This window comes from Pseudorca crassidens, chromosome 13, assembly GCF_039906515.1.
Source record: "Pseudorca crassidens isolate mPseCra1 chromosome 13, mPseCra1.hap1, whole genome shotgun sequence".
Classification (NCBI taxonomy): domain Eukaryota; kingdom Metazoa; phylum Chordata; class Mammalia; order Artiodactyla; family Delphinidae; genus Pseudorca; species Pseudorca crassidens.
In genome coordinates this window covers 83,610,920-83,683,008 of record NC_090308.1, presented here as the reverse complement: position 1 = coordinate 83,683,008, position 72,089 = coordinate 83,610,920, and the positions used below count along the sequence as shown (strand labels likewise).

General features: G+C 37.2%; 1 non-coding gene and 1 pseudogene across 1 annotated transcript; one reads left to right on the top strand and one right to left on the bottom strand.

Moving 5' to 3' along the window:
- Positions 1-20,205: 20,205 nt before the first annotated feature.
- LOC137205142 (U6 spliceosomal RNA) lies at positions 20,206-20,311 on the top strand. Its single transcript, XR_010934006.1, has one exon. It is a non-coding gene; the product is annotated as a U6 spliceosomal RNA (small nuclear RNA).
- Positions 20,312-26,001: 5,690 nt separating this feature from the next.
- LOC137205075 (NADH dehydrogenase [ubiquinone] 1 subunit C2 pseudogene) lies at positions 26,002-26,565 on the bottom strand (annotated as a pseudogene).
- Positions 26,566-72,089: the final 45,524 nt, after the last annotated feature.

Sequence of the window (72,089 nt, the reverse complement as noted above, 5' to 3'; positions counted from 1 at the left end):
TACTGAAAGCAGCAAGGAAAAAATGACAAATAATATACAAGGGAACTCCCATAAGGTTAACAGCTGATTTCTCAGCAGAAACTCTACAAGCCAGAAGGGAGTGACATGATATACTTAAAGTGATGAAAGGGAAGAACCTACAGACAAGATTACTCTATCCAGCAAGGATGTGATTCAGATTAGAAAGAGAAATCAAAAGCTTTACAAACAAGCAAAAGCTAAGAGAATACAACACCACCAAACGAGCTCTATAATGCATGCTAAAGGAACTTCTCTAAGTGGGAAACACAAGAGAAGAAAAGGACCTACAAAAACAAACCAAAACAGCTAAGAAAATGGTAATAGGAACATGTATATCAATAATTACCTTAAATGTGAATGGATTAAATGCTACAACCAAAAGACACAGGCTTGCTGAATGGATACAAAAACAAGACCTATATATATATGTTGTCTACAAGAGACACACTTCAGACCTAGGGACACATACAGAATGAAAGTGAGAGAATGGAAAAAGATATTCCATGCAAATGAAAATCAAAAGAAAGCTGGAGTAGCAATACTCATATCAGATAAAATAGACTTTAAAATAAAGAATGTTGCAAGAGACAAGGAAGGACACTACATCATGATCAAGGGATCAATCCAAGAAGAAGATATAACAATTATAAATATATATGCACACAACATAGGAACACCTCAATACATTAGGCAACTGCTAACAGCTCTAAAAGAGGAAATCGACAATAACACAATAATAGTGGGGGACTTTAAAACCTCACTTACAGCAATGGACAGATCATCCAAACAGAAAATTAATAAGCAAACACAAGCTTTAAATGACACAATAGAAGAGATAGATTCAATTGATATATCTAGGACATTCCACTCAAAAACAGCAGATTACACTTTCTTCTCTAGTGCGCATGGAACATTCTCCAGGATAGATCACATCTTGGGTCACAAATGAAGCCTCAGTACATTTAAGGAAATTGAAATCATATGAAACGTCTTTTCTAACCACAACTCTATGAGATTAGAAATCAATTACAGGGAAAGAAAACGTAAAAAACACCAACACATGGAGGCTAAACAATACGTTACTAAATAACCAAGAGATCACTGAAGAAATCAAAGAGGAAATCAAAAAATACCTAGAGACAAATGACAATGAAAACACGATGATCCAAAACCTATGGGATGCAGCAAAAGTAGTTCTAGTAGGGAAGTTTATAGCTATACAAGCCTACCTCAAGAAACAACAAACATCTCAAATAAACCATCTAACCTTACACCTAAAGGAACCAGAGAAAGAAGAACAAACAAAACCCAAAGTTAGCAGAAGCAAAGAAATCATAAAGATCAGAGCAGAAATAAATGAAATAGAAACAAAGAAAACAATAGCAAAGACAATAAAACAAAAGCTGGTTCTTTGAGAAGATAAAAAAATTGATAAACCATTAGCCAGACCCATCAAGGAAAAGAGGGAGAGGACTCAAATCAATAAAATTAGAAATGAAAAAGAAGTTGCAACAGACACTACAGAAATGCAAAGCATACTAGGAGACTACCACAAGCAACTCTACACCAATAAAATGGACAACCTGGAAGAAATGGACAAATTCTTAGAAGGGTATAACATTCCAAGACTGAGCCAGGAAGAACTAGAAAATATGAACAGACCAATCACAGAGAAGTGAAATTGAAAGTGTGATTAAAATTCTTCCAACAAACAAAAGTCCAGGACCAGATGGCTTCACAGGTGAATTCTATCAAACATTTAGAGAAGAGTAACACCCATCCTTCTCAAACTCTGCCAAAAAATTGCAGAGGAAGGAGCACTCCCAAACTCATTCTATGAGGCCACCATCACCCTGATACCAAAACCAGACAAAGATATAACACAAAAAATAAAATTATAGATGAATATCATTGATGAATATAGATGCAAATATTCAGCAAAATATTAGCAAACAGAATCCAACAACACATGAAAGGATCACACATCATGATCAAGGGGGATTTATCCCAGGGATGCAAGGATTCTCCAATATATGCAAATCAATCAATGTGATACACCATATAAACTAATTGAAGAATAAAAACCATATGATCATCTCAATAAATACAGAAAAAGCTGTTGACAAAATTCAACATCCATTTTTGATAAAAAGTCTATAGAAAGTGGGCATAGATGGAACCTACTTCAACATAATAAAGGCCATATATGACAAACCCACAGCAAACATAATTCTCAATGGTGAAAATGTGACAGCATTTACTCTAAGATCAGGAACAAAGCAAGGATGTCCACTCTCACCAGTATTATTCAACATAGTTTTGGAAGTCCTAACAATGGCAATCAGGAACAAAAAAGAAATAAAATGAATATAAATTGGAAAAGAAGAAATAAGACTGTCACTGTTTGCAGATGACATGATACTATACATAGAGAATCCTAAAGATGCCACCAGAAAAGGACTAGAGCTAATGAATGAATTTGGTAAAGTAGCAGGATACAAAACTGATGCACAGAAATCCTTTTCATTCCTATACACTAATGATGAAAAATCTGAAAGAGAAATTAAGGAAACACTCCCAGTTACCACTGCAACAAAAAGAATAAAATACCTAAGAATAAACCTACCTAGGGAGAAAAAAGTTCTGTATGCAGAAAGGTGTAAGACACTGATGAAAGAAATTAAAGATGATACCAACAGATGGAGAGATATACCATGTTCTTGGATTGGAAGAATCAACATTGTGAAAATGATTCTACTACCCAAAGCAATCTACAGATTCAATGCAATCCCTATCAAATTAAAACTGGCATTTTTCACAGAACTAGAACAAAAAGTTTCACAATTTGTATGGAAACACAAAAGACCCCGAATAGCCAAAGCAATGTTGAGAAAGAAAAATGCAGCTGAAGGAATCAGGGTCCCTGATTTCAGACTATACTACAAAGATACAGTAATCAAGACAGTATCCTACTGGCACAAAAACAAATATAGATCAATGGAACAGGATAGAAAGCCCAGAAATAAACCAACGCTCATATGGTCAACTAATCTATGACAAAGGAGGCAAGGATACACAATGGTGAAAAGACAGCCTCTTTAATAAGTGGTGCTGGGAAAACTGGAAAGCTACATGTAAAAGAATGAAATTAGAACACTCCCTAACACCATACACAAAGATAAGCTCAAAATGGATTAAAGACCTAAATGTAAGGCCAGACACTCTCAAACTCTTAGAGGAAAACATAGACAGAACACTCTATGACATAAATCACAGTAAGATCCTTTTTGACCCACCTCCTAGGGAAATGGTAACAAAAATAAACAAATGGGACCTAATGAAACTTAAAAGCTTTTGCACAGCAAAGGAAACCATAAACAGGATGAAAAGACAACTCTCAGAATGGGAGAAAATATTTGCAAATGAATCATCAGACAAAGGATTATTCTCTAAAATATATAAACATCTTATGCAGCTCAATATTAAAAAAACAAACAACCCAATCCAAAAATGGGCAGAAGACCTAAACAGACATTTCTTCAAAGAACACACACAGATGGCCAAGAAGCACATGAAAAGCTGCTCAACATCACTAATTATTAGAGAAATGCAAATCAAAACTACAATGAGGTATCACCTTATACCAGCTAGAATGGGCATCATCATAAAATTTACAAACAAGAAATGCTGGAGAGGGTGTTGAGAAAAGGGAATCCCCTTGCACTGTTGGTGGGAATGTAAATTGATACAGACACTATGAGAACAGTATGGAGGTTCCTTAAAGACTAAAACTAGAATTGCCATATGACTCAGCAATCCCACTACTGGGCATATACCCAGAGAAATCCATACTTCAAAAAGACACATGCATCCCAATGTTCATTGCAGCACTGTTTACAATAGCCAGGCAATGGAATCAACCTAAAATGCCCATTGACAGATGAATGGATAAAGAAGATGTGGCACATATATACAATTGAATATTACTCAGCCATAAAAAGGAACTAAATTGAGTTATTTGTAGAGACGTGGATGCATCTGGAGACTACCATACAGGGTGAAGTAAGTCAGAAAGAAAAAAACAAGTATCATATAGTAACGCATATATGTGGAACCTAGAAAGTGGTACAGATGAAGAGGTTTGCAGAGCAGAAATAGAGACACAGATGTACAGAACAAACATATAGACACCAATAGGGAAAGCAGTGGGGGCTGGGGATTGTGGTGTGATGAATTGGGAGATTGGGATTGACATGTATACACTGATGTGTATAAAATGGATGACTAATAAGAAAATAAATATATAAACATTTTTTTTAAATGTATGAGAAAAACACCCAAATAAATGTCAATTAGATATAGATAAATTGATCTCAGTTTAAATAATACTCCCAAATTTAAATGCATGATTAACTAATGATATTATATATTAATATACATACATATTACATGTATACATATATATGTATGCATATATATATACATATATACTGTAAATATATGTATGTGCATCATATATATGATATGTGTGTTTAGAAAGAGAGATTTTCTACTCACTAATCTTCCAAATTTTAAAATTCTTTAGAAAATGTGTAATTCTGAAAAATAACAAATTTTGAAAATAGAAGATGGCTAGAGTTTTTAAAACAATTACTACACATTGTGGTGTAACACATACACACATATATATATATCAATATATACACATGCACAGACATGACGTCATAGTTCTTCCTTTAAATTTTTTTATAATTTAAAATTATCAGTAACTAAGTTTACATATAAAATGATGTATGAAAGGAAATTGATTTTATCTTCTAAAAGCACAAAGGTATATAAGTAATTCTAGTTTCCTTAATTCCATTTGACTTGAGTGCCAATTACCTATGGGACGTTTGACTGTATTAGAGAATTTTGATCTCCATAAAGGCAGAAATTATTTACCAGACTTAAGACTTAAGCAGAAATCTCATGGAGGTTCACGAGCAAGAAAATGTTATGAAGCAAGACACATGTTAGGAAGATTTATGTGACAATCGGTACAAGACTCATAATGATCATGTAATGAGCTATTGATGTAGCCTAGGCAAACACAATGAGGGCTTGATTTACTTTATAGCTTTACCAATAGAAAGGAGACATTGGTTAAGAGAAATAGTCATGAGCAGAATTACAACAGGACATCTGTGGTGTGGGGTATCACAGTGAATTATTTTTCAAGACTAATTAGCTGGGGGTGTTGGGCACATGTGGCAGTAATAAGAAAGTGACTTTCTTTGGGTGGGATATGTGGACAGAAGGAGAAAATGGAGTAGGGGGAGATAAAGTAATGGAGCTCAGATTTAAGTGTGTCTATCTGGTGAAGGTGGTTGACATCATAGAAGATGTTTTCAGAGAACAGAACCTAATGAAGAAAGAGAAGAAACTATCATGAAATCACAGGAAATGCTAGTGTGTGAAATATTAAAAATAAACAAAGTCAGTAAAGAAGATACTGTAATAAGCAGTTATGGGATCACATTCAGATGTTTCCCATAAGTGTGTCAAGTTGGGGAACTGACTTCAGCTAGATGAGCCTTGTTTTCTTGATCTGGAATAATAAGTAATTTCTAGCCAGAAAGATTGTCATTAGGATTAAGTGTAATAAAGATATAGAGATCCTAGCACAAAATTTATTGTAGTTATTACTTTCATAAGGAGAAACAAATTAAGTCATAGTAGAAGCCAGAAAACAAGAATGCTTCAAGAAATCGCAGGGAAGCATTTAAATGCACAAATGTGGGACAATTGATGACCTGATGAAGAACATTTCATAAAAGGGGTGGAAGTGGAAGCCAGACAGCAAAGGAAGAGAAAGAAAGTGGTTTCTGAGACAGTGAAAGCCACAGGTATAAATTACTCTTTCAAATAGCTAGGCAGTGAAAGAAGAAAGAGATTGAATTGCACTGAAAGTATACAGTAGGTTATAGTTTTTGTTTGTTGTGTTTTCCACTCTGCAAGGCAAGAACAAGTTTACCTTTAAAATAGTCAGTTGAGAAAGGGTTTTAGAATGTAGTTAGGAAAAGTAGAAACTGGAGGAACTGGACTCTGGATAAGGCAAAATTGGATTGAGTACACAGGCAGAAAAATGCTAGCCTTGGCAAGAATGAGGTGTGTTTTGTGGAAAGCAGAATGTACATTGGCTTCAGACTTGACTTAGAATCCATCATATCCTTGATGAATGTGATCTTCAGCAGACCACTTGATTTTTCTGGGCCAAATACTCCCACCCATAATATGGTAGGATGATACTACTAACATCCATGGTTGTTTTGAGCTCTATGATTAGTGAAAGCTCTCAACAAATGTTAATTTCTTACTCTCCTTCCCTAATCCTCCAGAGAAGTAGAATATTAGAAGATAAAGAATTTGAGAAAAGTCCTTCATCTGTTAGTGAGAGTAAATCTGGGTGTATGAGGTGAGTGGAGAGGGCTGTGGACAACTTTCAAGAGGAATGTGATGGAGAAGGCAAACGTGATGAGAAAAAATAACTGGACAGATTTTGTGAGAGTGAAGTTGATATTGGAAAACTTGTGAATTCACTGAGACGATTGTGTACTTAACATAGCCCTGGATTCTGCCTTATTAATGTCATCTTTACTACTTTAAATAGATTTCTGGTTCCCTGAAGAGTTAATAATGTATAAAAGCCAGGAGTAGCCTGGACCCTGGAATAAGCCTACTCGAAGAGTACATAACCAACAGTATATTGCTTTCTGGGAGCTGTTACAGATAGGCCCTCCAATAAACGCTCAAGGATCCCAGTTTTATTTCAGATCATGAGTTTTAAATCATCATTTTCAAAAGTATATGTAGCATTCTCCCTGACCAGTGATTCACTTACACACTTAACAGCTGGTTGACAACACATTGAGTGTGAGAAAGGAATGTTATTTGGAAAGAAAAGATTTCTATTTTCCTTCTTCAGTGCTCAAAAAACCTTAGTTTGCCAAGGGAAAAGAAAATATTTAGGCACCTGTAATTGAATGCAAGATGAAGATTGCCCATGTTTAATGAGGAGATATAGCACAGCCCATGAAGGCAAAGTTTCTTCTCTGAGATGCTTATGCTCCAAATTGTGTCATTAATGTTAACCAAAGCAAACCTCCATGGGCAAGCATATGTTGTAACTCAGAGAAGAGAAGCACATAATAATTCACATAGTCTACAAACTTACCTTTAGATGTTAGAGGAATAATGGTGGCAAAGAATAGAGTTTGGCAGGAAAGGGAAAGCCTTACTTCCACTGGGAAAATGATTTTTCTCTTCAAAAGAAAAATGTGGCTGTATTTACAGTTGTGTAACATTGACACAGAATTAAATTTGTAGTATGCAGGTCTGGTCCCAGGGACTTATTTTCTTAAAGGTAAGCAAATTAACATTAGAAACATTATATTGCCTAATTAGAAATTAAGCAATATAAAATTTTTATTTTAATTTTGTATAATGTGTTTTATTTAAAGGCTTATGATTTAACACAAAAACAATGTTAACTACATGCTGCCAATAGGCTGGCACTGGACTAATAATATTGATGTCTAGCATTTCTTGTAGATTAGATTAATTTCTGTATTTTAAAGATAAAGGGATTGAGGGTTATTTAGACAAATTAACTTTCTCACAGTAAAAATCAATGGAAATAGAGCAGAATTCAAATTCATGCTCTCAGCATATACTGTATAGCAAATATATATTTAATATTTATAGAAAATCCTCTTAATATTTGTATCAAACACATTGAAACAAATGTATACCTATATTTTACAATATTGTATGGCATACTGTCATTTGTTAATCTCCAAATTTTATTTTCTCTACCAAGATCATATGTTTTAAAGTGATGGGGTTAGAGCAAACATGCTATCAAAAGGAACATCTTGCATTGAGGGCCTAGTAGGTATGGAAGCTATTTTAAAGAACAGAATTGAAAATATTTGTATGCACATTTTTAATGCATTGGATACATGTTCGTTCAATTTGAGAAAAGGTAAAATGTAAGTTTACATTGACTAAAAATAACTTTATCTTTAAGAAATTCAGTTTAGCTCCATGCTTGTCTCACTTCTAAACAAGAGTTGATTTCTTTTAACCATTGTGCTGGTTTAAATAGACTGGTAGATAGTTAAATTAGCTAGATTATAAATTACTCATATGAGCAAATCACAAGCATTTCTACTCAGCTTTTTACTGATTTTATTCTTTTCTTCATATTGTGTGTGTATACATATACAGAAATATACATGCAGATATACATACATGTTTTGTGCACATACGTGTGCACATGTATTGTTATATGTATATGTGTATGCTGTAGCCTGTAGAGAAAGCTCCAAGTGCTCCCACCTGGAGCTACAGACAGAGAAGCCTGGGATGATATATCTTTGAAAAATGAAATGCAGAATCTGTTCCCCATATTTTTAGGTCCACAATCCCATTCATGATGATGGATCAAAGAGGATTAGACTTGAGGACTGATTCACATTTACCAAAAGTAAAGGAATTTAATACACCATCAAGTACATTATTATATTATGGTGATGCTCATATCTAAAGAATTGGGATGTTTATGCCAATTCCCCAATGTTGTGATTTCTATCTCTTGAAAGACTACATGGGGAAATTAAATTACTAATAAATTCATTAAACCTTTATTAAATAGCTTGTCAATACTTAAATTTATATGTGGCTTGGAAAGTTTAAAATTTTAGCAAATTAATGGGATTAGGTCATGTTGGTTTGCAACCTCCGGAGTTTTCCAGATGGTATCTAAAACTGGCCTTCATACACAGAGACCAACAAAAGAGCAGACCACTGCAGATTGGTAGGTGGCAGGTTCAGTAAGCAAGGGAACTTACAAGATTTGTCTTAGGTGCCACAAGACAAGTAAATCTCTGCACTTGCCCATAGAATACTCAGTTTATTAAATAGGAGATCAAGCTGACAAAGTAGGAGGAGATGAAACTCAACTCCCCCCATGAACACATCAAAAATATATTTCATGTGGAACACGTCTCACTCAAAATGAACTGGAAACTGGCAGAAAGACCTTGGTACAACCAAGGCTGCAAGAAAGATCCACATGTAATCTGATAGGAAGAGAAGAGAAGTGATCAGGTTAGGATCTGTGCCCAGATGAGGGACACAGAAGAAGAGGGGCATTACATGGACAGAGACCCTCTCTGAGGAGTCAGCAGTTCAAGTCACATATTGGGGACCCCAGTCCTGGGGTCCAACCCAGGGAACATGAGCCACCTTCACTGGTTGGAAGGCAGCTGGGACTAACAGGAGGGCTATGGGAAGCCTGGTCTCCACTTTGGAGGAGCATATGTGTGTTGACTTGCTCCCAGTGTAGGGCAGAGAGCGTGATTGAAACTGTACAAGTGGTTGCCCAGTTTCCTATGGCTCTCCTGGCAATATGACCCTGCCTGAGCTGAGTGAACACTCCAGACCCACTTACTGCACATCACAGGTCCACACTGGAGAAAGGGCCACTAGGACGTAGGAAAGAACTCAACCTTGAGAAAAGAGGAGGTTCAGACTGAGAGGAGTATCTGAGTAATGCAGGTGCAGGCATTACTGGCACTTACACAGGCACCACATTAGAAGCAACCCTGACTTCTATCTGAAGCCAGACCACAATAGCCCAAGCCCTGTTGCATGCCCAGGGCACACACTGGCCCCTCTTGGTCCAGCACTGCTTGCCTCTGAAGCCAGGGTGCCAGAGTTGGGAGGGAGGAGAGCACACATATAAAGGAAGCAAAGCCAGCTCAGACCTGAAACTCAGGGTTCTTGCTCCAGGAACTTGGGGCCCAACCCCATCCCCAATAGGGAGGTGACAGACACTGAGCCAAGGAGAAGTCCCACTTTATACCTGGCTCTGAAGCTCCATCTTAGCCTCACATCCTACCTACGTGACAGTTGCCAGCACACCCAGGGGAAAGACCTGACTGGTACTCATGTCAAATCCAGCTCTCCCACCAAAGCCACAGGGCACGTGCAGACTGTATAGGGAAGCTCCCAGATATTGATGCCCGTTCAGGACCACAGTAGGTAATTGTTTCACCTAATTTCATAGAGACAGAGAAAGTTAGGCAAAATAGAAGACAGAGATGTAGCCTCATTTGAAAAAGCAAGAGAAACCCTGAAAAAAAATAATGAAGCAGAAACAAATTTGCCAGATTAAGAATTCAAAGCATTATTAATAAGAATGATCATTGAATTAGGGAAAAGGATAGATGAATGCAGTGAGAATTTTAACAAGAAAATATAAAATACAAAAAAAGAATGAGTCAAAATTGAAGAATACAATGAAAAACACAGTAGAAGGAAAGAACAGCAGACTAGGTGAAACAGAAGAAAGCATAAGTGATCTAGAAGATAGAGTAATATAAAACACCAAATCAGGGCTTCCCTGGTGGTGCAGTGGTTGAGAGTCCGCCTGCTGATGCAGGGGACATGGGTTCGTGCCCCGGTCCAGGAAGATCCCACATGCTGCAGAGCGGCTGGGCCCATGAGCCATGGCTGCTGATCCTGTGCGTCCAGAGCCTGTGCTCCACAATGGGAGGCCACAACTGTGAGAGGCCCGTGTACCGCAAAAACAAAAACAAAAACACCAAATCAAAACAACATAAAGAAAAACAAAATTAAAAAAAACAAAAACCTGAGGACAGTTTAAAGGATGTTTGGGATAACATCAAGGGTACCAACATTCATGTAATAGGGGACTCAGAAGGAGAAGAGAGAGAGAATGGGGATGAAAATATATTTAATGAAATCATGGCTGAAAACTTCCCAAACCTGAAGAGGAAAATATATAGCCAGGTATAGGAAACAAGAGAATCCCAAACAAGATGAACCAAAACAGGCCCACACCAAGAGAACCATAATTCAAATGTAAAAAGTAAAAGATGAAGAGAAAATTACAAAGGCAGCAAAAGGAAAAACAAAGTTATTTAAAAGGAAACTCCCAAAGGCTATCAACTGATTTTTCTGCAGACATTGCAGGCCAGAAGGGCATGGCGTGATATATTAAAAGTGCTGAAAGAGAAAAAAACTGCAACCTAGAATACTCTACCCAAGATTATCATTTAAAATCGAAGGAGAGGTTAAAAAAATTCTGAGAGAAACAAAAACTAGAAGACATCATCAATACTAAATGAACCCTGATGGAGATGTTAAAGGGACTTCTCTAAGTGGAATAGAAAGAAGTAAGGATTTGGGGGAAAGGAAAAATCGCATTAGTAAAGGCAAATATATAGTAAAGGCTGAGGATCAACCACTTACATAAGCTAGTACAAAGATCAAAAGAGAAAAATTGCAAAAACAACTATAAATAAATAAGCAGTAAAACAATAAACATGAAGAAGTAAAATTACATCAAAAACACAAAATATGGAGGATGGGAGTAAAAAACGTAGAGCTTTTAGAATGTGATTGAACTTAAACGACTACCAGTTTAAATCAAAACAAGTAGATGTCATTATAGGTTAGCATATATCAACCACCTGGTAACCACAAATTGAAACATACAATAGATACACAAAAGCTAGAAAGAAAGGAACACAAACATACCACTGGAGAAAACCATCAAGCCATAAGGGAATAAACCAAAAGAAGAAATGAACAGAGTAGAACAACAAATACAAATGAAAAACAAGTAATAAAATGGCAATAAGTACATACTTATCAATAATTACTTTAAATGTCAATGGGCTAAATGCTCCAATCAAAAGACACAGAGGTGCTGATTGGATAAAAAAAAAAAAATGACCCAACTATATGTTTCTTACAGTAGACTCACTTCAGAGCTAAAGAAACACACAGACTGAAAATGAGGGGGTGGAAAATGATATTTCCTGCAAATGGAAATAACAATGAAGCAGAGATAGCAATACTCATATAAGAAAAAACAGACTTTAAAACAAAGTTTATAACAAAAAACAAAAAAGAGCATTATACAATGATAAAGAAATCGACTTAAGAAGAGGATAGTACACTCGTTAATATATATATATGCACCTAATACAGGAGCACCTAAATATATAAGGCAAACATTAATAGACATAAAGAGAAAAATTAAAATATTACAATAACAGTAGGAGACTTTAACACCCCACTTACATCAATGGGCAGATCAAAGGCAAGAGTGGTCTTAAATGGCACAATAGACTCATTGGACTTAGTAGAAATCCAAAGAACATTCCATCTAAAAATGACAGAATACACATTTTTTCAAGTGCACATAGAACATTTTCCAGGATAGATCATATGCTAAGCCACAAAACAAGTCTCAACTCATTTAAAAATATAGAAATTATATCAATCATTTTTCCAACCATCATTGTACAAAACCAGAAAACAATTACAGAAATAAAAATGGGTAAAGCACGAACACGTTGAGACTAAACATCATGCTACTAAAAAAACAATGGGTCAATGAAAATCAGAGACCAAATCAGAAAACACCTCAAGACAAATGAAAATGGAAACACATCTTTCCAAAATCTATGGGAGGTAGCAAAAGTATTTCTAACAGGAAAGTTTACAGCAATACAGGCCTACGTCAAGAAATAGTAAAAACTTCAAATATACAACCTACCCTGCCATCTAAAGGAAGTAGAAAAAAAAAAAACTAAAGTAAAAAGCCCAAAGTCAGCAAAGGAAGGAAAAAATAAAGATCAGAGAAGAAATAAAATAGAGATGAAAAAAAAACACAAACAATAGAAAAGATTAATGAAAACAAGAGCTGTTTTTTGAAAACAAAAAAGTGATAAATCGAGAAGACCTTCAAGATGGCAGAGGAGTAAGACATGGAGATCAACTTCCTCCCCACAAACACATCAAAAATACATCTACATGTGGAACAACTCCTACAGATCACCTACTGAACGCTGGTGGAGACCTCAGACCTCTCAAAAGGAAATGAACTCCCCATGTACCTGGGTAGGGCAAAAGAAAAAAGGAAAAACAGAGACAAAAGAGTAGGGATGGGACCTGCAACTTTGGGAAGGAGCTGTGAAGGAGGAAAAGTTTCCACACACTAGGAAGCTCCTTCACTGATGGAGACAGGAGGGTGGTTGGGGGGTGTGGGTTGAAGCTTCAGGACCATGGAGCAGAGCACAGCAACAGAGGTGCAGAGGGCAAAACAGATATTCCCCACAGAGGATCGGTGCCGACCAGCACTCACCAGCTCGAGAGGCTTGTCTGCTCACCCGCCAGGGCAGGTGGTGGCTGGAAGCTAGGCTTAGGCTTCAGAGGTCAGAGACAAGGGAGAGGACTGCAGTTGGCTGTGTGAACACAGCCTGAGGGGGCTAATACACTACAGCTAGCGGGTAAAATGTCTGGAATGGCCTAAGAGGCAAGAGACCATTGTTTTGAGGTGCTGAAGGAGAGGAGATTCAGACCACCACCTAAACGAAATTCAGAGACAGGTGTGAGCCCCAGCTACCAGTGCAGACACCAGAGACAGGCATGAAACGCTAATGTTGCTGCTGCTGCAGCCACCTAGAAGCCTGTGTGCAAGCACAAGTCACTATTCCACATTCCTCCAGAAGCCTGTGCAACTCATCACATCCAGGGTCCCATGATCCAAGGACAACTTCCCCAGGAGGACACACAGAGCGCCTAAAGCTGTTGCAATGTCACGCTAGCCTCTGCTGACACAGGTTCACGCCGCATTCTAATTGTAACAACCACACACCTCCCTCCCCCTGGCCTGAGTGAGCCAGAGCCCCTTAATAAGCTGCTGTTATAACCCTCTTCTGTCTGAGCAGGAACAGATGCCTGAGGGAGACCTATAGGCAGAGGTGGGGTAAAAACCAAAGCTGAACCCCAGGAGCTGTGCAAACAAAAAAGAGAAAGGGAATCTCTCCCAGCAGCCTCAGAAGCAGCGGATTAAATCCCCACAATCAACTTGATGTACCCGGCATCTGTGGAATACCTGAATAGACAACGAATCATCCCACAATTGAGGCTGTGGACTCTGGAGAAAATGTAGACTTGGGATTTGCTGTCTGTGACTGATTTGTTTCTGATTTTTATGTTTATCTGAATATACTTTTAAGGGCTTGTTATCATTAGTGGATTTGTTTGGTTGCTGTCTTCTTTTTTGTGTGTTTTTTTTTTAATTTTAAAATTTATTATTTTTTTTTCTTTCATTTTTCTCCATTTTCTTCTGAGCCATGTTGCCCCAACCTGGTGTAGGCCTGAGCCTCTGAGGTGGGAGAATCGAGTTCAGGACACTGGACCACCAGAGACCTCCTGGCCCCATGTAATATCATTCAATGAGAGCTCTCCCAGAGATCTCCATCTCAAGGCCAAGACTTAGCTCCACTGAACGGGCAGCAAGCTCCAGCGCTGGACACCACATGACAAACAACCAACAACACAGGAACACTGTCCCACCCATCAGCAGAGAAATGGACTAATATCATACTAAGTTCACAAACAAACAAAAACACACCACCAGACATGGCCCTACCCAACAGAAAGACAAGATCCAGCTCCACCCACCAGAACACAAGCACTAGTCCCCTCCACCAGGAAGTCTACAAAAGCCACTGAAACAACATCATCCACTGGAGGCAGACACCAAAAACAACGGGAACTATGAACCTGCAGTCTTTGAAAAGGAGACCCCAAATACAGTAAGTTAAGCAAAATGAGAAGACAGAGAATTATGCAGCAGATGAAGGAGCAAGGTAAAAACCCACCAGAACAAAAAAATGAAAAGGAAATAGGCAGTCTACATGAAAAATAATTCAGAGTAATGATAGTAAAGATGATCCAAAATCTTGGAAATAAAATAGAGAAAATACAAAAAATGTTTAACAAAGATCTAGAAGAATTAAAGAACAAACAAACAGAGATGAATAATAAAATAACTGAAATGAAAAATACAGTAGAAAAAATCAATAACAGAATAACTGAGGCAGAAGAACGGATAAGTGACCTGGAAGACAGAATGGGGGAATTCATTGCTGCAGAACAGAGTAAAGAAAAAAGAATGAAAAGAAATGAAGACAGCTTAAGAGACCTCTGGGTCAACATGAAATGCAACAACGTTAGCATTATAGGGGTCCCAGAAGGAAAAGAGAGATAGAAAGGGACTGAGAAAATATTTGAAGAGATTATAGTTGAAAACTTCCCTAATATGGGAAAGGAAATGATCAATCAAGTCCAGGAAGTGCGGAGAGTTCCATACAGGAAAAATCCTAAGAGAAACGCACCAGGACACATATTAATCAAACTATCAAAAATCAAATACAAAGAAAATATATTAAAAAGAACAAGGGAAAAGCAACAAATAACATACAAGGGAGTCCCCCTAAGGTTAACAGCTGATCATTCAGCAAAAACACAACAGCCATAAAGGAGAGGCAGGATGTATTTAAAGTGATTAAAAGGAAAAACCCACAACCAAGATTACTCTACCCACAAGGATCTCATTCAAATTCGACACCAAATCCAAAGCTTTACAGACAAGCAAAAGCTAAGAGAATTCAGCATCACAAAACCAGCTTTACAACAAATGCTAAAGGAATTTCTCTAGGCAGGAAACAAAAGAGAAGGAAAAGACCTACAATAACAAATCCAAAACAATTGAGAAATGGTAATAGGAAAATACATACCAATAACAACTTTAAAGGTAAATGGATTAAATGCTCCAACCAAAAGATGTAGACTGGCTGAACGGATACAAAAACAAGACCCTTATATATGCTGTCTACAAGAGACCCATTTCAGACCTAGAGAAACATACAGACTGAAAGTGAAGAGATGTAAAAAGATATTCCCTGCAAATGGAAATCAAAAGAAAGCTGGAGTAGCAATTCTCATATGACACAAACTAGAATTGAACAAAAAGACTATTACAAGAGACGAAGAGGACACTACATAATGATCAAGTGATCAATTGCAGAAGAAGATAAAACAATTGTAAATATTTATACACCGAATATAGGAGCATCACAATACATAAGGCAAATGCTAACAGCCATAAAAGGGGAAATTGACAGTAACACAATCATAGTAGGGGACTTTAACACCCCACTTTCAACAATGGACAGATCATCCAAAATGGAAATAAATAAGGACACACAAGCTTTAAATGACACATTTAACAAGAAGGACATAATAGATATTTATAGGACATTCCATCTAAAATGAACAGAATACACTTTATTCTCAAGTGCTCATGGAACATTCACCAGGAAACACCATATCTTGGGTAACAAATCAAGCCTTGGTAAATTTAACAAAATTGAAATCATATCAAGTATCTTTTCTGAACACAAAGTTATGAAACTAGATATCAATTACAGGAAAAAAATGTAAAGTATACAAGCATGTGGAGGCTAAATAATATGCTACTAAATAACCAAGAGATAACTGTAGTAATCAAACAAGAAATTTTTTAAAAACCTAGAAACAAATGACAAAGAAAATACGAGGACCCAAAACCTATGAGATGCAGGAAAAGTAGTTCTAAGAGGGGAGTTTATAGCAATACAATCCTACCTCAAGAAAAAAGAAAAATCTCAAATAAACAACCTAATCTTACACCTAAAGAAATTAGAGAAGAACAAAAAAACCCCCAAAGTTAGAAGAAGGAAAGAAATAATAAAGGTCAGATCAGAAATAAATGAAAAAGAAATGAAAAAAACAAAGATCAATAAAACTAAAAGCTGGTTCTTTAAGAAAAAAAACAAAATTGATAAACCATTAGCCAGACTCATCACAAAAGAAAGGAAGACTCAAATGAATAGAGTTAGAGATGAAAAAGAAGAAACAACTGACACTGCAGAAATACAAAGGATGATGATAGATTATTACAAGCAATTATATGCCAATAAACTAGACAACCTGGAAGAAATGGACAAAGTCTTAGAAAAGCACAACCTTCCGAGACTGATCCAGGAAGAAATAGAAAATATAAAGAGATCAATCACAAGCACTGAAATGGAGACTGTGATTAAAAATCTAATAAACAAAAACCCAGGACTAGATGGCTTCAGAGGCGAATTCTATCAAACATTTAGAGAAGAGTTATCCTTCTCAAACTCTTCCAAAATATAGCAGAGGGAGGAACATTCCCAAATGCATTCTACGAGGCCACAATCACCCTGATACCAAAATCAGACAAAGATGTCACAAAAACGAAAACTCTAGGCCAATATCACTGATGAACACAGATGCAAAAAATCCTCCACAAAATACTAGCAAACAGAATCCAACAGCACATTAAAAGGATCATACACCATGATCAAGTGGGGTTAATCCTAGGAATGCAAATATTCTTCAATATATGCAAATCAATCAGTGTGATAAGCCATATTAACTAATAGAAGGAGAAAAACAATATGATCATCTCAATAGACACAGAAAAAGCTTTTGACAAAATTAAACACCTATTTATGGTAAAAACCATCTGGAAAGTAGGCATAGAATGAACTTACATCAATATAATAAAGACCATAATGATATACCCACAGCCAACATCATTCTCAACGGTGAAAATGTGAAACATTTCCCCTAAGATCAGGAATAGGACAAGGTTGCCCACTCTCAGCACTATTATTCAACATAGTTTTGGAAGTTTTAGCCACAGCAATCAGAGAAGAAAAAGAAATAAAAGGAATCCAAATCTGAAAAGAAAAAGTAAAGCTGTCACTGTTTGCAGATGACATGATATTATACATAGGGAATTCTAAAGACTCTACCATAAAACTGCTAGAGCTACTCAATGAATTTGGTAAAGCAGCAGGTTACAAAATTAATGCACAAAAATCTCTTGCATTCCTTTACACTAATGACGAAAAATCTGAAACAGAAATTAAGGAAACATTCCAATTGACCATTGCAACAAAAAGAAAAAAAAAAAAACCTAGGAAGAAACCTAACTAAGGAGACAAAAGACCTGTATGCAGAAAACTATAGGACACTGATGAAAGAAATTAAAGATGATAGAAACAGATGGAGAGATATACCATGCTCTTGGATTGGAAGAATCAACATTGTGAAAATGACTATACTACCCAAAGCAATCTACAGATTCAATGCAATCCTTATCAAACTACCACTGGCATTTTTCACAGAACTAGAACAAAAAATTTCACAATTTGTATGGAAACACAAAAGACCCTGAATAGCAAAAGCAATCTTGAGAACGAAAAACGGAGCTGGATCAGGCTCCTTGACTTCAGACTATACTACAAAGCTACAGTAATCAAGACAGTATGGTACTGGCACAAAAACAGAAATATAGATCAATGGAACAGGATAGAAAGCCCAGAGATAAACCCATGCACATGTGGTCACCTTATCTTTGATAAAGGAGGCAGGGATGTACAGTGAAAAAAGGACAGCCTCTTCAGTAAGTGGTGCTTGGAAAACTGGACAGGTACATGTAAAAGTATGAGATTAGAACACTCCCTAAAACCATACACAAAAATAAGCTCAAAATGGATTAAAGATTTAAATGTAAAGCCAGAAACTATCAAACTCTTAGAGGAAAACATAGGCAAACACTCTGACATAAATTACAGCAAGATCCTTTTTGACCCACCTCCTAGAGAAATGGAAATAAAGACAAAAATAAACAAATGGGACCTAATGAAACTTCAAAACTTTTGCACAGCAAAGGAAACCATAAACAAGACCAAAAGATAACCCTCAGTATGGGAGAAAATATTTGCAAATGAAGCAACGGACAAATGATTAATCTCCAAAATTTAAAAGCAGCTCATGCAGCTGAATAAGAAAAAAACAAACAACCCAATCCAAAAATGGGCTTAAATAGACATTTCTTCAAAGAACGTATACAGATTGCCAACAAACACATGAAAGAATGCTCAACATCATTAATCATTAGAGAAATGCAAATCAAATCTACAATGAGATATCATCTCACACCAGTCAGAATGGCCATCATCAAAAAATCTACAAACAATAAATGCTGGAGAGGGTGTGGAGAAAAGGGAACACTCTTGCACTGCTGGTGGGAATGTCAATTGTTACAGCCACTATGGAGAACAGTATGGAGGTTCCTTAAAAAACTACAAATAGAACTACCATATGACCCAGCAATCCCACTACTGGGCATATACCCTGAGAAAACCATAATTCAAAAAGAGTCATGTACCTCAGTGTTCATTGCAGCTCTATTTACAATAGCCAGGTGATAGAAGCAATCTAAGTGTCCATGATCAGATGAATGGATAAAGAAGATGTGGCACATATATACAATGGAATATTACTCAGCCATAAAAAGAAACGAAATTGAGTTATTTTTAGGTGTTGGATGGACCTAGAGTCTGTCATACAGAGTGAAGTAAGTCAGAAAGAGAAAGACAAATACCGTATGCTAACACATATATATGGAATCTAAGAAAAAAAAAATGTCATGAAGAACCTAGTGATAAGACAGGAATAAACACACAGACCTACTAGAGAATGAACTTGAGGATATGGGAGGGGAAAGGGTAAGCTGTGACAAAGTGAGAGAGTGGCATGGACATATATACACTACCAAATGTAAAATAAGTAGCTAGTGGGAAGCAGCCACATAGCACAGGGAGATCAGCTTGGTGCTTTGTGACCACCTAGAGGGGTGGGATAGGGAGGTTGGGAGGGAGGGAGACACAAGAGGGAAGAGATATGGGTACATATGTATATGTATAACTGATTCACTTTGTTATAAAGCAGAAACTAACACACCATTGTAAAGCAATTATACTCCAATAAAGATGTAATAAAAAAAATAAAAAGGCAAGCTAGTGCTCACTTCGGCAGCACATACACTAAAATTGGAATGACGGCTTCCCTGGTGGTGCAGTGGTTAAGAATCTGCCTGCCAATGCAGGGGATACGGGTTTGAGCCCTTGTACGGGAAGATCCCACATGATGCAGAAGAGCTAAGCCATGTGCCACAATTACTGAGCCTGAGCTCTAGAGCCCATGAGCCACGGCTACTGAAGCCCGTAAGCCTAGAGCCCATTGCCTGCAACAAGAGAAGCCACCACAATGAGAACCCCGTGCACCACAGCAAAGAGTAGCCCCCTCTCGCCACAACTAGAGAAAACCAGCATGCAGCAACGAAAACTCAACACAGCCTAAATAAATAAATAAATAAACAAATAAATAAATTTATTAAAAGATAAATAAATAAAATAAAATTGCAACGATACAGAGAAGATTAGCATGGCCCCTACACAAGGATGATGCACAAATTCATGAAGTGTTCCATATTTTTCTGGGAATGTAAACTGGTACAAACATTATGGAGAACAGCATGGAAGTTCCTTAAAAAAACTAAAAATAGAACTACCATATGACCCAGCAATCCCACTCCTGGGCATATATCCAGAGCAAACCATAATTCGAAAAGCTGTATGCACCCCAATGTTCATTGCAGCACTATTTACAATAGCCAAGATATGGAAGCAACATAAACATCCATCGACAAATGAATGGATAAAGAAGATTTGGTACATATATACAATGGAATATTACTCAGCCATAAGAAAGAATGAAATAATGCCATTTGCAGCAACGTGGATGGACCTAGAGATTATCATACTAAGTGAAGTAAGTCAGAGAAAGACAAATATTATGTTATATCACTTATATGTGGAATCTAAAAAATGCCACATGAAATTATTTACAAAACAGAAACAGACTTTGAAAGCAAACTTATGGTTACCAAAGGGGAAACATGGAGGGAGAGATAAATTAGAAACTTGACATTAACATACATATGCTACTATATATAAGATTGGTAACCAACAAGGACCTACTCTATAGCACAGAGAACTCTACTCAATATTCTGTAATAACCTATATATGTAAAAACTCTGAAAAAGAATGATTACATGTATAACTGAATCACTTTGCAGTACACCTGAAACTAACACAAGATTGTAAATCAACTATACTCCAATAAAAATTAAAAAAAACACAAGAACAAAAAAATACAGATGGAGAGATATATTATGTTCTTGGATTGTAAGAATCCACATTGAGAAAATGACTATACTACACAAAGCAATCTACAGATTCAGTGCAATCCTTATCAAACTACCAAAGGCATTTTTCACAGAACTAGAACAAAAAAAAATCACAATTTGTATGGAAACACAAATGACCCCGAATAGCCAAATCAATCTTGAGAAAGAAAAAGGGAGCTGGAAGAATCAGACTCCCAGACTTCAGACTCTCTTACAAAACTAGAAAAGCAAGCCAGGACGGTACTAGCACAAAAACAGAACTATAGATCAATGGAACCAGATAGAAAGCCCAGAGATAAACCCACGCACATGTGGTAACCGTATTTTTGATAAAGGAGGCAAGAATATACAATGGAGAAAAGACAGCCTCTTCAATAAGTGTTGTTGGGAAACCTGAACAGCTACATGTAAAAGAATGAAATTAGAACACTCCCTAACACCATACACAAAAACTCAAAATGGATTAAAGACCTAAATATAAGGCCAGACACTATAAAACTTTTAGAGGAAAACATAGGCAGAACACTGACATAAATCACAACAAGATCCTTTTTGACCCACCTCCTAGAGGAATGGAAATAAAGAGAAAAATAAACAGATGTGACCTAATGAAACTTAAAAGCTTTTGCACAGCAAAGGAAACCATATACAAGATGAAAAGGCAACCCTAAGAATGTGAGAAAATGTTTGCAAATGAAGCAATGGAGAAACAAGTAATCTCCAAAATTTACAAGCAGCTCATGCAGCTCAATATCAAAAAAACAAACAACCCAATCCAAAAATGGACAGAAGATCTAAACAGACATTTCTCCAAAGAAGATATACAGATTGCCAACAGACACATGAAAGGATGTTCAACATCACTAATCATTAGAGAAATGCAAGTCAAAACTACAATGAGGTATCACCTCACACCAGTCAGAATGGCTATCATCACAAAGTCTACAAACAATAAATGCTGGAGAGGGTGTGGAGAAAAAGGAACACTCTTGCACTGTTGGTGGGAATGTAAATTGATACAGCCACTGTGGAGAACAGTATGGAGGTTCCTTAAAAAACTAAAAATAGAACTACCATATGACCTGACAATCCCACTACTGGGCATATACCCTGAGAAAACCATAATTCAAAAAGAGTCGTGTACCACAATGTTCATTGCAGCTCTATTTACAATAGCCAGGACATGGAAGCCACCTAGGTGTCCATAGACAGATGAATGGATAAAGAAGATGTGGCACATAGACACAATGGAATATTATTCAACCATAAAAAGAAAGGAAATTGAGTTATTTGTAGTGAGGTGGATGGACCTAGAGACTGTCATACAGAGTGAAGTAAGTCAGAAAGAGAAAAACAAATACCACATTCTAGCAGATATATATGGAATCTAAAAAAAAAGAAAGAAAGAAAATGGTTCTGAAGAACCTAGGGGCAGGTCAGAAATAAAGAAACAGACATAGAGAATGGAATTGAGGACCCGGGGAGTGGTAAGGGTAAGCTGGGACAAAGTGAGAGAGTGGCATGGACATATATACACTACCAAATGTAAAATAGCAAGTGGGAAGCAGCCGCATAGCACAGGGAGATCAGCTCAGTGCTTTGTGATCACCTAGAGGGAAGGGATAGTGAGGGTAGGAGGGAGGCTCAAGAGGGAGGCGATATGGGGATATATGTATACATATAGCTGGTTCTGTTTGTTATACAGCAGAAACTAACACAACATTGTAAAGCAATTATACTGTGATAAAGAGGTTAAAAAAATTGATAAACCTGATAAACTGATAAACAAAGTAATAAACCTTTCAGGAGCCTCATCAAGAAGAAAAGAGAGAGCACCCAAATAAACAAAATAAGAAATGAAAGAAGAGAAACAACAAATATCACAATGATGCAAAAAATCATATAAGAACACTGTGAAGAATTATTCGATAACGAACTGGAAAACCTAGAAGAAATGGACAAATTTCTAGGAACATACAACCTGCCAAGATTGAATCAGGAAGAAATAGACAATCTGAAGAGAATTATCACTAGCAGTGAAATTGAATTTGTAATTTAAAAAAAAAAAAAAAACCTCCCCTCAAACAAACGTCCAGGACTAGATGGGCTTTAAAGGAGAACTCTACCAAACCTGTAAAGAGGAGCTAATACCTATCCTTTTTGAACTAACCCCCCCAAAAATTGAAAGGGACAAAACACTCTGAAATGTATTCTATGAGGCTCCAATTGCCTTGATACCAAAACCAAAGGCACTAAAAAAAAAGAAAGTTACAGGCCAATACTTCTGATGAATACAGATACAAAAATCCTCAACAAAATATTAGCAAACTGAATTTAACAGCACCATTTGCACTAGGATTTATTTCAAAAATGAAAGGACAATTTAATATTTGCAAGTTAACCAATGTAATATAAAAGGAAGGATAAAAATCACATGATCTTGTTAATAAACAAAATGCAACATCCATTCATGGTAAAAACTCTCATCAAGGGGACATATCTCAAAATAATAAAGGCCATTTATAACAAACTCACAACTAACATCATACACAATGATGACAAACAAAAAGCCTTTCCTCTACAATCAGGAACAAGACAAGGATGCCTACTCTCACCACTTCTACTTAACATAGTATTGGAAATTCTGGCCATAGCAATCAGACGAAAAAGAATAAAAGGTATCCAAATTGGAAGAAAATAATTAAACTCTTACTTTCTGCAGATGACATGATACTATCAATATATGTAGAAAACCTTAAAGTCTTGACCAAAAACTGTTAGAACTAATAAGTGAAATCAGTATTTACAGCATACAAAATTAATATATATGAATCTGTTGCATTTCCATACATGAACAATGAACTATAGAAAGAAAAAGCAAGAAAAATTTCCCATTTAAAAATGCATCACAGGGCTTCCCTGGTGGCACAGTGGTTGAGAGTCCACCTGCTGATGCAGGGGACACAGGTTCGTGCCCCGGGCTGGGAAGATCCCGCATGCCGCGGAGCTGCTGGGCCCGTGAGCCGTGGCCACTGAGCCTGCGCATCTGGAGCCTGTGCTCCGCAACGGAAGAGGCCACAACAGTGAGAGGCCCGCATACCACACACACAAAAAAAAGCATCACAAAGAATAAAATGCCTAGGAATAAACTTAAACAAAGAGGTGAAGGACCAATACTCTGAAAAGTATAAAACATTGATGAAGGAGTTTGAAAATGATACAAAGAAATAAAAGTTATCCCATGTTAATAAATTGGAAAAATTCATATTGTTAAAATGTCCATACTACCCAAAGCAATCTAAAGATTCAGTGCAATCCCTACCAAAATACCCATGACAATTTTCTCAGAACTAGAACAAATAATCCCAACACTTTGTACGAAACCACAAAAAACCTGAATTGCCAAAGCAATCTGGTGAAAAAAGAACAAAATTGGAGGTGTAAACTTTCCAGGCTTCAGACTATACTACTAAGCTACAGTAATCAAAACAGCATGGTACTAGCACAAAAACAGATACATAGATCAATGGAACAGAATAGAGAGCTCAGAAATAAACCCACACACATATGGCCACCTTATCTTTGATAAAGGAGGCAAGAATATTCAATGGATAAAAGACAGTCTCTTCATTAAGTGGTGCTGGGAAAACTGGACAACTACATGTGAAAGAATGAAATTAGAACATTCTCTAACACCATATATAAAAATAAACTCAAGATAGATTAAAGACCCAAATGTAAGACCGGATATTATAAAATGTCTAGAGGAAAACATAAGCAGAGCACTCTTGATATAAATTGTAGCAATATTTTTTGATCTGTCTCCTAAGGCAAAAGAAATAAGAGCAAAATAAACAAATGGGATCTAATTAAACTTAAAAGGTTTTGCACAGAGAAGGAAACCATTGACAAAACAAAAAGACAACCTACTGAATGGGAGAAAATATTTGCAAATGATATGACCAATAAGGGGTTAATATCAAAAAATATAAACAGCTCATACAATGTGTCATCAAAAAGCAAACAACCTGATTAAAAAATGGGCAGAAGTGCTGAATAAACATTTTTCTGAAGAAGACATACAGACATCTCATACAATGAGATAAAACTACACACTTGTCAGAATGCCTATCATCAAAAAGTCTACAAATAACTAGTATTGGTACACTGTTGGTGGAAATGTAATTTGGTGCAGCCACTGTGGAAAACAGTATGGAGGTTCCTCAAAATAAATAAATAAATAAAAAGAAAAGAAAAACACACTAAAAATAGCAATACCATATGATACAGAATTTCATCCCTGCACATATATCCAATGAAAATAAAAACATTAATTTAAAAAGTTATATGTACCCCAATGTTCCTAGCAGCATTATCTACAATTGACAAGATATGGAAGCAACCTTAGCACTCATAAATAGATGAATGGGCAAAGAAAATGTGGTATAAATATATATACAATGGAATATTAGTCATAAAATAAAATGAAATTTTGCTATTTACAACAACATGAATGAACTTGGAGGGTATTATGCTTAGTGAAAAAAGTCAGACAGAGAAAGACAAACACTATATGATATCCCTTATATATGGATCTAAAAAATAAAACAAAGTAGTTTAAAAAAACTGACTCAGATATAGAGAACAAACTAGTGGTTCCCAATGGGGAGGGGAAGGGGAGAAGGGCAAGATAGGGGTAGAGGATTAAGAGATACAAAGTACTATGTATAAAATAAATAAGCTACTAGGATATATTGTACAGCACAGGGAAATACAACCATTGTTTTGTACTAACTTTATATGGATTATAATCTATAGGGATATTGAATCCCTATGTTGTACACATGAAATTAATAAACTATTGTAAATCAACTTAAATTTTTTTTTTTTTTTTTTGCTTATGATGACCATTTTAATCACAAGGTGTTAATGTATAGATTAACATAAACTTCAGATGTCACAGAAACAGACAAAATTCAGAAAAAAACGATATCAGTGAAACCGGAGCAAGCATTTTGGAGACTTCAATGCACTGGATGGAATTCTTCAAGAATTTTACCGTAAGCTTTCTTATCTTTTTCAGGAAAATCCTCTGGATGTGACTTTACATATGCAAACATATCATGGTCCCTCAGAGCACACATACAGTCTTGACGTTTTAAAAGATAATATCCGACAAAAATAAAGGAAGTAACATATAGAAGCTGGCGATGCAAACCGGCCGACGCCACCGGCCGATGCCGGATCGCGTTATCAATCAGGCCGGAGCAGTAACCCAAGAAGCCGACGTAGAAGAGCCGCGGGTCGGTTAGCTTGGGCGGCGGCAGGCTCCGGGCCTCATTCGGCAGGAACTTCGGCAGGAACGGCCCGGCCGGCCGTTCATCATGGTGAGGCCGTTCCCACTTGAGGCCTGGCCTCTGACCTCCAACTACAAAGAAAATCACCAGGACCAGGCCCGGGACACAAGCCACGAGCTTTCACCTCCGAGCGCGGTGTTGAAGGGCATCTTAAATTTAAAATAAAAAGTTTAGCATATAAAGGACCTAACAGGGTTTAGTCACATATCCAGTGCAGGTGGTCTCATCATATTGCTCTCTCAAACTGTTTCTCTCTGGAAAACTGCTCCCACTGTGGGAATAGTGGGCAGATCAAACATTCCAATTACAGGTGAGGGTTTGAGGGTTTGAGGTACCTCTGATGACCTGGGTCTTACTTGCAGGCAACTGGCGGCCAGATCTTCTCAATGACCTCCTCTCACAATTCAGTAGAGGATCATCTATATATTTAACAAATATTTATTGAAATATTATGCAATAAGGGTGTTTCTCGTATCTATTACCTCACTCCAGAATATTGAATTCTTTGGTTTTCTTTCACAATGCTTTACATATTCATCATGCATTTCCAGGCATAGACTGTTTAAAAAACTCTATGTTTTGTCTGGGAAATACCTCAACCTCATCCCCATTAGCTCCACACTTACAAGTTGTTTCCTATGGTGGTCATTTTGGTTTCCTGACCCGTTTGATTTTCTCTGTTATGAAGCATTTTTAATTTTTTATCTAAATCTTAAGAGAATGTCTTCCCTCTCACTGCAGCCCCAAATTTGGGTTAGTCTTGTAAAACCAGTATGTTATGATTGCGTGGGTTTTCTGTTTTTAATTTGTGTGCCTCTTTTCTTTCCACAGTTAAAAGGGTTTAAAAATTACCTCCAAAGTGAATGAAGCAAGTCTTTCAAGATTTAAGTGCATAACAAGGGATCTTTAAGATAAGTTGCTTCATATATTGGTATGTAGTATGTAGCTCAGGCCTCATGATATTTGAGAAAAATCTATTTACAGACTTATATCTAAAAAATGCAATCATCAAGAAAATTTTTATAGAGAAAAAGAGTTATGAAATCTCTGGGTAGCTCAGCATTTAGTGATCTTTTATATTTAAAAGATTATTTACTTTAAGAGTGTTACATATTTTATGATTAGATGCCCTGTTAATTAATGCCAATTTTATCTTGCCTTTATACACAGTAATTTGTTATTTATGGATATGATTAAACAATTTTGCTAGAAAATATTCAACCAAATGGTCAATTATGTCAATGACATGTGCAAGCCTGTTGGTTGGAAATAAATTAATTTCTAATGCATCAGAGTAATAAATAAAGGACAAGGCAATGAATAGAGAATGACTTAGCAGGTTTCATAATGGTAGGGCTTAGTGTAGGTAGGCTAAAATATACAAGGAGCACACAAGTTTGGTATGTCAAAGGAATAGAAAGACAGGTAGTTTACCAGTAAACAAGTTTCTTCAACTCTCTATGTCACATAACAAATACCTATTACACCTAATATCTCATAGTTTCTATAAATCAGGAGCTCTGGAAATGCTTATCTGGTCTTCTGTTAGACTTCAATAATGGTCTTGACTGGGACTAGGACTAGTCTTCTTACCTGAAGACTCAATTGGGGAACTTCCTCTTAACAAGCCCACTTGCCTTGTTGGCAGATTTCATATTCTTGAAGCTGTAGGAGTTGTTGCAGCTTGCTTCTTCAAAGCCACCAAGGATGAAAAGACTTTAGAGTGAGTCTGCTATCGTGATGGAAGCTTATTTGACACAACTTATTCAGAAAACTGATATTCTATCACTCTTTTTTGTCATATTCTATTGGTTAGAAGGAAGTCAGCAACACTGCCCACACTCGAGGACAGGGGATTATACATCATGGGGAGGTTGAGACCATGCGGGCCACCCAATATCTCCCTGCCACAGAGGGGGTGCAAAATATGATCTTTTTGAAGAAATTATTAGAGGGATATGTTGAGCTGTGTTAGCAATAATAAAATGTTTTTTCTGCATTTTAAGAAGATTGCAAGCTTTTGGCAGGTTATTGGCACAATCTGATTTACCTTTTAAAAGATAACTTTGGGATGTGTAAAATTGATTACTGGACAGTTCGCTATAACTCCTCCCTTCAAATGATGAGAAAAAGCAATTTCTATTTCAATTATTGGAGTACTTACACAAAGGCAAGCATGGAGGAATCTCATGAGTAATGAATGCTTAATATGAGTCAGATACTCTTTTATTTAGTGTCCACAATAGCTCCACAAACTATATACTATTATACTCATTAAGTGGAAGGAAATTGGAACAGGCAAAAAGTATTTTGCCTGGAATTATAGGGCTAGTAACTACCCATGCCTAGGTTTAAATATGGATCCATAGTTTTCCCACTTGAGCCATGCTCTTCCCAGTGAACTGAGATTGTTTGTTTGTTTTTAAGTAAACATTGTATATAGTTAAGGTGTACAATTTAATGAGTTGATGTACATATACATAGTGAAATGATTACTACAGTCAAGCTAATCAATGTATCTTTTCCTCACACAGTTACCATTTTTGTGTGTGATGAGAACACCTGAAATCTACTCTTAGCATATTTCCAGTATTCAGTACAGTAGTATTAACTATAATCATCCTGCTGTATATTAGATGTATAGCCTTATTCATCCTACATTACAGCAACTTTGTACGTTTTGACCAGCATGTCTCCATTTCCTCCATCTCTCCACCCTTGGCAACCACCCTTCTCCTATCTGCTTCTATGTATTCGACTTTTTTATATTCTACATATAAGGGAGATAATGCAGTTTTTTTCTTTCTGTGGCTTATTTCAATAAGGATAATTTCTTCCAGTTTAATCCATGTTGTTGCAAATGACAGGAGCTCCTTTTTTAAGGCTGAAAAATATTCCATTATATATATACACTATATCTTCTTTATCCATTCATCCATCCACAGACACTTAAGACTGTTTCCGTATCTTGGCTATTGTGAATAATGCACAGTGAACATGGGAGTGCAGAAATCTCTTTGATGCACTGGTTTTATTTCCTTTAGGTATACACCCAGAAAAGGGATTGCTAGATTATACAGTCATTCTAATTTTAGCTTTCTGATGAAACTCCATACTGTTTTTTTTGTAAAGGCTGCCACCAATTTACGTTCCCAGCAACAGTGTACAAGGGTTCCGTATATTCCACATCCTCACCAACACTTTTTTTTTTCCTTTTTACAAAAGAATCAAGCAAGTTAATCCCAGTTAGCCTTCGGAACTTTCACAATGCAATGTTTCTACCTCCTCAAAAGCTGAGAAACAGAGAGAACGTTTCTGAGAAATACTGGACAGTCTTAAGTGGATAATTGTACCATCATGTCCAGTTTCCTTCAAACAGTATTGGAATTTTTATTGGAACTTTTTAAAAGTTGACCATAAACTTCAATGATCCTGAGCCTATTTCAGTCACACCATCTGGCTAACTGAAGACATTCAATAGATATTGGATATGGTAACTTTTCAAAATTATACTTTGAATAATTTTAGCAATATTCAGGTACATGTTAGGTCACCTATCATATTGTACTACTTTAAAAAAAAATTTGTGTGGAAATATTATTTTATTCCCATTTTGCAACGATGAGCTTAGAATCACAGAATCATGACAAAGAAAAGTAATTTAGGAGTTTTTTAATGATACTCTTTAGAGTATCATAAATACAGTTTTTAAGAATTCATAAGAAATGTATGCATATTTGGACTCCTTTTTTAACATTAATATATTTTTAAGAGAATTGTTAGTACAATTATCTTACATACACACAAAGTGTATATAATCAGTATAATGAGAATGATAATTACTAATATTTATTGAGATTTTATTATGTGAGATATTGTGCTAATCATTTTTCATGTATTATATTATTAAATTCTCATAGCCACTACAGGAATGAGTTACCATTATTTTTAAGTTGTTTAAATAAGTCTGCCTAGAACATACAGCTAGTCAGATGTTGAGATGAAGCATTGCTGAGTTTCCTAAGCACTATGCATGCAGCATCTACATAGTATTCAAGAAGCATCAGTAATAGTATAAACAAAGGATTATTTCTATAACCTTTCTTTGACTTAGGGCTCTGTCCTGTTTGAGAAAAGTATACTTGGGAGCTCTCAGCACTTTACGTAGAAAAGACCAAGGACAGCCTGCTTGGTATATGGTTAGTATCTCCTCCCCCAGCTGCCGGAAGCAGACACAAATAATCTTGTTCACCCTGAGCCAGGATGGAGTCTTAAACTCCTTTTGAATACAATGATTTGAGTCTCAATCACTACACCAGATCTGTGTTGGCAAATGCAAGAGAATACATTGGCCATCCTTGGACTACATTGTAACTAAGCATAGCTTCTCCTGCATCAGCACAAAGCTATTGCAATCAGAGGAACTGATAAAACTTACAGAAACATCCCAGAAACTCTCTATGGACGTGATAAGTGTCAGTGGGGGCATGAAGGTCCGTTATCTTCTCCACGTCTCTCATGCTAATCTTCTCTTATACATGTGGAAATTGTTGCATATAGAAGATACAACTGACAAAAGGCAATCTGATTTTTTTTTTCAGCTAGAGTTCAGAAGCAAAGTGACTTAAACACTTTTGGAAAAGAATTTAAAACAAGCAACAGCAATATAATTCACATTTTTACCCTCGGGGAAAGTGATATTTCACATGTCTAGTCAACAATTAAGCTATTTGTAACTCCTCCGTATGCCTATATATTATCAAACAACACACAGGAATCATTTTTGTAGGTGTTCACGTTTCCCTTTATTTCAATATTTTTAATGTAAAATCTACTAACAATTTTTCAACATGTTTATAAAAATTTACATGCTATAATTTGGATATCTCTTTTTATTTTTAGGAAGTACATGTCATATCTTAAATTTTTTTGAAAATCAAGTGCCAAATAATAATTTTATTCAACTTAATGTAATGTAATTGTTTTTAATTCAACAAATATTTACTGAATTTTTACTGCATTTACAATATCAGGCACTAGACATCTTGAAATGATAGAATTTAAGTCAATCATTTAAAAATGCTAATTAATTTTTCTACCTCTTAAGTGAACCCAACAACTAAATGCTGTTATTTTCTTCTGTCTTCAGTTAAGCAACCTGTCAGGAAGGCATAGGATTTCTGTGTAATACTAAGCTATAGTAATCTGAAAGGACACAAATATACAGAGAGATGAGAGCTCTGAAAATGAGTTTCTTTCATCCAACACAAGTGATGCTAAATACCAGCATTAAGTTTCAATCTATATAACAGATTTTTTTTTTTTTTTTTTTTTTTACTTTGGACTGCAAATTTCTATCTAATGGAATAATCTTTATTTCCATTATAAGCTTAAGCTTATAAAATCTCTCTGGTCAAAGAACTTGCTACAAAAGATTGCCATTGCTTAGTGCCATGTGCCCTCAAGTGCTTGGCTTATGAAATGCATGGCTTGAAGTCAACCAATCAAATACATGTCATGAGGTCACATTCTAATACAAAACATTAAAAGTCACAAGCCAATCATATTTGCTATAGTCTACATGTATAGATATATAGATATATGGAAGAGAATGTTGTGTTTTATAGATGTAGAACTATGTAGTACATATTTATATAACAGTTTTATGTATACATATGTCTGTATATATATATTAGTATATATATAAAATACAGCTATATGCACACACATATATTCAAGAGAATACTTTCTGTGATACAGATAACATAAAGCACAGCCAAAGATTTTAAATAACATTTGAATAACTTTGAAAGTTTTTGTAATTGAAAACCACCTGATGGACAGAGATAGGTCACCCCATCACTGGTTTCTGTTTCTATGGACCAAACACAATGTCGATGGCTTATGGAAACCCATTCTAAGAACACTTTCAATTTTACTGATTCAACTTTTTAACACAATCTAAATCAATAAAAGGAGCTTGATAATGAGGTATAAAAAACACTATAGAGTCACTCTAATTTGATCAATAAGACTATAAATTTAAAAATATAGCAGTGTTCATTTTCTTCCCTTCAGAAATAGGAAACTCTTCAGAATAGTTTATTATCTGTTGGTTACTTTCATTATCTGTCTTAAATCCAAGTTATACTTAAGAATTAAATAACTATATTGAATTTGTACTTTCCATTTTGCTCTTTATTTAGAACAAGAAAAATGTCTGAGTCACACTGCATTCAAGCTATTATGAGAGGAGAAACCTGTTAATAATTAGTCTGCATTTTTGTCTCAAACATACATAATACATTTAACAGATAAAAAATTAAGTTCAGGGGCTTCCCTGGTGGCGCAGTGGTTGAGAGTCTGCCTGCCGATGCAGGGGACGCGGGTTCGTGCCCCGGTCTGGGGGGATCCCACATGCCGCGGAGCGGCTGGGCTCGTGGGCCGTGGCCGCTGGGCCTGCGCGTCCGGAGGCTGTGCTCCGCGGCGGGAGAGGCCGCGACAGTGAGAGGCCTGCGTAACGCAAAAAAAAAAAAAAAAAAAAAAAAAAAAAATTAAGTTCAGAGAGGTTAAGTTACTTGAGATCCCAGAGATAAAATCCTGCTGAGAGCAGTATTCCTGGTCTACCTCCATAAGTTTAAAATTACTCTCTGTTTAAACTGGCTTTTCATCATTAACTGTAATATCTTGTGAAAAAGAAAAAGACCATTATCAGAGAATGCTTTTTTATGACAAAAATCTCCTTGTGATGGAAATATCCGCAATCGATTTGCATGTGTGTAGGCTGGAGCTTGTGAATGAGGTTAATGCATTCCGGGTTTTTTTTGTTTTTTGTTTTTTTTTCAATCCCAATCTCCTGAAGTGAAAGAGTAAGTGTGCTGTTTTTAAGAATGTGGATGTAGCTGGATTCAAGTCGTGCTTTTGTAACTTTTTAATACTGATATCTTCGATTAGTTACCTACACTGACTCTCAATATCCTGACCTGCAAATTACAACAATCCATAAGGCCTGGTTTATAGACTGTTTTAATTATTAAGTGGAAAGTGCTTAGCATAGTAGCTACATATTGTAAGTGTTCAGCTGTCAGTTATTTTATTGTTGTTGTGTTTGGTGATTTCCCATCAGTAAACCTTGGATGGACGTTTATATGTAGTCAGCTTCCTTTATTGCTCTCTCTATATCCTAAGACTTTGTGACACCAATCAATAGCTAGAGGCTAGCATTAGAATAATGAAATAAAGAAACAAATCAATATTACTTTATATAAACAGAAAAAAAGACCCAATGGTTACCATTATTGACACACACAAGAGGACAAAGACTGGATCAACTAAGCTTTCTACTCTGTGAATTCTAAACTGTGACATTTAACGATTTGAAGAAAATGATGGCAATAGCTATTAGCCACATCTATTATTTTAAAAATGCAGGTAATTGGCCATTCCCATTCTAAAAATTAATGTAAAATAGGAAAACTCAAAGATTAGTCATACAAGTTATTCTAAATTATAACTAATTATATTCCTAAATCATTTGTTCAGTCATCTGTAGCTAAACTGCTAAGGTACAGTTTTCAATAAAAATGGGAGTGTTGACTTATTTTAATTAATGAAATAGATTTAAAAATCTCCTCCCCCAAATTTAAGTTACATCCACAAATAGACGTATATTACAGTAAGTTCCCTACATATGAACCTTCAAGTTGCGAACTTTCAAAGATGCAAATGTGCATTCCATCAACATCAGGCATGAGTGAAATTGCAGCTTGCCCTCCATCTCCGCTGATGATCCTTCAGCTCTACCATCTCCCTCCTCCTCTCCCTCCTCCAGTCAGTAACTCTTCTTGCCTGTTCACTGGATGCCAGCCCCTGTACGTCAGCTGTTGTGCTGTACTACTGTGCTTTTCAAGGTACTGTACTGTAAGATTAAAAATGTCTTATTTTTTGTGTTTTTTTAAATGTATTATTTGTGTGTAAAGTACTGTAAAAAGCTGATTGTGTTAGCTGGGTGTCTAGTCTAACTTTGCTGGACTTACGAACAAATTGGACTCATGAACACACTCTTGGAACAGAACTCATTCATATGTAGGGGACTTGCACTAATGTATTAGAGTGACAAAAAATTATTCCCTATGACAATAATGAGCCACATTCTAATACAACATCTTACATTTCTCTAGAGTCCTCTATTTCCTCCGGAAACTCAGCATTTCTTCAACTTTTTTCTACTTCCTTTCTTTTAATTGTTTTGACAAATAGAATTATTATATATTTAAAGTGTCCAATGTAATAATTTGATATAAATTTACATTGTGAAATGATTCCCAACCAAGTTAATTTACACATTCATCACCTCATATAGTTACCTAGTCTAGTAAACATTTGTCACCATACATAGTTACAAAATTATTTTTCTTATTATAAGAACTTTTAAGATTTACTCTCAGCAACTTTCAAATGTGCAAGACCGTTTTATTAACTATAGTCACTATGCTGTACATTACAGCCCCCATGGCTTATTTATTGTACAAATGGACGTTTATCCTTTTAACTTCCTTTCCTCATTTTCCCCACCACCCCAGTGCCCACCTCTGGCAACCACTAACGTGTTCTCTGTATCTAGGAACTTGTTTATTTGATTTTTTTTAAGATTCCAAGTGTGAGATCATATTTGTTCTTCTCTGTCTGACTTATTTCACTTAGCACAATGCCCCAAAATCCATCAGTGCTGTCCCAAATGGCAAGAGCTCATTGTTTTCTATGGCTGAATAATGTTTCATTGTATATATCTACATCATTTTCTTTATCCATTCATTCATCCAGGGACACTTAGATTATCTCCATACCTTGGCAATTGTGAATATGTTGCAACAAATATAGGTGTTTAGATATATTTTCAAGACAGTAATTTCATTCCTTTTGGATATACACCCAGAAGAGGGATTGCTGGATTATATGGGATCTGTTGTATTTATTATCCAAGTCGTATCTAGACTATCATCCTTTCCTCTTGCCTTTTGATCTTGCTTTCTAAAATTACACTGAGTAAATTGAGCCTATCAAATATGAATCCCCTCAACTTCTCATCCCTAAATCTAAAAACTATATTTGTGTACAAATTATTTCCTCAATTCTCAGAGAGATTTTTTTGTTTGTTTTAGTTTTGGTTTTTGTCATCCTTTCACATGTACTCTGAACTTCTTTTAATGTCCTGAGAATTTTCTCCATCATTTGTCTTTAAGCCTGTCCTCATTTTAATCTGTCCCTCTCTGTTGCCATTTAAAGTTTCCCCTATCTTTCTTTACTAATCCCCTTATTCATCCTTCTTTTGATAGGAATTTATTCAGAGTCCTATGCTTCGTCTGACTGATTAATGCTGACACATAATTCTCATCAATACTATGCTTTCATTGATAGCATGTTGTCCTCTGCTAGCTACAAGGTTAACCTCCAAAAACATTCTGTACAATATTCTTCTACATTACACAAATATTGTCTTTTTATTCATGTTGACTAATTTACTTTCACTCAGGTTTTTACCCTAACTGAAGTCTTTGACTTCATTTTCATGCTACCTATGAATTCTCTACCTAGGACCAAAACCTCCCTTGTAAAACAAAAAAATTGCTGATGTTTCTCTCATTTTCAAAACCTTTGAGTGTTGCCTTCTTTAAAAACATAAAATCTCTACTCAGTCTTTTGACATGTAAGTCCCTCCATGATCTCAACCCTTCCTATATTTCCAACTTCCTTTCTTGCCATTTCTCTCATTTATATTGTGCTCCAGCTGTGCTAAATTGCAAACTTTCTTTGTTGAACATGAATACTTCTGAGGATTTGGATACACAACTAACAATACTCTAAGTGGTGGCTGACCCTTCAACTTGGATACAGAATGCGAAGAACATGGATTAGAGACAATTCACTTGAGATGGATGTGTAGCATGACTGAAAAATAATTTTGATGTTTTAAGCTAGTAAAAAGTTAGAATTATTTCTATGAAGCATCATCAGCCTATCCTAATATTAACTTAGATTATCAATAAATGTTACTTAAATGTACAAATTAACAGACATACTTCATAGGTTCATAACTATATTAAAATATTTTAAAAATGTGATTCTGTAAAATGACAATATTTATGGTTGAATTATTTTATAGTCTACATGACTACATTGATGTTCTCTAGGACACATGGTTTTAAGGGGCAAGTCCCAAACAAGAACAAGTTTTATAGTAGTCTTGAACAAGTATATTCAAGACTACTATAAAATTTAATTTAATTTTATTATACTAAAAAGGACTAATTGATCTGATTATTAAAGATATTTCATTCAAATTAGTAATGTTAGAGGTATCTTTGGATTGATTAAAGGTACTCTGATTTACCAATCTATTAATTATTTCTGAAAGCTTAACATTGACTGAAGGTCATGACATAGATTAGGGCTTATAAAATCTGTAGGGCCTTTGATGAGAAAATCACATAGTTCCTTTATCATTGTGTCATGCTTCACAGTACACAAAGACATTTCACCATCATCAAATATCTTATTTTATGTTTGCATTTAGTCCAAGAAATAAGTACTATTATTTTCCTTGACTTTATTTTACAATGAGGAGATGGAGGCAAGGAGAAATTAACTTTCTTGTCTAAGGTCATACCATACATAAAATCCAGACCACAAAATAAGTCTCAGGATTCAAATGCTTGTTATTTTGTAAAGATATATTTCAAAATATTTAATTTTAAAGTGAAAGTTATAAAAATGAATGTTCATGTTAACCATAATGCTAAAAAAAGCCTAACATTTTGGTCTATTTTCAAGTTATAAAATTATGTCTATCAACATAAACCACAAAGAGAGAAAAAAAGGAAATCTAAAGGGTGGGAAAAATATTTTCAATATATAAATCCAACAAAGAATAAAGAGCTTCGGGCTTCCCTGGTGGCGCGGTGGTTGAGAGTCCGCCTGCCGATGCAGGGGACATGGGTTCGTGCCCCGGTCCGGGAAGATCCCACATGCCGCGGAGCGGCTGGGCCCGTGAGCCATGGCCGCTGAGCCTGCGCGTCCGGAGCCTGTGCTCCGCAACGGGAGAGGCCACAGCAGTGAGAGGCCCTCATACCACAAAAAAAAAAAAAAAAAAAAAAAGAATAAAGAGCTTCTACAAATCTATATGAAAATGACACTGAAGCTAACAAAAAAGGGGCAGAAAACCTGAACAGACACTTCACAAGATGGCTAAAGTTTAAATAATAATAATAATAACCATAATGTAATAACAAGTGTTAGCAAGGATGTGGTGAAATCATAACTCTCTTACACTGGCTGTAGGAGAACAAATTGGTAAAAACTTCTATGAAAAGTGATTCATTGTATGTACTAAAGTTAAATATATGTATATCCCATGACCCAGAAATTCCACTCAGGGTTATACCTAGAAGAAAATACACATATGCTCATATTAGCCAAAACCTAGAAACTCCCCAAAAAGTTTATCAATAGTAGAATGGAAAAATAAATTGTACCATATGCAAATAATACAATGATGTGTAGCAATGACAATAATCTGCAATGTAATCTAAAAATATATTTCATTAATATAATATTGAGTGAAAAAATAGAGCCAAAAGAATATATACAATATAATTCATTATTTAAAGTTCAAAAATAAGCAAAATGGGACGAGGGGAAGATGGCAGAAGAGTAAGATGTGGAGATCACCTTCCTCCCCACAGATACACCAGAAATACATCTATACGTGGAACAACTCCTACAGAACACCTACTGAACGCTGCAAGAAGACCTCAGACCTCCCAATAGGCAAGAAAGTCCCCACGTACCTGGGTAGGGAAAAGAAAAAAGAATAAACAGAGACAAAAGAATAGGAACGGGACCTGCAACAGTGGGAGGGAGCCGTGAAGGAGGAAAGGTTTCCACACACTAAAAGCCCCTTCGCAGGAGGAGACTGCTGGTGGTGGAGGGGGAAAGCTTCAGAGCCGTGAAGGAGAGTGCAGAAACAGGGGTGCGGAGGGCAAAGCAGAGAGATTCCTGCACAGAGGATCAGGGCCGACCGGCACTCACCAGCCTGAGAGGCTTGTCTGCTCACCCGCCGGGGCGGGCGGGGCTGGGAGCTGAGGTTCGGGCTTTGGTCGGAGCGCAGGGAGAGGGCTGGGGTTGGCAGCGTGAGCACAGCCTGCAGGGGCTTAGTGCACTGTGTCTAGCCGGGAGGGAGTCCAGGGAAAAGTCTGGACCTGCCGAAGAGGCAAGAGACTTTTTCTTCCCTCTTTGTTTCCTAGTGCGTGAGAAGAGGGGATTAAGAGCGCTGCTTAAAGGCGCTCCAGACACGGGCGTGAGCCATGGCTATCAGCACGGACCCCAGAGAAGGGCATGAGACGCTAAGGCTGCTGCTGCCGCCACCAAGAAACCTGTGTGCGAGCACAGGTCACTATCCACACCCCCCTTCTGGGAGCCTGTGCAGCCCACCACCGCCAGGGTCCCAGGATCCAGGGACGACTCCCCCGGGGAGAACGCACGGGGCACCTCAGGCTGGTGAAATGTCCCACTGGCCTCTGCCACAGCAGGCTCGCCCCGCATCCATGACCCTCCCTCCCCACCGGCCTGAGTGAGCCAGAGTCCCTGAGGCAGCTGCTCCTTTAACCCCATCCTGTCTGAGTGAAGAACAGACGCCCTCCAGCGACCTACACACAGAGGCGGGGCCAAATCCAAAGCTGAGACCCTGGAAGCTGTGAGAACAAAGAAGAGAAAGGGAAATCTCTCCCAACAGCCTCAGAAGCAGTGGATTAAAGCGTCACAATCAACTTGATGTACCTGCACCTGTGGAATATATGAATAGACAACGAATCATCCGAAATTGAGGAGGTGGACTTTGAGAGCAAGATTTATGATTTTTTCCCCTTTTCCTCTTTTTGTGAGTGTGTATGTGTATGCTTCTGTGTGAGATTTTGTGTGTATAGCTTTGCTTCCACCATTTGTCCTAGGGTTCTATCCATCCTTTTTTGTTTGTTTGTTTTTTAAATTTTTTTCTTAATAATTATTTTTTATTTTAATTACTTTATTATATTTTATTTTACTTTATTATATTTTACTTTATCTCTTTCTTTCTTTTTTTCCTTCCTTCCCTCCTTCCTTCCTTCCTTCCTTCCTCCCTCCCACCCTCCCTCCCTCCTTGTTTTCTTTCTTTCCTTCTTTCTTTCTTTCTTTCTTTCTACTTCTACTAATTCTTTCTTTCTACATTTTCTCAATTTTATTCTGAGCCGTGTGGATGAAAGGCTCTGGGTGCTACAGACAGGAGTCAGTGCTGTGCCTCTGAAGTGGGAGACCCAACTTTAGGACACTGGTCCACAAGAAACCTCCCAGCTCCATGTAATATCAAATGGTGACAATCTTCCAGAGATCTCCATTTCAACACCAACACCCAGCTTCACTCAATGACCAGCAAGGTACAGTGTTGGACACCCTATGCCAAGACAGGAACACAACCCCAACCATTAGCACAGATGCTTCTAAAAACCATAATAAGTCCACAGGGACCACAAAACACACCACCAGATGTAGACCTGCCCACCAGAAAGACAAGATCCAGCCTCATCCACCAGAACACAGGCACTAGTCCCCTCCACCAGGAAGCCTACACAACACATTGAACCAACATTAGCCACTGGGGACAGACACCAAAAACAACAGGAACTACAAATCTGCAGCCTGCAAAAAGGAGACCCAAACACAGTAAGAATAAGCAAAATGAGAATAAAGAAAACAACACAGCAGATGAAAGAGCAAGATAAAAACCCAGCAGACCTACCAAACGAAGAGGAAATAGGCAGTCTACCTGAAAAAGAATTCAAAATAATGATAGTAAAGATGATCCAAAATCTTGGAAATAGAATAGACAGAATGGAAGAAACATTTAACAAGGAACTAGAAGAACTAAAGATAAAACAAACAGTGATGAACAACACAATAAATGAAATAAAAATACTCTAGATGAGATCAATAGCAGAATAACTGAGGCAGAAGAACAGGTAAGTGACCTGGAAGATAAAATAGTGGAAATAACTACTGCAGAGCAGAATAAAGAAAAAATAATGAAAAGAACTGAGGACAGTCTCAGAGAACTCTGGAACAACATTAAATGCACCAACATTTGAATTATAGGGGTTCCAGAAGAAAAAGAGAAAAAGAAAGGGACTGAGAAAATATTTGAAGAGATTATAGTTGAAAACTTCCCTAATATGGGAAAAGAAATAGTTAATCAAATCCAGGAAGCACAGAGAGTCCCATACAGGACAAATCCAAGGAGAAATATACCAAGACACATATTAATCAAAATGTCAAAAATTAAATACAAAGAAAACATATTAAAAGGAGCAAGGGAAAAACAACAAATAACACACAAGGGAATTCCCATAATGTTAACAGCTGATCTTTCAGCAGAAGCTCTGCAAGCCAGAAGCTTATTTAAAGTGATGAAGGAGAAAAACCTGCAACCAAGATTACTTTACCCAGCAAGGATCTCATTCAGACTTGATGGGGAAATTAAAACCTTTACAGACAAGCAAAAGCTGAGAGAGTTCAGCACCACCAAAACAGCTTTACAACAAATGCTAAAGGAACTTCTCTAGGCAAGAAACACAAGAGAAGGAAAAGACCTACAATGACAAACCCAAAACAATTAAGAAAATGGGAATAGGAACATTCATATCGATAATTACCTTAAATGTAAATGGAGTAAATTCTCCCACCAAAAGACACAGGTTGGCTGAATGGATACAAAAACAAGACCCATATATATTCTGTCTACAAGAGACCCACTTCAGACCTAGAGACACATACAGACTGAAAGTAAGGGGATGGAAAAAGATATTCCATGCAAGTGGAAACCAAAAGAAAGCTGGAGTAGCAATTCTCATATCAGCCAATATAGACTTTAAAATAAAGACTATTAGAACAGACAAAGAAGGACACTACATAATGATCAAGGGATCGATCCAAGAAGAAAATATAACAATTGTAAATATTTATGCACCCAACATAGGAGCACCTCAATAGATAAGGCAAATACTAACAGCCATAAAAGGGGAAATTGACAGTAACACATTCATAGTAGGGGACTTTAACACCCCACTTTCACCAATGGATAGATCATCAAAAATGAAAATAAATAAGGAAACACAAGCTTTAAATGATACAATAAACAAGGTGGACTTAATTGATATTTATAGGACATTCCATCCAAAAACAACAGAATACACGTTTTTCTCAACTGCTCATGGAACATTCTCCAGGATAGATCATATCTTGGGTCACAAATCAAGCCTTGGTAAATTTAAGAAAATTGATATTGAATCAAATATCTTTTCCGACCACAACGCTATGAGACTAGGTATCAATTACAGGAAAATATCAGTAAAAAATACAAACAAATGGAGGTTAAACAGTACACTACTTAATAACGAAGTGATCACTGAAGAAATCAAAGAGGAAATAAAAAATACCTAGAAACAAATGACAATGGAGACACAATGACCCAAAACCTATGGGATGCAGCAAAAGCAGTTCTAAAAGGGAAGTATATAGCAATACAATCCTACCTTAAGAAACAGGAAACATCTCAAATAAACAACCTAACCTTGCACCTAAAGCAATTAGAGAAAGAAGAACCAAAAAAACCCAAAGTTAGCAGAAGGAAATAAATCATAAAAATCAGATCAGAAATAAATGAAAAAGAAATGAAGGAAACAATAGCAAAGATCAATAAAACTAAAAGTTGGTTCTTTGAGAAGATAAACAAAACTGATAAACCATTAGCCAAACCCATCAAGAAAAAAAGGGAGAAGACTCAATTCAATAGAATTAGAAATGAAAAAGGAGAAGTAACAACTGACACTGCAGAAATACAAAAGATCATGAGAGATAACTACAAGCAACTTTATGCCAATGAAATGGACAACCTGGAAGAAATGGACAAATTCTTAGAAATGCACAACCTGTCAAGACAGAAGCCGGAAGAAATAGAAAATATGAGCAGACCAAAAACAAGAACTGAAATCGAAACTGTGATTAAAATTCTTCCAACAAACAAAAGCCCAGGACCAGATGGCTTCCCAGGCAAATTCTATCAAACATTTAGAGAAGAGTTAATGCCTATCTTTCACAAACTCCTCCAACATATAGCAGAGGGTAGAACACTCACAACCTCATTCTACGAGGCCACCATCGCCTTGATACCAAAATCAGAAAAGGATGTCACAAAGAAAGAAAACTACAGGCCAATGTCACTGATGAGCATAAATGCAAAAATCCTCAAGAAAATAATAGCAAACAGAATCCAACAGTACATTAAAATGATCATGCACCATGATCAAGTGGGGTTTAATCCAGGAATGCAGGATTCTTCAACATATGCAAATCAATCAATGTGATAAACCATATTAAAAAATTGAAGGAGAAAAAACATATGATCATCACAATAGATGCAGAGAAAGCTTTCAACAAAATTCAACACCAATTTATGATAAAAAACCCTGCAGAAATGAAGCATAGAGGGAACTTTTCTCAACATAATAAAGGCCATATATAACAAACCCACAGCCAACATCGTCCTCAATGGTGAAAAACTGAAAGCATTTCCGCTAAGATCAGGAACAAGACAAGGTTGCTCACTCTCACCATTCTTATTAAACACAGTTTTGGAAGTTTTAGCCACAGCAATCAGAGAAGAAAAGGAAATGAAAGGAATCCAAATCAGAAAAGAAGAAGTAAAGATGTCACTGTTTGCAGATGACATGATACTATACATAGAGAATCCTAAAGATGCTACCAGAAAACTACTAGAGCTAATCAATGAATTTGGTAAAGTAGCAGCATACAAAATTAATGCACAGAAATCTCTTGCATTCCTATACACTAATGATGAAAAATCTGAAAGTGAACTCAAGAAAACACTCCCATTTACCATTGCAACAAAAAGAATAAAATATCTAGGAATAAACCTACCTAAGGAGACCAAATACCTGTATGCAGAAAATTATAAGACACTGATGAAAGAAATTAAAGCTGATACAAATAGATGGAGAGATACACCATGTTCTTGGATTCGAAGAATCAACATTGTGAAAAAGACTCTACTACCCAAAGCAATCTACAGATTCAATGCAATCCCTATCAAACTACCACTGGCATTTTTCACAGAACTAGAACAAAAAATTTCACAATTTGTATGGAAACACAAAAGACCCCGAATAGCCAAAGCAATCTTGAGAATGAAAAGCAGAGCTGCAGGAATCAGGCTCCCAGACTTCAGACTATACTACAAAGCTACAGTAATCAAGACAGTATGGTACTGGCACAAAAACAGAAACATAGATCAATGGAAGAGGATAGAAGCCCAGAGGTAAACCCACACACATATGGTCACCTTATCTTTGATAAAGGAGGCAGGAATGTACAGTGGAGAAAGGACAGCCTCTTCAATACGTGGTGCTGGGAAAACTGGACAGGTACATGTAAAAGTATGAGATTAGATCCCTCCCTAACACCATACACAAAAATAAGCTCAAAATGTATTACAGACCTAAATGTAAGGCCAGAAACCATCAAACTCTTAGAGGAAAACATAGGCAGAACATTCTATGACATCAATCACAGCAAGATCCTTTCTGACCCACCTCCTAGAGTAATGGAAATAAAAACAAAAATAAACAAATGGGACCTAATGAAACTTAAAAGCTTTTGCACAGCAAAGGAAACCATAAACAAGACCAAAAGACAACCCTCAAAATGGGAGACAATATTTGCAAATGAAGCAACTGACAAAGGATTAATCTCCAAAATTTACAAGCAGCTCATGCAGCTCAATAACAATAAAACAAACAACCCAATCCAAAAATGGGCAGAAGAACTAAATAGACATTTCTCCAAAGAAGATATACAGACTGCCAACAAACACATGAAAGAATGCTCAACATCTTTAATCATTAGAGAAATGCAAATCAAACATACAATGAGATATCATCTCACACCAGTCAGAATGGCCATCATAAGAAAATCTAGAAATAATAAATGCTGGAGAGGGTGTGGACAAAAGGGAACACTCTTGCACTGCTCTTGGGAGTGTGAATTGGTTCAGCCACTATGGAGAACAATATGGAGGTTCCTTAAAAAAACTACAAATAGAACTACCATATGACCCAGCAATCCCACTACTGGGCATATAACCTGAGAAAACCATAATTCAAAAATAGTCATGTACCAAAATGTTCATTGCAGCTCTATTTACAATAGCCCAGAGATGGAAACAACCTAAGTATCCATTATCGGATGAATGGATAAAGAAGATGTGGCACATATATACAATGGAATATTACTCAGCCATAAAAAGAAACGAAATTGAGCTATTTGTAATGAGGTGGATAGACCTGGAGTCTGTCATACAGACTGAAGTAAGTCAGAAAGAAAAAGACAAATACCGTATGCTAACACATATATATGGAATTTAAGGGAAAAAAATATCATGAAGAACCTAGGGGTAAGACAGGAATAAAGACACAGACCTACTAGAGAATGGACTTGAGTATATGGGGAGGGGAAGGGGTAAGCTGTGACAAAGCGAGAGAGAGGCATGGACATATATACACTACCAGATGTAAGGTAGATAGCTAGTGGGAAGCAGCCACATAGCACAGGGAGATCTGCTCGGTTCTTTGAGACCGCCTGGAGGGGTGGGATAGGGAGGGTGGGAGGGAGGGAGACACAAGCGGGAAGAGATATGGGAACATATGTATATGTATAACTGATTTACTTTGTTATAAAGCAGAAACTAACACACCATTGTAAAGCAATTTTACTCCAATAAATATGTAAAAATAATAATTAAAAATAAGCAAAATGAAAAGATTGTGTTTAAAGTCAGGATAGTGGTTACCCTTAGGTAGTGGTTATTGCTTATAACAAGCCGTGGGGAGGTGGGTCTTTAATGGGATGGTAGTGTTCTGTTTTGTGATTGTGATGCTTTTTACTTTTACATGGTTATGTAAAGTCTGTGAAAGCTAAGTGAGAATGTTAATTAAACTTATTTTATATGTGTATGTATATGTGTATTGTACTTTAATAAAAGCTTAAAAACTGAACTGAATCATCAGAAGATGACTCATTTTCTGGTAATCCATGTTCACTTAATATTTTCAATTTTAAACTGATTGGTAAATGCAGCGATTGTCTTCATTACACATCATGATTATTCTCCCATATATAACATGAGGAAAAGCAAATAACTTAGCATCTGACATTTCAGGCAGCCACATTCAAGTATAAGGAAAACCCAATGTCATCAAAATATGACAAAAAGTTATACTTGATATGTGAAAATACTGAGGTTGTGTTCATGAGTCTAAAATACATCAAAAAGTCTACAAATAACAAATGCTAGAGAGGATGTAGAGAAAAAGGAACCCTCCTACACTATTGGTGGGAATGTAAATTGGTGCAACCACTATGGAGAACAGTATGGAGGTTCCTTTAAAAACTAAAAATAGAGTTACCATATGATCCAGCAACCCCACTCCTGGGCATATATCTGGAGAAAACTAGAATTTGAAAAGATACATGCACCCCAATATTCATGAAATCAGTATTTACAATAGCCAAGACATGGAAGCAACCTAAATGTCCATCAACAGATGAATGGACAAAGAAGATGTGTTATATATATACAATGGAATATTATTCACCCATAAAAGAGAATAAAGTCTTGCCATTTGGAGCAACATGGATGGATCTAGAAATTATCATACTAAGTGAAGTAAGCCAGACAGAGAAAGACAAATATCATATGATATTGCTAATATGTGGAATCAAAAAAGAGATATAAATGAATTTATTTACAAAACAGAAATACACCCACAGATATTGAAAACAAACTATGGTTACCAAAGAGGAAGCGGAGAAAGGGATATATTCGGAGTTTGGGATTAACATATATACACTACTATATATAAAATAGATAAACAACAAGGACCTACCGTGTAGCATAGGGAAGTATATTCAATATTTTGTAATAACCTATAAGAGAAAATAATCTGAAAAAGAATTCATATATAATGAATCATTGTGCTGTACACACAAAACTAAAAGAACATTGTAAATCAACTATACTTCATTTTTTTTAAAATCTATAAATCAATCAATAAATAATAAAACCTGTTTGGACAGTATCATTTTTTAAATAGTCTATATTGTAATTGTCTGCTAACCAAAAGCATGAAACCAATTACAAAAATTACATTAGAATTATTACAGTCTGTTTATTCTCTCAGTAAATCATAAGAGGTTTTAGAATAAGAAAAACCTAGAGTGGATAAGTGCAAATTTACTGGGGAAAAACTATATTCTTAAAAATTATTTAAGAATATTATTTATCTATAAAGGTTTGATAATTCTTGTGCTCTTACTAATGAGCTAATTTTAAAAATGTTCTTTTGTGTAACTTCTTTCAAAGCAATTATTATTTAGTGCCTATTAATTGCCAACACTAAACATATATTTAACAAGCACTTAGTGGGGATCCCAGCAGTTTCTTGTTCTGAGACACACCAACAAGTAAAATAAAATAATCTCCATCTCAATCAATCTCTTGGTAGCAGCAGTGGATTCATTTTACTTAACATTCAGTAAATTTACTATTGCATAAAAAGCTAGAATATGGGAAGTTTAATTTTACTTCAACATATGTTTATTGAAGGTTATATGAGCCAGTCGCCGCAGGGTTTTTGTTGTTGTTGACATGTCAATAAGAAATGCATGATCTGCATTCTTCCAGAGCTTCAGTCTGGTGAAGAAGACAGATAAACATGGTCATTGTAATATTTTCTAATAAGCTCTAACACATGGGGATTAAAGGAACTCTCAGAAGACAGAGAAAGAACATGTGATCAAGACTTGAGAGAAAGGAACATTAGATGCTTCTGAAAGAAGTGAACCCTAAGTGCAAGTCTGAAAAATGGGTAAGAGCATCTTAAGTAAGGCAGAGATAGAGTGGAGAGAAGTGAACGTGTGTCTTACATAAAGAGGACAATGTCTCCCAGGCTGGAGAGAGCATGTCACGTTGATGAAAGTATCACACTCCTTCAGGAGGCATCAAGATGGCAGAGGAGGACGACATGAGCTCATCTCTCCCCGCAAACGCATCAGGAAGACATCTACAGATGGAGCAATTCCCACAGAGCCCCAGCGGGACATTAGGAGAGGACCTCAGACACCCAAAGGACAAGAATTGCCCCCAGGTAACCAGGTAGGATGAAAGAAAGAAGGGGAAAGGAAGAGGAGAGGAAGCGGGATGGGACCTTCACCCCTGGGAGCGGGGAAGCTGAAGGAAAGGAGAGGTTTCCGCATCTGGGGAAGCCCCCTCACCTGTGGGAGATCAGCTGGGACACAAGGGGAGCTTTGGGTGCTCAGAGGAGAGCACAGCAACCAGTCTGTTGTAGGTGGGACAGAGTGAGACTTACGCAGATGGTCTGAGCCACAGCCCTGCACTCCCCAGCCTGAGACACGTGTCCGCTGGTGCGGACAGAGGCTGGGTTCTGGAACGTGGGGTTTGGAGACTAGACCTGGGCAGGGGACTGGTGTTGGCTGGAAGGAAGCAGCCTGAGGGGACGGGAGTGAGGAAATCCTCAACCAGGAACGCTGGTGGAGGAAACCCGTACTGCCATCGAGGTGACGCGTCACTGTAGAGTGATGCGCAAGGGGCGGGGCCGCCTTTGCTGCCTCTCTCCTTAACTGCACTGGCCCCTGGCTCCTCGGGCACTAGGGAGCTCTCCACCCTCTGGGCCAGCTCTCTTGCTCCTGCAGCTGCTGACTCCATCCCCCACCCCCCCGCACCCGTCCTCAACGTGGCAGGCGCTACTGCAAGCCCGGGGGCCGCCATGCACCTCCTTTCCTGCGCCCTGTCCCTGCTGCGGTGGGCACTCTCATGACTCCAGCTGCCACCACTTGCATGCCCCTCCTCACCAGGGCGGTCTCGTGTGCTCTGGGGCAGCCTCGGGAGCAGACCCCTGTGGGTAGCCCTCACACAGAGGTGGAGCTGAAACCACAGCTGAGCCCCAGGGGCCATGCAACTAAGAAAGAAAAGCTGAAGTCTCTCCTTGTAGCTGTGCAAACTGAAAATTGACACCCCTGCGACTGGCTTTGTAAACTCAGAGCCTCCAGAACATCTGAACAGACAATGAGTGCTCCAGAATTTGAGATGGGTCTAGATTTGGCAGCTGTAGACTTTGTGGGCACGTACACGTGGGGATTGGGGCAGGCCAGAGTCTGAGCTGTCCCCATAGTGCCCACAGCAGGTCCAGATCCATGATTATTGCCACCTGGGACCTAACTTCAGTGGATCTACGCTGATGGCCCGGTGAAAACAACGTCTGAGACACACCAGGGCCAGTTGCTGGCATAGCCACGGTTAAGGTAGGACCAAGAGCAGTGCCAACAGTATAATCTGAGAGTTCGCACAATGGGTGAAAGGGGACACAACAGAGCACACCCACAGGTGAACAGCACCAGAGGAGGAATACTCCGTGACGTCTCTCCCAGTGAGAGTCCTCCAATCCCACCTACTTTGTGCCACACATGAGAAACACAGCTAAGAAACAAATCTGGGGGCTTCTACTTCAACAGCTAGGGAGCAGACCCCGCCCCTGACAGGGCAGTAACAACCACAGAGCAAAGGGGAGGGTCAGCTCAATATCCAGTGCAGGCTCTGGTCACCACAACAGCAGTCACACCTCCTATCAAAGGGATATCATCCAACATACACTGAGGAAAGTGGTGGAAGACATCCGTACACAAAACAGCCCTTACATCAAAAAATATTAAACCCTGGGCTTCACTGGTGGCGCAGTGGTTGAGAGTCCGCCTGCCAATGCAGGGGACACGGGTTCGTGCCCCAGTCCGGGAAGATCCCACATGCCACGGAGCGGCTGGGCCCGTGAGCCATGGCCGCTGAGCCTGCGCTTCTGGAGCCTGTGCTCCGCAGCGGGAGAGGCCACAGCAGTGAGAGGCCCACGTACCGCAAAAAAAAAAAAAAAAAAAGAAGAAGAAAATATATTAAACCCGCACAGGCCTCACAGGCACGTTTCCACATAAAAATAGACCTCCAAGACAGTCTGAGTGTCTGGTATCAGGAGGAAGAAGCCCCAGAACATTTAGCCTTGAAGGCCAGTGGAGCTTGAGTGCAGGAGTTCCACAGGGCTGGCAGAAACAGAGACTCCACTCTTGGAGGGCACACACAAGGTCTCAGGTGCACTGGGACTGAGAAAAAAACAGTACCTTTGTAGGAACCTGGGCTACACCTACCTAGGGGTCTTGGAGGGTCTCCTGGGGAAGCGAAGGTCGGCTATAGCTCACTGTGGAGGAAAGGACACTGGTAGCAGAAGCCCCAGGGAATGTCGATCAGAGTGACCTCTTCCAGAGATCCACATTTTGGCACCAAGACCCGGCCCCACCCAATAACCTGCAGCCTACAGTGCTGGAAAGCCTCAGGCCAAACAACCAACAAGATAGGAACACAGACCCACTCATCAGAAGACAGGCTACCTGAAGTCTTGCTGAGCTCACAGCCACCTCAAAGCACACCCCTTGACAAGGCCCTGCCCACCCAGCTCCACCCACCAGAGCTCAGGCACCAGTCCCTCCCACCAGGAAGCCTATACAAACCCCTGGACCAACCTCACCCACCAGAAGAAGCAAGAGGAACTACAGTCCTGCAGCCTGTGGAAGGGAGACCACAAACACAGAAAGTAAGTTGACAGAAGTATTTGTTTGGTATGTCAAAAAGTTAAGAGTCTGAGGTGGGGAAGAGTGAGGTCTGAGGCTTCAAGGTGAAAGGATTTTGGGCTCCTTCTGAGAATCAGGAAGTCACTGAAATTTTTTGGAACAATAGCATACCATCATTAGATGTGCATTCAAGTAAGATCATATTGGCTTCAGTGTAAAGAATGGATTAGAGGCCAAGAGAAAAGGTAGGACGATAGGAGCATTTAAAAGTTGTTGTGGTGCTGTATAGTCCCACATATGTGTGGAATATTCTTACAAAATGAACTCATAGATACAGAAACAGACTGGTGGTTGCCAGAGGCAGGGGGTAGGGGCGGGTGAAATAGGTGAAGGTGGTCAAAAGTTACACACTTCCAGTTATAAGACCTGGAGATGTAATGTAAGGCATGGCGACTATACTTACTAATACTGTATTACATATTTGAAAGTTGCTAATAGATCTTAAAAGTTCTCATTGCAAGAAAAGAAAGTGTAACTATATGTGGTGATGGATGTTTACTAAGCTTACTGGGGTGATCGTTCTACAATATATGCATACAGCAAATCATTGTTTACCTAAAACTAATACAATGTTATATGTGAATTCTGTCTCATCCAGGCAGATATTAATGATTTTCACCACTATCAGGAACATAGAAGAATGTATACTTTGGTGGTGCTGTGCTGGTAGTATGATCTTCGTTTTTGTGATGGCTGAATTCAGTGATATCCTAAAAAAATCCTAGTACTCCACATGATTGAGCTTCCGTACTGAATCATTTTCATAGGGGCACAGATGTAAAGCCATGAGCAATTAGAAATGACTGTCTAGGGCTTCTCTGGTGGCACAGTGGTTAAGAATCCTGCTGATGCAGGGGACACGGGTTCGACCCCTGGTCCTGGAAGATCCCACATGCCGCGGAGCAACTAAACCCGTGAGCCACAACTACTGAACCTGCACTCTAGACCCTATGCTCTGCAACAAGAGAAGTCACCACAATGAGAAGCCCACGCACTGTAAGGAAGAGTAGCCCCTGCTCGCCACAACTAGAGAATGTCTATGCGCAGCAACGAAGACCCAACACAGCCAAAAATAAAAATAAATAAAATAAATAAATTTATTTTAAAAAATGACTGTCTATATTTTTGGTATCTCTAGAAAAATTTTAGAGAGGATTATATTTGTAATTTTTTATTTTATATTGAAGTGTAGTTTATTAACAATGTGTTAGTTTCAGGTGTACAGCAAAGGGATTGAGATATATATGTATACATATACATATAAACATGTACCTTTTTTTTTCAAATTCTTTTTTAGAATTTGTTCCTAGGAGGAACTAGTTAGTTCCTAGGAGGAACTTTAATAAGTTAACTGAGGCTGAAAAGTTAGAGGTAAAGATGATTTAATGCAATCAGATTTGGGCTATTTAGTGAAAACAGAACCAACAGGTTGTGCAGATGGATTTGATGTGTGGGAAATTGGGATGACTTCCAGGTTTTGGGCTGGCAACTTGCTAGATAATGTTGCTATTAGCTAAAATGGGAAAGATAGATGACGCAAGTTACAGTCAGCATATGCTCAGCTTGTGATCCTCAAGGAAAAGTTGAGTGGCAACTATGTAGGTGATGCTGGAGCTTAGGGGATACGATTCAACACTAGCAACGGCACTCCATCTAAAAAGACAATGTTTTCAGTTAAAGGAAGCAGATCGAAAACTGAACTTCACGATCTTCTGATATTTAGAGATCAAAGGAAGAGAGGCCAGCAAAGAAAACTAAGAATTAACAGCCATGGATGAAAGATAAATGCAATAAAAAGAAAGTTCTTTAAGAAAAAAAAGATATTCACAAAAGTAAAAATTGAGAAAAACTGAGTACTATGAGAACAAACAGCTTATTAAAGCCAGGCAAAGACATGCCAACAGTAAGTGAAGGCTTGTACCTACTTAAAAATATTTGGACAAGATTTGATGAAACTTCCGTCTCTGGAAACTACAGTTAAGCATTTTCCCTGGTGGAACCTAGTTTGAAAGCTGCTTGGCAACACTGTGAAGAGCTTTGAATGTGTAAATATTGTTTAACTCTATCTTCTGGCTCCTTAGAAGTGATCCTAAGAAAATAATCTGAAATGTGACAAATTCTCTATAAAAGTGTAATTATTAGAACATTATTTGTAAAGTGAAAAACTATCAATAATTTCAATGTCAGTCATCATGGGAATGGGTAAGTAAACTGGCATACCTACTTAAGGGAACTTTAAACATGTTATTGAATAATGTATAATGACATGAAAAAATGCAAATATTTTTACTCAAATTAAAAATAATACAATTATGTAAATAATGCATAGGATTTTTTTTTCAGGGAGAAAACACTGAAATATAACAAGTGGTTTCTTTAGGTTGTAAAATTATGGCTGCTTTTACTACTTTATATTTTCCATATTTAAAACAAATTCTTAGAAGGAAAAGAATTACTTTAGCTGAAAAAAAAACTAGACTAAAAGAAATACAGATATATTTAAATACATTTGCCATGTTTAAAAATTTTAAATCAATTCCATAACATTTTCCATAATTTTATTGAAAGTTACCACTATTTCCTGTATCAGATGTAAAACAGAATTTTCTGAGGTTAGGTTACTGTAGAGTTAAAATTACTATGATTTCAATGGGAAAATGACTAGCAGAATCAATGCAGGAAATTAAATGCTCCTCTTATTTTTTCCTACACCTCCACTTTAAGACACCTATCTAAAAGAAATAATTCTGCAAGTATTGAATATGTAAAGCCATCTATACAAGGATTTTCTTTCAGAATTTTTTATAGTAGGTTATTTGGAAATAAACTCAAGGTTCATCAAAATGGGAGCAGCTGGATACAATGGGATGTGATCCACCCTTTACACAAAAGGAGAATCAACGTATACAGACAGAGCTACCATCCATAATATGTCACTGAGCTAAATAATGTTACATCACATGTGCTTTTCATGATTATTGCATGACAAGCATTTCCCAGGTAATTAATAACCTTCAAAATTATTTTAATGGCAGATAATTAAATGTTTTCTATTGTATGAATGCCCTGCAATTTATTTACGCATTCTCCAGTTGTTGGCCAGTTAGAAGAAAACAAGCCACACAAAAAAGCCTCTGCATATAATCTTCATTAACTCCAGTGCAGAGTTGTATAGCTAAAAATGTATTATAAAATATTTCTGTTACCAAAAGAAACCCTTAGATTATTAAGCACAGGAAAAAGAAAGCACATATTTATCACTGGGCATATAAAAGATTGGCAACATTATTTTTGACATAAGATAAGAAGGCTTTTCAATTATGCAGAAGGTTCTAAAATCTAAAATTGTTTCTTCCCATCTTGTATACCAATTTTTTGCCATGTATTAGCAGGATATTATGATGTTGATCACAGAAGGAAAAGTAGAAGTAATGCTTTTACAAAGTCACTTTAAATATTATTTTAAACAATATAAGTAATATAAATGTACATACTTCCAGTTAAAAAATAAGTTCTGGGGATGCAATGTACAGCATGCTGAATATAAAAAATATATTTTTTATTTATTCATTATTTACCAAATATAATATTCAAAAAGTGATATTTGAAGTGTGTAGATTTTCTGGTATATAGTCATACACCAGATATGGAATAATTACATAATAATTGTAATTATATTTAATTATGTAATTTGACATTAATGTAAATATATGCTTTTAGTATATGATTATACAATATCAGAATTTAGAGTTTTAATTTATTAACATAAAGTATCATTTTAAATTATATCTTATCACCACAAAGGTAGAAGCCAAAATCTGAAAGCTGATATTTTTCTTAACCTGAGAGTAATAAAAACACATTTTCTAAATAAATTATGCATAAATGATATAATGTTTTAATTGTCAAATTAAAAGTTTGTCACATCTAAAAAACATTGTTCATCTTATTGGCAATTACTACTTAGGAATAGAACCTAAAGATGGAGATATAATTACAATTGATTAATATTTAAAGAATTAAGGGTATATTTTCTTATCACTTTCCTGCCGATTTCTTAATCTGTTATAGGCTTTAAGTATTAGTAGGATTCAACATGTAAATGAACAAATTGAATATTGAAGAGACATCTAACTGTCTCAAATCATGGAAAAATTTATAAACATGAGATCTAAATTACTGATGGAAAATATTCTAAATCCTTTTGGTTTTAAAGATGCTTCTGGGAAAATGTCTGATTCTGTCTTATAGATTGTATACTTCATTACTCACAGATGTTTATTTATTTTTTAAAATAAATATTATTTATTTTTTAAAATAAAATAAAATAGAATCAGAGTGGGGAGAAAAACAGTAAATAAAGAATGAAAATACTATTTGCATATTTCTGCCTAAAATCAACTAGAATACATACATTACTTATGTGTGTCTCAAGAATTTTCATTTCCTAACTGTGTCCCATGAAGAACATTGTAGGCTTATCATTTTCTATAAATTTTCTTAATGACAGCACCATTAGGTTCCATTTTGAGACCTGACTTAGCAATGGCTCAATATGCATACACTTTCTCTTGCTTTCAACTGCTCATGATTCTTTTGGAAACTAAAGTACAAATGGGAGGTAATAAAGTAGGCCCCAAGGTCTTCACAGAGATTCTAATCCTCATGCTGGTTTGCCCCCTAGTGATCCAGAACCTGCTACTAAAACAGAAGCACTCATTAGGTACCCTTTAACACACATTCATGTGTGGAGATGTCCTGTAGTGCAGAGGTGGCAGACCCCAAGAAGACTCCATGGAGTGGCCACAGAACAGAAATCCGTTCCTTAAGCCCATCACAGCTCAACCTGAAAGATACCTGAAGTGCCCTTCTAGGAAGACAAGGTGACAGCTTAGGGTTCAGAAAGTAGAATGAAGACAATTGTAAGTCACAAGGAGCTCCCAGGGCTAGTCTATTTATCAGTCAAATAATTTAAACCAAGTCACCTATGGTTAGTCTTTCTTTGGATTTGTTTTTTGCTTTTTGTTTTTCAAATAGGAATGTTTTATTTCAGTATAATGTTGTTATAGAAATAAATGGATTTTGGTAAGTGCTTTGAAGGTTAAAACCATCTATAGTTGCAGTGTCAAAAATCTAAAATTAAAAGAGCTTAACAGGGCTTTCCTGGTGGCACAGTGCTTGAGAGTCTGCCTGCCGATGCAGGGGACACGGGTTCGCGCCCCGGTCCGGGAAGATCCCACATGCTGCGGAGCGGCTGGGCCCGTGAGCCATGGCTGCTGAGCCTGCGCGTCCGGAGCCTGTGCTCCACAACGGGAGAGGCCACAACAGTGAGAGGCCCGCGTACTGCAAAAGAGCTTAACATTTAGAATCAATAAAATACAATTTTTGCTAAAAGAAAATTGTCAATTTTCTATAAGGATATTTTCAGAGTTGGAGGAAGTCACACAATACTTATATATGTATATGGTGACACTAGGGTGGGGTAGAAATATCACAGGATTGGAAAGAGGTAAGTAATATGTTAAATTAGTAAGATTTTCAAGGAGGTAATTCCACTAGTGAGAATTGGAAGCTTTTTAAAAGTGTGTATTTTACCTAAAAGAAGAATCTGAAGGCATTAATTATTAATGACACCTTAAGGGCATCTGACCTTTCATTTTTTTCTTACCATAGTTTCCCTTAAAGTGGGAGGCAGCTGGTAGTCTTTGGAATTTGAAATTGAATATTTTCATGACGTGATTTTGTGGACTTTAGCCTCTCTGAACCTTGGTTTCCTAAACTGTAGAAAAAAACACAGCAATGTCTACTCTCTTTCATGGACATTAACATAATAGGTTTTATTGTAAACACCTGATTACACTCAGGTGTTTATTACTATGAAAATAAAAAAATTGATGAAACTCTTAAATTAAGCCTTTTAAACTAAATACATTGATTTACATTCCATACTGTACTCCCCTCTCAAAAAAAGTTATAGTTTAATGCATTCTTTCTCTTTTAGGTGACTGACTTTCAACATTCTCCAGTGTCCCTATGATATTGACCAGGGTTCTCGGCCTTCCAGCAATCAATAGAAATTGACTAGAGGACAGACAAGAAACTCAGGCAAGGCTTTATTGGGGCCCCTGCTGCAGCAGTGGGGAGCAAGAACAAACAACAGATTCCCTTGCTTGCTCGCTCCCAGAGGGGAGGCAAGCTTGTTCCTTATATAGGGTGAGGGTAGGGGTGTGTCCAGGGGTCCAGCTGGAGGGGTAGCTTAGGTGGTTTGCCCACTCCTTTGGTGGTGCTGAGTGCAGGGGGCATGTGCAGTACTCTGCTTTTGCTCCCAGCTCCCTGTTTTTTGCTCCAGGCTCTTCAAAATTGGCAGTTGAGTTTTTTGGTCTCTTTGTATCTTTTGTCTGGAATTTACCCCAATTGCGCATGTGTGCAGTTATTTTTAGTCCCATATAGTTTCTTTGTATTTTGTAGTTTGAAGGGAGGTGTATCCAGGCGCAAGCATTGCAGCATTGCAGCAAAGGGTCCCAGGTCCCAGTCTGTCTCACCTAGAAATTCAAATTGCTTTAGGAAAACTAAGGGTTGCCTTTTAAAAGATGCATTTTAGTGTAACATTCATTAGACTGTAATAATTGTGCTGTAGCTTGTCATTTGTAGAATAATGTGGGATGTTTTAATTTCAGCCATTGCCATTATAAATTTCTCATAATTTGTGTGTATAAGGAAGCCAAGAGCTAACTAGTGCCCTAATGTTTACGATGGTATTTGTATGCTCCTGGCGGTAGTTAGATCCTAAAGGTCAAAGACTAAGGTGTTACGCATCAATAAATTAAGGGGTATGAACAGGTACAACGGAGTGTAATTTGCTTCAACTTTACTCTATATTTATATACTGGACCTTAGGAAACCCAAACCTGGTTGCTGTTTCCAAGCCCATGAGGAGGGGGGCTTGGAAACGGACTCAGGAATATAAGTGTAAGTGAAAGAGACTGGAGTGCAGGGAGAGAGGGATTTCTTAGTGTGACAGGGTCTCTATTCCATCTGTGTGTTCAGATACTGGAATATCTAAGACCACAAGAAATAGTTTCTGTTGTTTCCAGTAGTAGGGAATGACTGCCCGGCAGGGCTTTTCAGGTAGTTGAAAAGTCTACTGCATCCAGACCGCCTCCTCCATAAAATAACCACATCGTTTGAGAGCTCTGTGAAAATCTGAGAGACATGATCTTTCTTTTCCAAAACACCCTTCTTTAGCTGCAGCCCTTCACATCCAAAGGAAACAAAGCTGTATTTTCAATACTAATAGAAATGACAACACATGGCAGAAGCATCAAAAGGAGGAGTCTAGCTCTTATAACTTAATAACTTGGACTTTGCCCTCCAAGTTTTGCATATTTAGTGATAATATATCCCCCCAAAAAAGCATATAACAAGCATTTACAATATCATATACCCTTTATAACGTTTACAAAATGTACGCAGCATTATGGGAGAAGTTAAGCTTAAATATTAGGGAAATGTAAAACATTTCCAAAATGCTGCTCTGAGATAGTAACTACAATATCATTGCTGTGAGATATTGGCATTTATTGAATTAACCACAGATGAAACAATCATTTACTGAAAGTTAATATGTAAGAAAAAATTTTCAACTCTTGTGTATAAATAAAAACCCTTCTTGATCTTTAGGTCCTTACTATTACACTCAAAATATCATGACAACTGTCTCTAACATCTTGGCCAAGTTAATTTCCTTTAACTATTGTGTAGATACTTCTCTATTTACCACTAGGTCAAATTATATTAGAAAAAGACTAGGGAAACCATAAGCAATGCACTTGGGCTGTGTCTGCATTGAAAAATTATTTATACTGTGTTATGTGCTTTCAAGTCCATCAGTAGAAAGCCTGGATATGAGGACTAGATGTTATATTCAGGAGTATGAATTCAAATTCATAAAACTAAAATTGTGCCATGAATATATTTAGTTTCACAAAACCCTCAAATGACAACATACTTAATTCTTATAAAATATAAGATTCCATCATTCCTCCATTGATAAAATATAAGAAGGCAGAAACTGGAGAAAGATTTCATCATCACCATGTCAAAGGCACCACTGTTTGCCAAACGTAAAAGCTGTCCCCTGCCAGAACTTCTTCAGAGGGATGAACACTCTTAGGAAGTGTAGGTATCCTGCTCTCAGAATATACAAGGAGCTCTAATGTCAGTACGAGTTTGCTAGCTCCTATCATGTTGAGCTCTACAAGATTTTAATAAAACAAGCATAAGACTGACCATGTGTACAGTAACTCATTTCTCAAATGTGGAGCTACAAAACTCAAACAAGGACCAGAGGCAGCATCAAAAGCAAGTGTGTAATGCTCAAAATGAGCATTACATCTTAGGAAGCTCCCCACACAGTTCTCTGTACCACTATGCTGCTGCTTGCCAAGAAGGATGGGGAACCAAGGATGCACCATTCCACTGACTGACACCTGGGTAGGTCATGGCCTTCACTGCCTTAGACAAGCGGTCCCTCCAGAAATCTTTCATAGATAATCCAATCTCTATTATTGGCCTCTCCTCGTATGGTTGAGGGTCTCTGAATTATACATTTAATGTTTCCAGAGCTCTTTGTGTGAAATCACACTCTAAAATTTTGATCTTTCTGAGTTATTAATGAAAGATTGCCCACACACATGCTTGGCCTTTTTCCCTAGAGCCCACTTTTCCAGTAGTGAACTGGAGATTTCCCCAAATCATCCAGTTATGGTTCCTTTTTGTTTAACAGTTCTTCCCCCAGTCTATTTCTTTCAACTTGCACTTTAAATATCAAAAAGAAACTAAGATACATCTTCCACCCTTTACTTGTATATCTTCTCAGCTAATGTCCAGTTTTTTCACTTATAAATTCTACTTTCCACATAACTGCAGGACATAATTGTGCTAAGATTCTTCCCCTGGACAACAAGGATGTCCTTTCTTCCAGTTTCCAATAACATACTCTCATTTCCTTTTGAGACTTCACAGGAGCACCTTTGACATCATTTACCAACAATCAATCAGCCAACTTAGATGTTCTCTAAGCCAACAAATGTTTTATCTACCATACTCTTCAATTTCTTCTCAGTCCTCCCTAGCAAAGTCATTATATCCATATTTCTACCAACAGTCTGTTCAAGGCAATCTGAGCTTTTGCTCTATGGGAAATTGGTAGGCAGCTAGGACTTTGGGGACAATGACCAGATCCTTGGTAAACCCTGATAACACTTCTATCATGACCTTTCAATGAGGTTGAACTTGGGCAGCTTGTTTGGACAGCAGACTATCATTTCTCTGGCTGGATCTTAGGTAGAACATGTTCACCCATTCTGGTCAAGTTCCCACCATTGTAGAACGCACCAGAACAAATATCAATTGGGTAATTTCGTGAAAACTATTACAACCCTCACAGTTCTTGATGCTATAGACCATGGAGAGATTTTTACCTATAGCCCAATTGACCCTTAATTCAGTTGATGAAGTAGGTAAGAAGATGAGTTCTGTTGGTTATTTCATTTTCTGTTATTGTTTTGTTTGACTAAATAGAGAATAATAAAAATCTCTTTTTTTTTTACACAGAGTTCTCTGAAACCTCTCCCATGGACTTTCCTCAACTGCAAATGAAAGTAATACACTTAAATGTTATAAACTGGGAAGCTGGCAAGAAGAGTGCATGGCAGGAATCAAAATGCTGTTTCTATTTGGTAATGTCAGTTATAACTGTTCATTTGAACAGATTTAACTAAAGCTCTTAAGCATAATTATTAAATTAATGATAGAAATTTTAGGGTTTTTGACAGCCTAATTCCTCATCATAAAGTAATTTAATTCCTTTTTACCAGTAGATACTCCTTTTAATCTTGGATAATCAGTTGGTCAGGAAAACATAAGAGAAAATATGTATATAAATTGCTGACTTTGTAATTGGTGCATGGAATCTATTTATAGATGATAGTGATTTTTTTCAAGGAAAATATGGTTCATGCCATTACTTATAAGGACTCCATGAGGTTAGATGCAATTTAGCAGCATATTGCCCTCAGAACAATAAATTTTGTACTTATCTGCTATTTTCTATTGTATTTATGATGGTGAAAACTCTAAAGCTGACATTAATTTCAGTTGGTAAAGAAATAAATTGATGATGCAATATCAAATATTTTAACCAAAACAAATAAGTTGAGATCAGGATTTGTAGCTGTCTTCTTCAGGGCCAAGTTTAAAATTTAAAGTTCTTTTAGATCCACTTTACAAAAGGCCTGAAAATTAGTTTAAAACATTCAAGCTACCAAAATGTTCATTGCAGCTCTATTTACAATAGCCTGGAGATGGAAACAACCTAAGTGTCCATCATCGGATGAATGGATAAAGAAGATGTGGCACATATATACAATGGAATATTACTCAGCCATAAAAAGAAATGAAAATTGAGCTATTTGTAATGAGGTAGATAGACCTAGAGTCTGTCATACAGACTGAAGTAAGTCAGAAAGAGAAAGACAAATACCGTATGCTAACACATATATATGGAATTTAAGGGAAAAAAATATCATGAAGAACCTAGGGGTAAGACAGGAATAAAGACACAGACCTACTAGAGAATGGACTTGAGGATATGGGGAGGGGGAAGGGTAAGCTGGGACAAAGTGAGAGAGAGGCATGGACATATATACACTACCAAATGTAAAATAGATAGCTAGTGGGAAGCAGCTGCATAGCACATGAAGATCAGCTCGGTGCTTTGTGACCACCTAGAGTGGTGGGATAGAGAGGGTGGGAGGGAGATGCAAGAGGGAAGACATATGGGGACATATGTATATGTATAACTGATTCGCTTTGTTATAAAGCAGAAACGAACACACCATTGTAAAGCAATTATACTCCAATAAAGATGTAAAAAAACAAACAAAAAAAAACATTCAAGCATAAAGAGAGTCAAAATGAGAAGGAGATGGGACTAAATTCTTTGGAGAAGGACTGCCTGTTCTTCCTTATGATCAACAGAAATGCAAGAAAGAGAAATGGACGAGAACAGTCATTTCACACACATTGCTACACATCACCATGGATTCATTAGATAGCTAGATATCTTCATTTTAGGAAACTCATTCTTTTTTTAAATTTGTTGAAGTATAGTTGATTAACAATGTGTTAATTTCTACTGTATAGCAAAGTGATTCCAGTATACATATATTCTTTTTCATATTCTTTTCCATTATGGTTTATCACAGGATATTGAATATAGTTCCCTGTACTATACAGTAAGACCTTATTGTTTATCCATTCTATATATAATAGTTTGCATTTGCTAACCCCAAACTCCCAGTCCATCCTTCTCCCAACACCCTCCTCCCTTGGCAGCCACAAGTCTGTTCTCTATGTCTATGAGTCTCTTTCTGTTTCATAGATAGGTTCATTTGAGAACACTCATTCTTATTCAATATGTTCATACCATTATATTTGAGTGCTCACTCAATTTGTTTGTATTCAGTTGAAGTTGTGTATTCTGCACTTAAATTACTTAGGGTAGATATAATCTAAATTTTGCTTTAGTCTAAGGTTTATGATATTCTGTAGTACCAGGAGATTAGAAATCTTGATTTAATCTTCTTACATATGTCAGCTGTGGCATATAAATACTCTTACAATCTATATTGTAATAAACATAGGAAGAGCTCAAAGGCATACTCACCACATCTAAATGGTGAGTTTTACTTTATTATGTTCCTTATAAAAATTCTAAAACACTGTATCTTTTTAAAAAAATTTTTATTGAAGTATAGTTGATTTACAATGTTGTGTTAATTTCTGTACAGCAGAAACAAATTTTACTGTACAGCAAATTGACTCAGTTAAACATATATATATTCCTTTCCATTATGTGAGAAGTATCTTACTTCATACTAAAACCCTGTATTTTTTTAATCTTTTTTTTTAACATCTTTATTGGAGTATAATTGCTTTACAATTGTGTGTTAGTTTCTGCTTTATAACAAAGTGAATCAGTTATACATATACATATGTCCCCATATCTCTTCCCTCTTGCATCTCCCTCCCTCCCACCTTCCATATCCCACCCCTCTAGGTGGTCACACTGAACTGAGCTGATCTCCCTGTGCTATGCGGCTGCTTTCCACTAGCTATCTATTTTAATTTTGGTAGTGTACATATGTCCATGCCACTCTCTCACTTGGTCCCAGCTTAACCTTCCCCCTCCCTGTATCCTCAAGTCCATTCTCTAGTAGGTCTCTGTCTTTATTCCCGTCTTGCCCCTAGGTTCTTCATGACTTTTTTTCTTTTTTTTTAGATTGCATATATATGTGTTAGCATATGGTATTTGTTTTTCTATTTCTGACTTACTTCACTCGGTATGACAGACTCTAGGCCCATCCACTTCACTACAAATAACTCAATTTCATTTATTTTTATGGCTGAGTAATATTCCACTGTATATATGTGCCACATCTTCCTTATCCATTCATCTGTTGATGGACACTTAGGTTGCTTCCATGTCCTGGCTATTGTAAATAGAGCTGCAATGAACACTTTGGTACATGACTCTTTTTGAATTATAGTTTTCTCAGGGTATATGCCCAGTATTGGGATGGCTGGGTTATATGGTAGTTCTATTTTTAGTATTTTAAGGAACCTCCATACTGTTCTCCATAGTTGCTGCATCAAGTTACATTCCCACCAACAGTGTATGAGGGTTCCCTTTTCTCCACACCCCCTCCAGCATTTATTGTTTCTAGATTTTTTGATGATGGCCATTCTGACTGGTGTGAGATGATATCTCATTGTAGTTTTGATTTACATTTCTCTAATGATTAATGATGCTGAGCATTCTTTTATGTGTTTGATGGCAATCTGTATATCTTCTTTGGAGAAAGGTCTATTTAGGTCTTCTGACCATTTTTGGATTGCATTGTTTGTTTTTATGATATTGAGCTGCATGAGCTGCTTGTAAATTTTGGAGATTAATCCTTTGTCAGTTGCTTCATTTGCAACTATTTTCTCCCATTCTGAGTGTTGTCTTTTGGTCTTGTTTATACTTTCCTTTGCTGTGCAAAAGCTTTTAAGTTTCACTAGGTCCCATTTGTTTATTTTTGTTTTTATTTCCATTTCTCTAGGAGGTGGGTCAAAAAGGATCTTGCTGTGATTTTCATCATAGAGTGTTCTGCCTATGTTTTCCTCTAAGAGTTTGATAGTGTCTGGCCTTACATTTAGGTCTTTAGTCCATTTTGAGTTTAGTTTTGTGTATGGTGTTAGGGAGTGTTCTAATTTCATCCTTTTACATGTAGCTGTCCAGTTTTCCCAACACCACTTACTGAAGAGGCTGTCTTTTTTCCTCTGTATATTCTTGCCTCCTTTATAAAAGATAAGGTGACCAGGGGCTTCCCTGGTGGTGCAGTGGTTGAGAGTCCACCTGTCGATGCAGGGGACATGGGTTCGTGCCCCGGTCCGGGAAGATCCCACATGCCGTGGAGTGGCTGGGCCCACGAGCCATGGCCACTGAGCCTGTGTGTCCGGAGCCTGTGCTCCACAATGGAAGAGGCCGCAACAGTGAATGGCTCGCATACTGCAAAAAAAAAAAAAAAAAAAAAAAAAGATAAGATGGCCATATGTGCGTGGGTTTATCTCTGGGCTTTCTATCCTGTTCCATTGATATATTTTTTTTCTCTTTTTGTGCCAGTACCATGCTGTCTTGATTACTGTAGCTTTGTAGTATAGTCTGATGTCAGGGAGCCTGATTCCTCCAGTTCTGTTTTTCTTTCTCAAGATTGCTTTGGCTATTCAGGGTCTTTTGTGTTTCCATACAAATTGTGAAATATTTTGTTCTAGTTCTGTGTAAAATGCCAGTGGTAGTTTGATAGGGATTGCATTGAATCTGTAGATCACTTTGTAAAACTCCGTATTTTTAATGGTAATAACTAATCTGCACTAAGCTCATTAGTGTGGTAGAAACACCTACTTGTCATTGAGATTGATGAAAAACTTTTGGTAATGGCACCCAGAATGAGAGAATCCAATGTTAAGAACACATAAATAAATAGAACAAAAGAATATTTTTTTTTAAGATTTATGAATCCTTTGTCCTTCAAATAGTGCAGGTTTGGAGTAAATACAGTCTATGAAGTGTTAAAAACAGAACTAACCAATAAAGGCTTGCTTCTCTTCTCTCCATCACGTGCCGCAGAAACATAGCACACTGTCATCTTCTGCTTCCCAGCGCATCCTCAGCGTGCTAGTTCTCTGATCCAGTTTCTGCTGCATCTTCCTCATTCAGGCTGACAGTTTACAAGATTTTTCTCAATCTCATCCTAGCGTACCACCCACTGACAAAATACATATGTTCCTGAGACGTTTATAAAACACACTATGTCAAAAATTTTACTTTTCTTACTGAATTATATTACCATCAAATGTTTTTATAAGGGGAATAATTTTATTTCAAGCTAAAATATTTGTTTTGCATTTTCCCTATTTCATAACAGGAGGCTTTGGAAACTCCTAGTAGGCATGTATATTTCTCCATTCCTAAATAAAGTATCTTTCACAAGCCTTTGATTATCTTGTTTGGATCTGTAAGTATGTCCATGTAAACATCCCCTATTCTCTCCTACAGTAATCTGGACTTTATTACCTGTACACCAATAACTCTTGTCTATTATCCAGAAATCTTCTTATTCAGTCTTTTAAATATCTCTCAAATCCAGTCTTTTCTTTTTTCTTTCACTAACACTGCTTTGCTCAGGAACTCATGATCCCCTTTTGGGACTGGAGCAATAGCCTGTTTTCAGGCCTTCAGTCTTGCCATGTTCCCAACTTAATATAACTACTGAAACAGATTTTTGAAACACACAACGTATGTGGATTTGATGTCGTATTCAATGCTTTCTTCATTGCCTATAACAGTGTCTTCCATATTGTGCTTCACGGAATGTCAGTTGAAATCCAAAATGGAGTTAGGGGAAAAGAAACAAAAGTTCCTTGGGCAAATAAGCTTAGGAAGTTGTGGATGTACCTGGTTTCATTACTGTAGATTTCTCAGGATATTTTGATGTTACAGACATTTTTAATATCCAAGAAGATGGACTAGTATTCACCATTCCTTTAACCTATTCGTTCACAAAATCTGGGCAGAGAGGGGAGGGGTGTAAATGCCATGAACATGATTTGATAAGTACTGTTTTATGGAATAATTTCAAACATTTTTTGAGGCAATATAAGACTGCTTTTAATCTTACCCACTTCCAAAACCTGCCTGTATCAACCCTTCTCTCTCCCATGATTCCTGTCACAATGAAACCCTTACAGTGTCTCCTTGGGTGACTGTGCCTGCTGTTTTCCTGATAGGCTCTCTTCTGGGAAAACTACCCCACTCTCAAAAATCAGCATAAACATCTCTTTTTTTTAATCTACTATTATCCCACACCTATCTGTCCTTTAGAATTATTCAAGAAATCTCTAGGTCTCTAAGAGTGAGACCCTGGGACCTATCCACACACACACACACACACACACACACAAACATATATAATTTCTTTTTTTATCTCTGAAGTTGATTCTGAGAGAGTGTGAGTATTGAGAGCCATTGCTTCGATTCTTCCAAACAGAGATCTTTCTGGCATTGGATCAGTGTTTTAGCCGATGGTCCTATTATAGCAATTACAATCCTCATCACACTGCATTGTGTGTTTTGTCATTAAATCAGGACTATTAGTATTGGCTTAAATGTTTTGTCATTAAATCAGGACTATTAGTATTGATATTTGTATGTCTGCACAGTATTACTACTCTGAAACAATAGGTGTTCAGTAAGTACATACTATTAAATACTTATATAAGCTGGTCTAAAATTGGATTTTAAATCCCCATAGAGATGGACATTTTTTTAAGTGTTTATTATCTTAACCTAATAGGTAGGCAAAAGAATCACACCCTCATAGAATTGCTATTATCATGAACACAAGATTATCTAAAACAGGAAAATTATAAAGAAAACATCATTTTTAGATTTGTGTAAGTAGAAATTTTATCTTCTTACATTTGGAAAATTATCATAGAAAAACAAACCTAGGAGGGGCACATTAATAATCATAATTGTTGAATATAAATCATTTGAACTTTGGAAAAATGGATTACACAGAAACTCAACAAATTTATTGTGGTGCTTAGCATAATAAGATGAAAATCACTACATGGAAAACTACATACGAAATAAATGATTTATTTTGCCAGAAGCACGGTATAAGTTTACGGGAACAGCTATTAACAGAATAAGCCTGGAAAAATAATTATCAAAGCAATAAAGAAGAAAATCAACTCTCTATATAAACAATGTGTCTAAAGATCAGCCATCAATACGTGGAGCAACACTCTTAAATCTAGTTAAATACAGAAGTGACAGAAACCAATCAAGAACATTTAAGCAAAGATAAAATCTCAGGCATAACAACTGAAATAAAATTAAAGCATTGAAATACACAGACTATCAGCTTTCTAAAAAATACTGGAGTTAGCATTTTAGAGCACTCACAATTGAGTCCAACTGTAGGAAATGTTTATTGTCTATCCCAAATCCATTCATTCCTTCTTCCTTAGTAACCAAACCCTAGTTCTGTTGGGATGGCACTGTGCCCAGCTACAAAATTGTGTTTCCTCCTTTCTTACCATGAACAAGTTGTGACGGAAGAGATGTGAATGGAAGATTTGCGTCAGGCTTCTGGAAGGCTGAATTCAACTGGCAAGATTCTGAGGCCCTTCTATCTTTCACAGAGACACAATGGCTGGAACTGCAGTGACTACCAATGACAATGAGGTGGCCTTGAGGATGGGTGGCCCTTGCAAAGAATTAATGATGGAGGAGATAAAGAGCCTGTGATTTTATTGCATCATGGAGCCGATGATGGAGTCTAGGGTACCACATCTACCCTATACTATGCACTTCAGGACTTCTAAAATTCATTTTGCTAAGCTCATTTTTCTCAGATCTATAGCCGATAATCAGATACAGTACCAAATTAATAGTCCATGCTATTTCTTGGAGGAATGTCATCTAACAGGTACCATTTAGTATTACCTCCCCAGCACAGGCCTAAATATGTGCTGTAGACATATAAAAGAGGAGGCTAGTGATATGGAAATTATTGGTCTCTGGCTTTTCTTAATGTCTGCTGTCCCCTGGGTGAGGAACATCCAGAATGGCCATACTTTTAAAGTGAAGAATGCAACCACTACCCATGAGCGCATAGAAAATATACACAAAGTTCTTCCAGTGCTATAGTGAAAGTTACCCTGTGATAGATTAACTGGGGAGTTTCAAAATGTAGAATAGCCTTAATCATCACCACATTTGTCTGAATCACTTGATTTGAGACACTCTTTATAAACCTGCAATCTGATCAAAGTGACCTAAGAGTGCTCTCAGGGAGGCATGACTGAGTTTGAGTGTAACTAAGGAAACACACATTAAAATAATTATGTTGAACTGTGTTCAAAGAGCTTGAAGAATATACAAAGAGAAGGGAGATAGACTAATAAAAGGAAGAGACTGAAAGATGAAATATGTTCATCTCTCTAGGATTAGTCAGAAGAGAATGTGCCCAATTTAAATAAATAAATTTGGATTCCCAGTAAACTTCATTAACATGAATCCAGTTCTGACAGTTAGGCTGTAATGAATTCACCAAAATAGTGGCACCCCATAGGGATGTGTTTGGCCAGCTGGTGTTCTTCAAGCAAATTTTCTAGGAGTCACTAGAAGGCAGGTTCCTCAAACACACCGCCCTCTAGAGCACAACTTTATCCAATACTCTGTATAACCTAGTTGTTCCAAACCATATAAGGGATGTATCATACTAGAAGGAGAGAGGTGTTTTGGCATTCTCATTCTTGACTTTTATAAAATCTCTTCTCTGACTGCTCCTTTTCTTTCATCTAGCTGTATTTTCATATATATATATATATATATATATATATATATATATATATATATACAGATATCTATCTATATGAGAAAATATAGCCTATATATAGGCTTGATAGATAAATAGATAGATAGATAAATTTCTCCCTAAGAGCTACAGCTTCATTTCACTACTTCTTTTTGCAGTAAAATCCCTCCAGAGTTGCTATCCTTGATGCCTTCAAGGATTCTTCTCCCATTCTCTGCTTAATCCACACCAATCTAACTTTTATACTCATCTCTCCATGAAACTAAGGAAATATCACCAAAGTCCTACATGTTGCTAAATCCTAAGGTCAATGTTCTGTCTCCATTTCACTCAGTCTATCAACAGAATTTCACTTCATTGATCACTCCCTCCTCATGAATACTCATCGGTCTCTGTTTCCTGGTACTTCATGTTCTTTGGATGTCACTTATAATTCACTGATTGTTCTTTCTTAGGTTCTTCTGCTGATTTCTCCTCTTTTCAATTCTTCACACTGGTGTGTGGGGCTGAGTCTTGATCCTCTCTTGTTCTGTAGCAATGCACATTCCCTTGGTATCTCACATCTTCCCATGTCATCTACAGGACCAAAACACTTCCAAATTTTGTATCTCCAACTTAGAGCTCTGTCACATCTCAACTGCATACTTGACATCTCCACTTGGAAGTCTAATATCCATCTCAAAATCATCTATAAAAACTGAACTAGTCATCTTTCTCCAAAAGCATGTGGCTCTAGAAATTTCTTTCTCTAAGTTGATAACAAATAAATTGTCCCACTTGCTCAAGCCAAAAAAAAAAAAAATGGGATCCATCATTGATTCCATCTTTTCTCTCAAGTCCTTGCATAAATTTGTCAGGAAATTTTTCTGTCACCAACATCAAATTATATTAGGAAGTTGACCTCTTCTGATTATCTCTACTGCTCCTGCCCTAGTAGAAGTCAGCATGATCTCTCATTGACATGGTTTCTACAGCCTCCTGACTTCTGTCTCAGACTCCACCCTACCTTGCTGCAGTTTTCTCAATGCACAGATCAGAATAACCTTTCAGAAATGCAAACTGACTCATCTACAAACCTCCCCTTGGCTCCCCTTTTCTCCTAGAACAAAAGCCCAGCAGAGCTTTGCCTGATCCGACCCCTTGTTACCACCCTGATCTAATCTCCAACTACCCTTCTCATCACACTATTCCAACCATGCTGGGCTTCTTGCTATACCTTGAACACACTAGATAGCACACTAGATTTACACTTAGCTGTCCCTCTTTAACTCCAAATACCTCCATCTCTGTCTTAAAGTTTTTGCTCAAATGCCAGCTTTTCAAGCAAATCTACTCTTTTCTATATAAATGCCAACTACCAATGCCTTCTCAATTCAATCCAAATCCCAATACCCCCTTTTTCTTTTCAACATAACACACTACTTCCTAGCAAAATATGAATTTACTTATTTATTACCATTTTTATTGTTGTTCTTTGAATGTCTTTTCTCACTGGCAAGTAAGCTCCCTCAGTAGAAAGAATCTTTGTGATTTTGTTCCCCGCAAAAGCCACATGCCTAGAACAGACTATAATGTAGAATAGCTGCTTAGTAAATATTTCCTGAATAAATGAATCAATGATATTGCCAATGCCTCTGTTTTAGTTATCATTTCTGTGATTATGACATGTACATATTTTCTGTTCTGTCTTCTGTATAAGTCTAGTCTATCGAGGTGAATGATAGTCTCTTAACAAGTAGTGTCCACAGCTCATAATTATTGTTGCAAGCATACAATGCAGGACAAAGAAAGCATACAGTATTTTTCCTTTCTATACACATGTTACATCCTCTGAAAATATTTTTGTTCTAGACACAAGTATATTCCAGCAACCTAGATTAAGAGCAAAAGCATTTCTCAAAAAGAATGCAAGCGGAGATGACCTGTGATAAAACATGGCTGGTGCAAATTTAAGGCAGGGAGATAAGTTCAATGGCTAACAGTATAGATCCATAAGCTAGAATTCCTAAAGTATCATCTCACTTCTGTTGCTCAATACCTGTGAAAACATGCATAAGTTAACAAGCCTCTCTGTGCATCACTTCCTTATCTATAAAACAGAAATAATAGTAACTACCACATTAGATGGCTATGAAAAATGAAATATTAATTTGTCAAACTACATGTTAATTTAATGTCAAGTACATTGAATTTAGCTTGGCACCCAGTAGGCACTCTACACGTGTTATATGTTAGCCCTTCAGGAGTGACTCAATGCTTCTACATATATTTATCTGAGATTTTTGTTCCTGCTTCTTCCATGAACAATCTCTGTGACCCTGAGTGGCTCACTTAAGTGCTCTGGCCTTGGTTCATTTACCAACAAAAGCAAGAGATTGATCTTGTTGACTGCCCAGATGCCTAACAGCACTAACGATGTGTGCTTCCCTGAATGTTCAGAGAAAGGCAAACATTTTCACACCAAAATCCGTTCCTGGCCATAGAGCGTAACAGCTCTGGGATGATCTTTCTTTTCACATTGATGTCAATGCTTATATTTGGGGAAAGGGTGAGATTTGTAGCTCTGTATTAAAAGAGATGGAAACATAGCTGATGTTCATCTTTATCCCCTTTATGGTCCACATTTCTTGATTGCGAGAATTCTTGAAAGAAAGTCAGAGATAATCAGTGAGTAAGACAAGGACAATGGTAGTGGTGTCAATGGGGGTCGAAATCACAGGAGTGGCCCAGGCATCGAGGATGAGGATACCTGTCAGGTTAGCAGGTGTATTCCTGCTGAATGCCAGCCCTGAGGGTAGGAAACTTTTGGTGGATCAAGAAAGGTCAAGAGGGACTAGATGAAGGAAGAAATAAGGAGAAATTAATATCAGATCATTCTGATAATAATCAGAATTTTAAAACTAAATACGGTCTAGAAAGGAGAAATACAAAATTCTCTGGCTTAGTATTCCATTAAAAATATCTTGTGATTCACAAAGCAGCCTGTCTTAGTCTGGTCAGGTTGCTACAACAAAATACCAGACAGAGTTTAAACAAAATAAATTTATTTCTCTCAGTTCTGTAGGATGGAAATCCAAGATCAGCGTGCCAGCATGGTTGGGTAGGGGCCCTCTTCCAGGGCATGGATTTCAAGGGTGTCCTCAAGTGGTGGAAGGCAAGGGATCTCTCTGAATCTTTCTTTATTTCATAAGGCACTAATCCCATTCATGACATTCTACCCTCAGGACTCTAGCACCTCCCAGAGCCCCAGCTGCCAAGGCCATTCCATCACCCAGAGCCCCACCTACCAAGGCCATTCCATCTCCCAGTCCCTCACCTACCAAGGCCATCACATCTTCCAAACCACACCTACTAAGTCCACTCTTTCAGCATTAGCATTTCAACATAGGAAATTTAGGAAGACACAAACATTCGAACCGTAACACAGTCCGCCACATATTCTGCCACTCCGAGCCACCAAGAAGGGGGCCTAAATTCTTCAAAGACTATTGTGCTTAAGAATATCCTCTGACAGGAAACACTGTAGATACTTCAACAGAAGGGTTTGTTTTCATCACTCAGTATTAGAAGTGCTACTTTGATCTCAGCAGAAATGAATTTACCCTGGCAACTCCGTAACATTCTACACGTTTGTGCTTCTGGTCCTCTCTTGTTTCTACTCCTTTGCACTGTAAATTAGCAGCAGCTCAAGTACTTGTGAGCCCCCTCAACAGCTGATGCTCCTGCAGTCTCTCTGCCACTTGGCTTCTGGCTTCTGGCAGCTCACACTGGCAAGCATGGCTCCCACTGTTTCAAGGCTCAGAGGAGCAAATGCACACGGAACAGCA